Source organism: Mixophyes fleayi, chromosome 4 (genome assembly GCF_038048845.1).
Source record: "Mixophyes fleayi isolate aMixFle1 chromosome 4, aMixFle1.hap1, whole genome shotgun sequence".
Taxonomy (NCBI): domain Eukaryota; kingdom Metazoa; phylum Chordata; class Amphibia; order Anura; family Limnodynastidae; genus Mixophyes; species Mixophyes fleayi.
The window spans coordinates 204,577,971-204,650,059 of record NC_134405.1 but is presented as its reverse complement, the minus strand read 5'-3'; the positions used below and the strand labels follow the sequence as shown (position 1 = coordinate 204,650,059).

At 45.4% G+C, this 72,089-nt stretch overlaps 1 protein-coding gene across 1 annotated transcript; it reads right to left on the bottom strand.

Moving 5' to 3' along the window:
• Positions 1-42,133: 42,133 nt before the first annotated feature.
• DDX41 (DEAD-box helicase 41) lies at positions 42,134-71,644 on the bottom strand. Its single transcript, XM_075209163.1, has 17 exons — positions 71,323-71,644; positions 66,843-66,932; positions 66,325-66,484; positions 66,121-66,195; positions 65,106-65,166; positions 64,825-64,961; positions 64,242-64,314; positions 63,920-64,073; positions 63,449-63,585; positions 57,017-57,179; positions 48,120-48,251; positions 46,807-46,878; positions 46,280-46,376; positions 45,182-45,331; positions 44,008-44,079; positions 43,804-43,914; positions 42,134-43,105 (listed from the first exon to the last, which is right to left on the bottom strand). Exons 1-17 carry the CDS (start codon positions 71,344-71,346, stop codon positions 42,969-42,971), a joined length of 1,845 nt encoding a protein of 614 aa, XP_075065264.1. The 5' UTR covers positions 71,347-71,644; the 3' UTR covers positions 42,134-42,968.
• Positions 71,645-72,089: the final 445 nt, after the last annotated feature.

The following is a 72,089-nucleotide window of genomic DNA, read 5'->3' as shown; positions in this document are numbered from 1 at the left end:
AGAATATGGAAAGGTTGGACATGGGAAGAAGGACAGAAGTGAAAGAGGAGCAAATCATGATAAAGCTAGAGAAGGTGTGGAATAGACAGTTGAAAGAATTCAGAAATCAAGAAGGTAAGGGCTAACAAGTGGTGTGAGGAAATGGTGAGAGCACAAGAGGGGAGTAAAATGAAAGAGTGCAAAGGTAGAAGGAGAGAAAAGAGGAAGAAGAGATGTAAAGTATGAGTCAGGGAATAAGAAGCAGAAAGGACAGCAGAGATACCAGATGGTTGAGTTTAGAAAAAACAGTTAGATGAGAAAGTGACATCAGGCATGATTGGAAGGCAATAGTATAACATAAGGCATAATACAAGGTGCACTGAGCTGATTGAGGGCAAGAGGGAGCTAGTTCAAAGTTCACGCTAAGTGGAGCAACAGTGTGGATTAAAAGTGAGAATCCAAGAATCCAAGCAGCATAAGAGGAATCACCAAGTCATAATACTGCAGCAGACCTGAATAAGTGTGAGAAACAGTTCAGCAGGGAGTGTCCAGGCAGTTAGCAATCCAGGTGGTGAAAGATATCAGAGCTCAGGGCTGATTTTTGAATTTTGTCCTCATGTAGCAGTGTTTGCAGGTAAAAGGTTCCCCTCCAGTTCTCCTCTTGTTCCTCTCTTGTATATCTCTAACTGTACTAACTAAATTAGTTAATACACTTGTAAGAATCCTCACTTAGAAGAATCTTCACTAGCTAACAGCCCCATAGGCTTAAACATCCTAACACTGCTGTTTAAATAGGTTCAAATAGCCATGTGACCACTTTCATGAGTTAACCCCCACTAATAACACACTACAAACAAAGTAATAAAATTCTTAAACAAACAAATAGAGGGTAACCATACCATATCACTAAAGTATCTGCATAATTGATCTTTTACAGATAGCTTGAGCAGTGGTAGAATGAGATATTTACCATATCACTAATATGACAAGCTTATGCAGTTAATGTACTTAACTCTATTATAGTACATTCATATATGCAGATTATATTGTGGGCAATGTCAGAGAGCAGGTTACTCATATATATTTTTGTGGCTCTGGTCACTTTATATATCTATATATAAGTAGAGAACACAAAAAGGATATCTCTTCTTTTCATTAGGGATGTGCACCGGCCACTTTTGGTGTCTCGTGTTTTGTGTTTTGGATTCGGATTTGCTTGAGGTTTTGGGTTCGGATTTGTTTCGCAAAACACCTGACGAAAGGTTTTGGTTCGGATTTAAGGTTTTGGATTCAGATTTATTTTGAAAAAAACATAAAAAGTGCTAAAAACCAGTTTTGTGGGTTTTTTTTTCACTCCTACGCTATTATTAACCTCAATAACATTCAATAACAATCATTTCCACTAATTTCCAGTCTATTCTGAACACCTCACAATATTGTTTTTAGGCCAAAAGGTTGCACCGAGGTAGCTTGAGCACATAATGCCAAAAAAAGAGGTACAAGATGGAATTGTTCTGGGCCCTCCCTCCCACCCCTCGCTAGATTCGACGCGAGACTTGGACGACAGAGCCTCGTTTTCATTTTTTTGCCCGCCGGAAATATCCGAACAGTGCTCGGATCCGCACTGTTCGGGTGGGCTCGGATTAGCGGAATCCGAGCCCGCTCATCTCTACTTTTCATTTCAACTGTCACTGGAAGAACCTGTTGAGAGCTGAACTTCAGGTCCTGATCATCAGGCTGATCAGGCTGCAGCCTGGGGAGCTAGGTCCCTAGAGGGGCGCAGCGCCGGCACAATTAGCAAGCCTTTTTTTTTTAAAAAAAAGCGAAAAACATTTCACTACCTAAAATGTCTGGCGCTGCCTCCTTCGTGACTGGTCTCAAGGGGGGGGGGGGGGGGTTCGACTGACATTGTATCCAATCTCACTGATGCAGACAGCTAACATCAAATCCGATGCTGTTAGCTGCCCTGACAGTGCAGCTGGTCATGTGAGATAATCACATGACCACACTTGCTGCACTGATAGGGCAGCTAACAGCATGGGATGTGCTGTTAGCTGCCTGTCAAGAAGACAGAAGTGCTGGAGACAAGAGGAGCAGAAGACTTCAAGGTAAGTTCTATTTGTTAAATATCGGGGGGTGAGGAGGAGGGAGATGACTGGGTGGGGGTTAAGGAAGTAGCTAGGGTGGTTAATGAAGTGACTGGTGGTGGTTAATGAATTGGCTGGGGGGTTAATGAATTGACTATGGGGGGTGATGAATTGGTTAGGGGGGTTAATGAATTGACTGGGGGGGAAGCTAATAAAGTAGCTTGTGGGGGGCATGATCTCTGTATTGTGTGGCGGTGACTAGAATGCTAAAGACAGTCAAGGCTGGTAGATGTAAGTATATGATTGTAAATAATTTTCAGATATTTTATTGTCTGTCTGTACTAGGGGGTTGTTTTATATGGTCATAATGGAATGATGTGTTTGAATCATTCAGGGTTTGTTAAAATTTTGCACTATAATACAATTTTTGCACATTGTAAATACAGGACCCTAAGTTTCCAGAAGCCAACTGACAACGCTCTAAGAACAAACAAGCAAAAGAGAACATCAGGTAGACTACACTACAAGATCAGGTAAGAGATGAAGTGCAGAATGAAGTGTGTTTTAGCACACACACACACACACACACACGCACACGCGCGCGCACCCAGGGCGGCTGTGACCCTTAATCAGGCTCTGCTCAACTTTCTGCCTGTGCATGCTCAGTAGAGCGATGCAGAAGGCTGGTGGCTGCCCCACTTCCTGTCTTCAATAGATCACAGGGGATACTACCACCAAGACGGGAGATGGAGCACAGTGCTCCATATTAACAACAAGTACTTTTGCGAATATGGATTTCTATCTGAATCTTAACATTACAGTGAGGTTAAAGTTGTAATCGCCCCAGATGTGCAATCAATATGGCAGTTCTGCCAAATTTCCCTATAGCTTATTTGTTTTGTGACATTAGTAATATCAAGATACAGATACATTATGTACAATTCGACTTACAAATATGTCTAGCATCATATGGCTTCAATTTCAATGACCGAATTAGCCATATGATACTGATTTATGGTGGAAGAAATGAGTAACTCAGAAACATACTTAGGCAACAGTTTATTGCAGTGAATGTCATTAGATCATGTGTGCCTCTAAGGTAAAGATTGAGAAATAACTTGTCATGGCCTTGAAATAAAGTCAGACATCTCTAGTCCTCAGGAAACACAACTGAGACCAGTGCTTCTAACCGTTCAATCATTATTCCACATGTCATGAGACATTGTAAAATAAATGTAATGAATTCTGTGTCTTCAAATCAGGTACCAATATACAACTAGTCTCTCTGGGATAATTAACAGCAAAGTGTAAACTAACTAGCTTAGTTAACTAGAAAGTGTAGCCATGTTTCTTTAAACTGAAAAAAGTTTGCCCAGTGTATGAAAGGGTCTGAACACAGGAAACTGGACTCATCTAAATTCTGAAACTGCCCTGCCCTGTATAAACGAGGGAGGGAAGGAGCCCTTGGTGTATATTCCCCGGAGTCGTTTAAGGTTCTCTGTGTTATGTTGAGGAAATGTTCTGAAAAGGAAACAATGGGCTAAATATCATGACATGTAGAGTAAAGTGACAATTATGACTCAGTCTACAGAAACAAACTATTTAATTACCTATAAATACAAGAAAATTATGTTCAAATCCATGAAACACAAATATGGGCATTTAAATGGCACCTGACACACATAACTAAATCTCATTTTCATTGTATTTTCCATTTCAATTGGAAAAATAGTTAAAATGTAGATGTATAGATAAATAAATCTGCAAACCGTTGTACAAAGTATTTGCAATAGAATAACTTTGGGTCCATTGTGTGTGTGCCATGCGATACAAATCCACTAGATTGTAAGCTCTCTCACGAGTAGGACGCTATTTATTAACTTATTTATATAGTGCTTATATATTGCACTGCGCTTTATAGAGAATATTTAATCATTCACATCAGTACCTGCCCCACTGCAGCTTACAATCTATATTCCCTACCATACATATATTAGGGTTAATTTTGTCAGAAGCCATTTAACTTGCCAGTATGTCTTTGTGGGAGAAAACCGGAGCACTCTCACACAAATACAGGGAGAAAATAGAAACTCCACACAGATAGAAACTCCACACAGATAGGGCCCTGGTCTGAGTCTAACCCATGACTCCAGCACCATGAGGCAGCAATGCTATCTACTCATTTTAATATCTGCATGAATTTTGTCTACCTTGTATGTGTTAGAATAGAAGCGCTACGCTCCATCTCCTATTTTACCTGTATATCCCTGGGGGTCTAGTGGGACAGGATGTGGGGCAGAACACCTCGCGTCCGATATGTGCTACTGTGCCGACACTTCCATCACAGACACTAACGGGGACAGACGCAGCTCTGACAACTGCTATAGCATATAGTGTACAAGTCAATCAAAAGCCCTCAGACCAGAGGCTCCCATAATAATATAGGAGCCTGTGCACACTGCATGGACATGTAGTGCACCACATACCAAAGAGCCCTGCATGCATGAGTGTACCTGCACATAAAACTGTATAAGGGAAACCTGCTACATATACAAGACTGTATGTACCTGCTGCTGCTGTACTGTGGAGACGCCGGCTCCACAGATGGGCCGCGGGCCAATCACGGCGCCCGGCCACGGACCAATCACGGCTCCAGGCCGTGATGAGGTCATAGGGGAGCGCCCGGCCCGGAGATATGGTCGGCGGCCACGTGGAGGCCAGTCTGTTCGGCGGGAAGTGGAGCTGGAGAGAGGACGTCCGGAGAGAACAGCAGCAGCAGCAGCACCCACAGCAGCAGCAGCAGCACCCACAGCAACAACCACAGCGGTGGACATCACCAAGACCAGTCCAGACAGAGGAGCTAATCTGTCTGGTGAAGGCAGAGCAGAACAGATAGTCACGGAGCCAGAGCACGGCAGGGAGCCCGGGCGGACAGCATTAGCCGGACCGAAGATGAGCTACGTTGACGTCGCGAGCGGAGGACCTAGACCAGGTAAGACCCCAGTGGGGACCACCTCTCCCGGGCCCACGCCCGCAGGCTATCGGTCACTATTCACTCGGGCCCAGGGCCTTCTGCCTGCGTCCATAAAGTCAGCCTTTCCGTTTGGTAGCTCTCGTTAGACCCAATAGGGCACCAGGCCCTGAGTAGATCCCATAGGGCGCGAGGCCCTCAGGTCACCCCCAGGCTTTAGGCCCCGTCTTTGGAAGCCTGCCTTTGTTCCCCCTCTCCCTTTTCCTATCCGTATCACCCTGTGGGGCAGAGTAGGGCAGGAACTCACACACTCTGTATTGATATTGTACTTTGCCGTTAATAGTGTCGTGGGTATTGTACTGTGCAATTGAGTATTGTATTGGGGGTATTGTACTGTGGCGGGTGGGCTTGTACGGTGTAGTGGGTGGTTGGGGTGTGTTGTGTCTCCCTGCAGGGGTCGGAAGGTGGTGTGTTGGGACTGATCGCCGGATGGACTTAACTCGTCCCCGGGCCGTGCGTACGGCCTGGGAAGGGCAAGTAGGCGAGCTACATCCCACCCCAGGGAGAAGGACCGAGGAGGGTCTCCCGAGCCGGTAAGTACCGTCTATCCCTTTTCCCTTCCCCCTTCCGTGTAGACTCTGGTGGGGCAGATCCTTGGGCGGCGGTGTGGCACGACTTCTTCGGGGGCTGGGGGAGATCAAGGTCTCCCTCGGTGCCTTGGAGGTAGTGTAGCACAGCCCTTCTGAGTTCCGAGGGCGGTACGGGCGTTCCGCAGTTCCACTGGGGCAGTGCAGCCCTGCCCTTGTGAGTTCCGGGGTTGGTCACGGCCGTCCACGGTTCCATTGGGGTGTCTGGCCTGGGCTCCGGCAAGGTTGCCTGACGGTCCCAGGGCAGACAGTGTCTCAAGGGGTAAGACGGAGTCCGCCCGCACGCCGGCAGGAGACTGACGGTTCCGGGTGGGGACTGTGATACCTCGCGGCGCACCGCCGGCGGAGTGAGTCTTGTCCCCACACTTGGTGGCCTTCCCCAGAGGGGAGTAGGGAGTTCGGGCGAGAACGTTCTCTACCCCGGACTCTTGGAGCCGCGTGGCTTGGCCAGAATAAAACGGAGAGTCGCCAAGCAGGGCTGAGTAACCCTCTAGTCCTGGGCGGCATTCCGGACACCCCCCTTCCTTTTCCCCCATTGTATTCGTGCCTCTGTTCCTCTCGCACGCAGGAGGGACCGTGACTGCAGCAGAAGCCTCCTCCACTTGACGGGTTCCGCCCATAGCGACCCTCGGGATCAGGTGAGAACCTTTCCTCTCATTACAGGGGACTCTTCGAGACGTTCTTCGGGAGTACCGCCCTCACATTTGGCGTAGTCGGCAGGATCCCGACAGGTAACTATGGAAAACGCAGACAACAACAACGCTCCAGAGGGCCGGCCGTCTGGAAGGCCGGCGAGCGAGGAGGATCCGCCTAGTGCTGCCGGGAACGTCCCACGAGCATGACATTCTATCAAGCGCAAACCACGGTCATCGCTTGGGACAACAATACAGGCAGCGGCCTGAGCACCGGAGCCGTGAAGCAGGTCCACGCCCCCATCCCAGCGTCCGCCGTGCCATGGGAAAGCTGCATCCAAGACCTGACGGACGTAATTCTACAGATGAAGGAGGACATGGGACGGATGCAGAAGCGGATCGAGGGAATGCCGTCCGGCCGCGAGGACAGAGAGTATCCACGGAATGAACCAAGGGACGCCCCTCGGCGACGCCCAACGGACGGGCCCCGGTGTTGGCAATGTGGGCAGGTGGGACATCTGGCCCGTAATTGCCCCAATGCCGCACCCAGGCCGGCTTTAAACTAGAAACCCTTGCGGTAGTGGGACCCACCGCAAGGGAAGCCGACCCAGAACGGCTGATTGTCAATTTGGCAGAATTGGTAGGAGAGTGTCCTGTAGTTGTGGCTCACTTCCAGGGTCACAACCAGCGTTGTCTATTAGACACCGAGTCCCAGGTCACCACGATGACGGCGGCCTGTTTCCCAAAAAACTATCAACATCTACAACAGGCCCAGACGGGGGACTGGATTCATCTCACGGCCGCCAATAATCTACCCATCCCTGTGGTGGGAGTCGTGTGGATGGAGGTGGAGCTCTACGGGCGCCCGTTGGGGAAGCAGGACATTGTGGTCATAGACAGCCCGGAACTACGACATGGCCCCGTTATTCTGGGGATGAACATCCTCCGAGGATTAGATCATATGCTGTGGTCCGAGAGGGGTCCGGCTTACTGGAAGAAATTGGGGGTCCAACGACCGGTACAACAGGCGCTACAGCAGGTGAACCGCCTGCGAGTCCCAACACTTCCCCAAGGCCGTCCTGCTCCCCTAGGATCCATCAGCACGAACTATCGGCAGGAGGTGGTCGTTCCCCCTCGGCAGGAGCTCTTGTTGTGGATGAGGGTAGGGACCAAGCAGAGACTCGAAGGTCGAGAGGTACTCCTCGAACCGGTAGCCTCGGGCGGGATGGAGGAGAGCAACCAGAGGACGCCCATGGTTGGCCGCGCGCTGGTCAGGATACGGGAAGGACGAGTCCCTGTTCGTTTCTGCAATATGGGCGACCAACCACAGAAAATGCCGCCCAACACCCTGCTGGCCCTGCTCCACCCAACCGCCGGGGAAGAGGTGGAAACCACTCAAGACGTGTCGTTGTCCCCAGACCCCCAAAGACCTTGTACCATGGTGGTCCAAGTAGCACCGCCGGAACAACCCACCTCCACCTGGAACGGACAGGTAATCCGCGAAAGCATGGATGTTTCAAAAGGTAACCTACCGCCAAACGAAATCCAACAACTGAAAGCGATGCTGTGGAGAAGACAGCGAGTGTTCTCCCGACACGAGGACGATTTCGGGCTAACGGATCAAATGGAGCACGAGATCCATACGGACACGGCCGTGCCGGAGAGAGAACGTTACCGTCAAATACCCCCGAAGCTGTACCAGGAGGTCAAGACCATGCTGCGTCAGATGTTGGACAACGGGGTGGTGACCGAAAGCCGTAGTCCCTGGGCGGCACCGATCATCCTGGTGCGGAAGAAAGATGGCACTGTCCGGTTCTGTGTGGACTATCGGAAGCTTAATCACTGCACCGTGCGCGATGCATACCCATTACCATGCATAGAGAAATCTCTCGCGGCGGTGGGCCGGGCCAAATACTTTTCTACGTTAGATCTGGCAAGTGGCTATTGGCAGGTACCCGTGGCCAAGAAAGACCGGGCAAAGACGGCGTTTATTACACCCATGGGGCTATTCGAATTCCAACGGATGCCGTTTGGGTTGACCAACGCGCCAGCCACCTTCCAGCGACTCATGGAGCGCTGCCTCGGGGATCTGAATTTTGAAGCCCTGTTAATCTACCTGGACGACATCATCGTATTCGCACCCACCATGGAGGAACACTTAGCCCGCCTAGACCTGGTGTTCCAACGACTGGAACGGTTTGGGCTGAAACTCAAGCCGAGGAAATGCCATCTGCTGAAGGATCAGCTGGAGTATCTGGGCCATGTGGTGTCGCGGGACGGAGTGCGCCCCACCCAGGACAAGGTATCCGCAGTGACCAATTGGCCAGCCCCAACGACCATCACGGAGCTTCGGCGTTTCTGGGCCTCGTTGGGTATTACCGCAGGTTCATCAAGGGATTCCATTGTTTGACTTGCTCCGAGGAAGCCCCGCGGGAGCCAAGTCCCGAGTGGAGGCGTGGAACGCCCCCCACGAGGCTGCTTTCGCCCAGCTGAAAGAGGAACTGACCCGCGCCCCCGTGTTGACATACACCGACTTCAGCCAGCCGTTCATCCTGTACACGGATGGCAGCCACCAAGGGCTAGGAGCAGTACTGGCCCAGATACAGGATGGTAAGGAGCGCGTGATCGCCTATGCCAGCCGGACCTTGCACGACTCAGAGCGAAACCCCGCCAATTACAGCTCCTTCAAACTGGAGTTCTTGGCAGTCGTGTGGGCCATGACCGAAAAATTTGCAGAGTACTTAACGGCCGCGGAGGTGGAGGTAGTCACCGATAACAGTGCACTGGTGCACCTGGACTCGGCCAAATTAGGAGCCTTAGAACAACGGTGGCGAGCCCGCTTGGCCAAGTTCTCTCATCGCTTACGCTATCGCCCCGGCCGGAATAACGGCAACGCCGACGTGCTCTCCAGATTCCCAGTGGTCACGACAACTCACTCCAAAGATGAAGAAGAGAAAGAAGTGGAAATCCCAAACTTCACCCGGTTTCACAAAATGGTTTCCAAGACATCGCTAGACGCCAGACTATGTGCCACCCTCCTTACCAACCAGATGCCAGACTGGGCCGCAGAACAACAAAGGGACCCCGGTATACTCCAGGTCTTCCAGTGGTGCCAGCAGGGACACTGGCCCTCGAAAGGGGAGAGGAAGCGCTTGCCGGTGAGAGAACAGAAACTCGTGGAGCATTGGAACCAGCTGGCGGTGCACAAGGGCGTGTTGCGACGCCGCGCCTATTTGGAACACGAACTGCGGCCAGTGTGGCAGATTGTGGTGGCAGCTGAAACCACGCGGCGCCTGGCCGAGGAGGCTCATGCTCGAGGCGCCCACCTAGGGGCCATGAAAACAACCCAATGGCTAAGACAGCGGTTCTATTGGTCGGGGCTGCCAACGTTAGTGGAACAAGTGTGCCGTGAGTGCCGAAGGTGTGGCGTGACCAAACCCACCCAACAACGGGTGCCCGTCCACACCATCTCGTCGGGACGGCCCCTGGAGCTCCTTATGATCGACTACGTGGCTATCGGAGAGTCTACCCGCGGACATCAGTATGCATTAGTTATGACCGATCATTTTACCAAGTTCACCGTCGTGACACCTACCCGGGACCAGACGGCCGAATCCGCCGTCACGGCCGTCGTGGAAGACTTCATCAGGAAATACGGCTGCTCGGAGCGAATCCACTCCGACCAAGGAGCCTGTTTCCAGGGGCGCATCATGCAAGGACTCTGCAACATGTATGGGATACGCCGGTCTATGACCACCCCCTACCACCCCCAAGGGAATGGCGGGTGCGAGCGCTTCAATCGGTCCCTAATCCAGATGCTGCGAACCCTCGAAAAGGAACAGCGGACCCACTGGCGAGTCGCGGTGCCGGATCTTACGTGGGCTTACAACAACCGGGTACATAGCACCACCGGGTACACACCCTATTTCTTAATGTTTGGCCGAGCATAAAAGGACATGCAAGAGCTGGCTCTGGGACCCGCAGAGGAGGAGCAATGGACATGTCCTGCCTGGGTCATGGAACAACGGCGGCGGCTGAAGATCGCATGCAGCCTCGCCAAACACAACATCGAAGCCAAGATCCATGGTGGCGCCCAGCGAAAGGCACCCCCGGACTTCACAGAAGGGCAGCGTGTCATCGTCCACGTGTCTAAACCGGCAGACAAGCTACAAGAGAGATGGGAAACCGCCCCCTATGTTGTCCGGCGGTGGTTGAGTCCAGAAAGCCCCGCCTACGAGGTTGAGTCCACCGCGGTACCCGGACTCACGAAAATACAAGCTAAGGCCCTGCCTGTTCCACGAGGCACCCGCAGAGGACCTGGTCCCGGAAGTTCTGGGGCCCGCACCACCCCAGGGGGCGAAACCGAGAAGGGGTGGGTGGAGGTATCCCGACCAGCTTTGCCGGGCTTCCCCCGGGATAAAAGACCGGGCGACCTCGCGGAAGCACCCGGAAACGTAGGATGGGAGGCGACGACCCCACTAACCCCCACCCATGGCCCTCAGGCGCAAACGGACCCGGATCGCCCCGTCCCTCCCTCTCCGCTAAGCCTCATGGCGCCTCGGCAGTCACAGAGGAGCAATCGAGGCGTTCCGACCCCACGATTCGCCGATCCGCATTTCGATTGGTCCCAAGCCAGCATTGCAGGGACTGCAATGGGAAACGTAGGGGGATGTGTGGAGACGCCGGCTCCACAGATGGGCCCCGGGCCAATCACGGCGCCCGGCCACGGACCAATCACGTCTCCCGGCCGTGATGAGGTCATAGGGGAGTGCCCGGCCCGGAGATATGGTCGGCGGCCACGTGGAGGCCAGTCTGTTTGGCGGGAAGTGGAGCTGGAGAGAGGACGTCCGGAGAGAACAGCAGCAGCAGCACCCACAGCAGCAGCAGCAGCACCCACAGCAACAACCACAGCGGTGGACATCACCAAGACCAGTCCAGAGGAGCTAATCTGTCTGGTGAAGGCAGAGCAGAGCAGATAGTCACGGAGCCAGAGCACGGCAGAGAGCCCGGGCGGACAGCATTAGCTGGACCGAAGAGGAGCTACGCTGACGTCGCGAGCGGAGGACCTAGACCAGGTAAGACCCCCAGTGGGGACCACCTCTCCCGGGCCCACGCCCGCAGGCTATCAGTCACTATTCACTCGGGCCCAGGGCCTTCTGCCTGCGTCCATTAAGTCAGCCTTTCTGTTCGGTAGCTCTCGTTAGACCCAATAGGGCACCAGGCCCTGAGTAGATCCCATAGGGCGCGAGGCCCTCAGGTCACACCCAGGCTTTAGGCCCCGTCTTTGTAAGCCTGCCTTTGTTCCCCCTCTCCCTTTTCCTATCCGTATCACCCCGTGGGGCAGAGTAGGGCAGCAACTCACACACTCTGTATTGATATTGTACTTTGCCATTAATAGTGTCGTGGATATTGTACTGTGCAATTGAGTATTGTATTGGGGGTATTGTACTGTGGCGGGTGGGCTTGTACGGTGTAGTGGGTGGTTGGGGTGTGTTGTGTCTCCCTGCAGGGGTCGGAAGGTGGTGTGTTGGGACTGATCGCCGGGTGGACTTAACTCGTCCCCGGGTCGTGCGTACGGCCTGGGAAGGGCAAGTAGGCGAGCTACGTCCCACCCCAGGGAGTAGGACCGAGGAGGGTCTCCCGAGCCGGTAAGTACCGTCTATCCCCTTTCCCTTCCCCCTTCCGTGTAGACTCAGGTAGGGCAGATCCTTGGGCGGCGGTGTGGCACGACTTCTTCGCGGGCTGGGGGAGATCAAGGTCTCCCTCGGTGCCTTGGAGGTAGTGTAGCACAGCCCTTCTGAGTTCCGAGGGCGGTACGGGCGTTCCGCAGTTCCACTGGGGCAGTGCAGCCCTGCCCTTGTGAGTTCCGGGGTTGGTCACGGCCGTCCACGGTTCCATTGGGGTGTCTGGCCTGGGCTCCGGCAAGGTTGCCTGACGGTCCCAGGGCAGACAGTGTCTCAAGGGGTAAGACGGAGTCCGCCCGCACGCCGGCAGGAGACTGACGGTTCCGGGTGGGGACTGTGATACCTCGCGGCGCACCGCCGGCGGAGTGAGTCTTGTCCCCACACTTGGTGGCCTTCCCCAGAGGGGAGTAGGGAGTTCGGGCGAGAACGTTCTCTACCCCGGACTCTTGGAGCCGCGTGGCTTGGCCAGAATAAAACGGAGAGTCGCCAAGCAGGGCTGAGTAACCCTCTAGTCCTGGGCGGCATTCCGGACACCCCCCTTCCTTTTCCCCCATTGTATTCGTGCCTCTGTTCCTCTCGCACGCAGGAGGGACCGTGACTGCAGCAGAAGCCTCCTCCACTTGACGGGTTCCGCCCATAGCGACCCTCGGGATCAGGTGAGAACCTTTCCTCTCATTACAGGGGACTCTTCGAGACGTTCTTCGGGAGTACCGCCCTCACATTTGGCGTAGTCGGCAGGATCCCGACAGGTAACTATGGAAAACGCAGACAACAACAACGCTCCAGAGGGCCGGCCGTCTGGAAGGCCGGCGAGCGAGGAGGATCCGCCTAGTGCTGCCGGGAACGTCCCACGAGCATGACCTTCCATCAAGCGCAAACCACGGTCATCGCCCGGGACAACAATACAGGCAGCGGCCCGAGCACCGGAGCCGTGAAGCAGGTCCACGCCCCCATCCCAGCGTCCGCCGTGCCATGGGAAAGCTGCATCCAAGACCTGACGGACGTAATTCTACAGATGAAGGAGGACATGGGACGGATGCAGAAGCGGATCGAGGGAATGCCGTCCGGCCGCGAGGACAGAGAGTATCCACGGAATGAACCAAGGGACGCCCCTCGGCGACGCCCAGCGGACGGGCCCCGGTGTTGGCAATGTGGGCAGGTGGGACATCTGGCCCGTAATTGCCCCAATGCCGCACCCAGGCCGGCTTTAAACTAGAAACCCTTGCGGTAGTGGGACCCACCGCAAGGGAAGCCGACCCAGAACGGCTGATTGTCAATTTGGCAGAATTGGTAGGAGAGTGTCCTGTAGTTGTGGCTCACTTCCAGGGTCACAACCAGCGTTGTCTATTAGACACCGAGTCCCAGGTCACCACGATGACGGCGGCCTGTTTCCCAAAAAACTATCAACATCTACAACAGGCCCAGACGGGGGACTGGATTCATCTCACGGCCGCCAATAATCTACCCATCCCTGTGGTGGGAGTCGTGTGGATGGAGGTGGAGCTCTACGGGCGCCCGTTGGGGAAGCAGGACATTGTGGTCATAGACAGCCCGGAACTACGACATGGCCCCGTTATTCTGGGGATGAACATCCTCCGAGGATTAGATCATATGCTGTGGTCCGAGAGGCGTCCGGCTTACTGGAAGAAATTGGGGGTCCAACGACCGGTACAACAGGCGCTACAGCAGGTGAACCGCCTGCGAGTCCCAACACTTCCCCAAGGCCGTCCTGCTCCCCTAGGATCCATCAGCACGAACTATCGGCAGGAGGTGGTCGTTCCCCCTCGGCAGGAGCTCTTGTTGTGGATGAGGGTAGGGACCAAGCAGAGACTCGAAGGTCGAGAGGTACTCCTCGAACCGGTAGCCTCGGGCGGGATGGAGGAGAGCAACCAGAGGACGCCCATGGTTGGCCGCGCGCTGGTCAGGATACGGGAAGGACGAGTCCCTGTTCGTTTCTGCAATATGGGCGACCAACCACAGAAAATGCCGCCCAACACCCTGCTGGCCCTGCTCCACCCAACCGCCGGGGAAGAGGTGGAAACCACTCAAGACGTGTCGTTGTCCCCAGACCCCCAAAGACCTTGTACCATGGTGGTCCAAGTAGCACCGCCGGAACAACCCACCTCCACCTGGAACGGACAGGTAATCCGCGAAAGCATGGATGTTTCAAAAGGTAACCTACCGCCAAACGAAATCCAACAACTGAAAGCGATGCTGTGGAGAAGACAGCGAGTGTTCTCCCGACACGAGGACGATTTCGGGCTAACGGATCAAATGGAGCACGAGATCCATACGGACACGGCCGTGCCGGAGAGAGAACGTTACCGTCAAATACCCCCGAAGCTGTACCAGGAGGTCAAGACCATGCTGCGTCAGATGTTGGACAACGGGGTGGTGACCGAAAGCCGTAGTCCCTGGGCGGCACCGATCATCCTGGTGCGGAAGAAAGATGGCACTGTCCGGTTCTGTGTGGACTATCGGAAGCTTAATCACTGCACCGTGCGCGATGCATACCCATTACCATGCATAGAGAAATCTCTCGCGGCGGTGGGCCGGGCCAAATACTTTTCTACGTTAGATCTGGCAAGTGGCTATTGGCAGGTACCCGTGGCCGAGAAAGACCGGGCAAAGACGGCGTTTATTACACCCATGGGGCTATTCGAATTCCAACGGATGCCGTTTGGGTTGACCAACGCGCCAGCCACCTTCCAGCGACTCATGGAGCGCTGCCTCGGGGATCTGAATTTTGAAGCCCTGTTAATCTACCTGGACGACATCATCGTATTCGCACCCACCATGGAGGAACACTTAGCCCGCCTAGACCTGGTGTTCCAACGACTGGAACGGTTTGGGCTGAAACTCAAGCCGAGGAAATGCCATCTGCTGAAGGATCAGCTGGAGTATCTGGGCCATGTGGTGTCGCGGGACGGAGTGCGCCCCACCCAGGACAAGGTATCCGCAGTGACCAATTGGCCAGCCCCAACGACCATCACGGAGCTTCGGCGTTTCTGGGCCTCGTTGGGTATTACCGCAGGTTCATCAAGGGATTCCATTGTTTGACTTGCTCCGAGGAAGCCCCGCGGGAGCCAAGTCCCGAGTGGAGGCGTGGAACGCCCCCCACGAGGCTGCTTTCGCCCAGCTGAAAGAGGAACTGACCCGCGCCCCCGTGTTGACATACACCGACTTCAGCCAGCCGTTCATCCTGTACACGGATGGCAGCCACCAAGGGCTAGGAGCAGTACTGGCCCAGATACAGGATGGTAAGGAGCGCGTGATCGCCTATGCCAGCCGGACCTTGCACGACTCAGAGCGAAACCCCGCCAATTACAGCTCCTTCAAACTGGAGTTCTTGGCAGTCGTGTGGGCCATGACCGAAAAATTTGCAGAGTACTTAACGGCCGCGGAGGTGGAGGTAGTCACCGATAACAGTGCACTGGTGCACCTGGACTCGGCCAAATTAGGAGCCTTAGAACAACGGTGGCGAGCCCGCTTGGCCAAGTTCTCTCATCGCTTACGCTATCGCCCCGGCCGGAATAACGGCAACGCCGACGTGCTCTCCAGATTCCCAGTGGTCACGACAACTCACTCCAAAGATGAAGAAGAGAAAGAAGTGGAAATCCCAAACTTCACCCGGTTTCACAAAATGGTTTCCAAGACATCGCTAGACGCCAGACTATGTGCCACCCTCCTTACCAACCAGATGCCAGACTGGGCCGCAGAACAACAAAGGGACCCCGGTATACTCCAGGTCTTCCAGTGGTGCCAGCAGGGACACTGGCCCTCGAAAGGGGAGAGGAAGCGCTTGCCGGTGAGAGAACAGAAACTCGTGGAGCATTGGAACCAGCTGGCGGTGCACAAGGGCGTGTTGCGACGCCGCGCCTATTTGGAACACGAACTGCGGCCAGTGTGGCAGATTGTGGTGGCAGCTGAAACCACGCGGCGCCTGGCCGAGGAGGCTCATGCTCGAGGCGCCCACCTAGGGGCCATGAAAACAACCCAATGGCTAAGACAGCGGTTCTATTGGTCGGGGCTGCCAACGTTAGTGGAACAAGTGTGCCGTGAGTGCCGAAGGTGTGGCGTGACCAAACCCACCCAACAACGGGTGCCCGTCCACACCATCTCGTCGGGACGGCCCCTGGAGCTCCTTATGATCGACTACGTGGCTATCGGAGAGTCTACCCGCGGACATCAGTATGCATTAGTTATGACCGATCATTTTACCAAGTTCACCGTCGTGACACCTACCCGGGACCAGACGGCCGAATCCGCCGTCACGGCCGTCGTGGAAGACTTCATCAGGAAATACGGCTGCTCGGAGCGAATCCACTCCGACCAAGGAGCCTGTTTCCAGGGGCGCATCATGCAAGGACTCTGCAACATGTATGGGATACGCCGGTCTATGACCACCCCCTACCACCCCCAAGGGAATGGCGGGTGCGAGCGCTTCAATCGGTCCCTAATCCAGATGCTGCGAACCCTCGAAAAGGAACAGCGGACCCACTGGCGAGTCGCGGTGCCGGATCTTACGTGGGCTTACAACAACCGGGTACATAGCACCACCGGGTACACACCCTATTTCTTAATGTTTGGCCGAGCATAAAAGGACATGCAAGAGCTGGCTCTGGGACCCGCAGAGGAGGAGCAATGGACATGTCCTGCCTGGGTCATGGAACAACGGCGGCGGCTGAAGATCGCATGCAGCCTCGCCAAACACAACATCGAAGCCAAGATCCATGGTGGCGCCCAGCGAAAGGCACCCCCGGACTTCACAGAAGGGCAGCGTGTCATCGTCCACGTGTCTAAACCGGCAGACAAGCTACAAGAGAGATGGGAAACCGCCCCCTATGTAGTCCGGCGGTGGTTGAGTCCAGAAAGCCCCGCCTACGAGGTTGAGTCCACCGCGGTACCCGGACTCACGAAAATACAAGCTAAGGCCCTGCCTGTTCCACGAGGCCCCCGCAGAGGACCTGGTCCCGGAAGTTCTGGGGCCCGCACCACCCCAGGGGGCGAAACCGAGAAGGGGTGGGTGGAGGTATCCCGACCAGCTTTGCCGGGCTTCCCCCGGGATAAAAGACCGGGCGACCTCGCGGAAGCACCCGGAAACGTAGGATGGGAGGCGACGACCCCACTAACCCCCACCCATGGCCCTCAGGCGCAAACGGACCCGGATCGCCCCGTCCCTCCCTCTCCGCTAAGCCTCATGGCGCCTCGGCAGTCACAGAGGAGCAATCGAGGCGTTCCGACCCCACGATTCGCCGATCCGCATTTCGATTGGTCCCAAGCCAGCATTGCAGGGACTGCAATGGGAAACGTAGGGGGATGTGTGGAGACGCCGGCTCCACAGATGGGCCCCGGGCCAATCACGGCGCCCGGCCACGGACCAATCACGTCTCCCGGCCGTGATGAGGTCATAGGGGAGTGCCCGGCCCGGAGATATGGTCGGCGGCCACGTGGAGGCCAGTCTGTTTGGCGGGAAGTGGAGCTGGAGAGAGGACGTCCGGAGAGAACAGCAGCAGCAGCACCCACAGCAGCAGCAGCAGCACCCACAGCAACAACCACAGCGGTGGACATCACCAAGACCAGTCCAGAGGAGCTAATCTGTCTGGTGAAGGCAGAGCAGAGCAGATAGTCACGGAGCCAGAGCACGGCAGAGAGCCCGGGCGGACAGCATTAGCTGGACCGAAGAGGAGCTACGCTGACGTCGCGAGCGGAGGACCTAGACCAGGTAAGACCCCCAGTGGGGACCACCTCTCCCGGGCCCACGCCCGCAGGCTATCAGTCACTATTCACTCGGGCCCAGGGCCTTCTGCCTGCGTCCATTAAGTCAGCCTTTCTGTTCGGTAGCTCTCGTTAGACCCAATAGGGCACCAGGCCCTGAGTAGATCCCATAGGGCGCGAGGCCCTCAGGTCACACCCAGGCTTTAGGCCCCGTCTTTGTAAGCCTGCCTTTGTTCCCCCTCTCCCTTTTCCTATCCGTATCACCCCGTGGGGCAGAGTAGGGCAGCAACTCACACACTCTGTATTGATATTGTACTTTGCCATTAATAGTGTCGTGGATATTGTACTGTGCAATTGAGTATTGTATTGGGGGTATTGTACTGTGGCGGGTGGGCTTGTACGGTGTAGTGGGTGGTTGGGGTGTGTTGTGTCTCCCTGCAGGGGTCGGAAGGTGGTGTGTTGGGACTGATCGCCGGGTGGACTTAACTCGTCCCCGGGTCGTGCGTACGGCCTGGGAAGGGCAAGTAGGCGAGCTACGTCCCACCCCAGGGAGTAGGACCGAGGAGGGTCTCCCGAGCCGGTAAGTACCGTCTATCCCCTTTCCCTTCCCCCTTCCGTGTAGACTCAGGTAGGGCAGATCCTTGGGCGGCGGTGTGGCACGACTTCTTCGCGGGCTGGGGGAGATCAAGGTCTCCCTCGGTGCCTTGGAGGTAGTGTAGCACAGCTCTTCTGAGTTCCGAGGGCGGTCCGGGCGTTCCGCGGTTCCACTGGGGCAGTGCAGCCCTGCCCTTGTGAGTTCCGGGGTTGGTCACGGCCGTCCACGGTTCCATTGGGGTGTCTGGCCTGGGCTCCGGCAAGGTTGCCAGACGGTCCCAGGGCAGACGGTGTCTCGAGGGGTAAGACGGAGTCCGCCCGCACGCCGGCAGGAGACTGACGGTTCTGGGTGGGGACTGTGATACCTCGCGGCGCACCGCCGGCGGAGTGAGTCTTGTCCCCACACTTGGTGGCCCTCCCCAGAGGGGAGTAGGGAGTTCGGGCGAGAACGTTCTCTACCCCGAACTCTTGGAGCCGCGTGGCTTGGCCAGAATAAAACGGAGAGTCGCCAAGCAGGGCTGAGTAACCCTCTAGTCCTGGGCGGCATTCCGGACACCCCCCTTCCTTTCCCCCATTGTATTCGTGCCTCTTTTCCTCTCGCACGCAGGAGGAACCGTGACTGCAGCAGAAGCCTCCTCCACTTGACGGGTTCCGCCCATAGCGATCCTTGGGATCAGGTGAGAACCTTTCCTCTCATTACAGGGGACTCTTCGAGACGTTCTTCGGGAGTACCGCCCTCACAGTACTACAAAGTATCATCAATGTGAGTACCTGCATAAACTAACTAAACATATATTTAGTTTAATAAACAGCAACCTGTTTAAGTTAAAAGCATTTGTGGCTTCACATCCACCTAACACTGCTGACACCTTTAACAACATCAAAAGTATAACCATATGGCCCTGTTTTATGTATGCTCTCTTTTACCCACTGTACAGCACTCACAGTGGGATGCCTTAGAAATCAATGACAATATTAACAATCATAATAATAGACAAACTTTCCATCATACCTTACTTTTTTAAGGCCTGCTACTTTGGACAATGCTAACCATTGTGCAGCCATCAATACAATTAATGCACTTTACTGAAATTTTGCAAGTAGAAGTTAATAGATACCAACATTTCTACCAATCGTTTGTTAATAAATGCACAGAATAAAATCCTGTACTGGCACAGGATGGCACTTGTGAGGTTTGAACAGGGAGGTGATATACTGCTCTGTTCATATCTACCTCTACAGAGCACATATTTGACGGCCATTTGCTCTCACTAATTTTAATGTCAGGAGCAGCTGACAATTTTAACTAGCAAACACATTGATTCATAAGATCTGTACATGCAAGACCAGTGAAAAACGCTAACAGTGGCAGGAGGGTGTCGCACATACTCAGGGCCGGATTAACTCGAGGTCTAACGGGGCTAGAGCGCAGGGGCCTCGGGCATCTGGGGGGCCTGCTGGCATTCATCAAGTCGGGGGTGTCCCCGCCTCCGGCTCTGACTGTCAGCTGTTCAAGGAGAATGGCAGGCAGCTAACAGCAAAGTTATGCTGTTAGCTGCCTGCTGTCTGCTGTCACTGTAGTGCTTCCGCTGTGTTTAGTAGTCTCCTTACTGATGAGATCTAGTGAGAGGGAGATTATAGCCTCACTCTCACGAGATCTCAGTAAGGAGATTACTGCGCACTGTGCAAGCACTACAGGGAGTGACGGAAGGAGGTAAGTGCTCAGGGGGCCTCATGGGGGGGCCCTCACAGTACTCTTAGCCCGGGGGCCTCCATTCCCTTAATCTGGCCCTGCACATATTGTGCTGCCCCGCCAGCACGGTTTATGTGCTGAGTCTTGAGGCCCTGGTCTGTGGATAACGGAGCAGGTATTGGAACAAGTTCAGGGGTATGGGGGAGCAGCGCATGCACAGTGAGGCCACTTCCACGTATGCACTGTAGATGCCAAAAGGGCTTCACAATGCATGTGGCAACCGGCCCTGTGTATATTGTCACCAATGGCATAAGAGCCGCTGATGCTGTGATTAGAACTACCTTTTCAGCTCAGCCTCTGATTGGACTTTTAATCCACAGGGAGCCAATCAGAGGATTAAATGTTGCTATTCTCTGTGGTAGCTGAGTATGAGTAAATGAATGTTAGATTACGGCTATGTTCAATTGCAGCAAAAATATTTATTATACTGCTGCAAGTCTCTGTGTCTGACCGACAGTCTTTTGCCATAGTGGTAAACTTTTACTACCTCCACCGTAGATTCTTTGGTGAGCGCTGTCCTTGTACAACTCTCAGGAGGCCTAAACTTCCATGGTGCTGGCTTCTATTGCAGTTAGATCAACATATAGCAATATACACATGGATCTGTATATTTCTGTCCTCCAATATAAATAATTTATATTTTTAGTAGATAAGGGGGTACTTTGCAAACTGTTAGTAAACGTCTATATATGGAATAACCGGTACATACTGGTGATTTTCCTGTACATAGAATAACTTCTTCTGAACCCCAGAGCCCATTGGTTCTTCCTGGCAGCCCACTAATGCTGTCACAAGAAGCAAGTGAATGTTCATGAGCAGTACTGTCACTTATTTATTAAGATAATGGTGGTTAATTAGCAGGGTTTCCCTGGTTTGAAAGAAAACCCAAGGATTCCCAGGAACATTTTCTAGGATCCTGCTTTATTTACCCCTTTGTATACATCTGTGATGACTCAAGGAATGGGAACCATCTGTCCAGGGGTCACAATACATGAATAAATAATAGAGTAAAATATTGTCTTGTTTTTAGAGATGTTCTCTATTGTTTGGCATATCTTGTGCCTTTCCCCTTACCTAGCCATAACATTTTCAAATATATCTCTGCAACACCTTCTTATGGAGTAAGAATAGGAGTGATGCCTTTTTAAGGGTAAGAGGGTGCAGAGTTGAATTCCAGTTGAGATTCCATATCCAGGGAAATGAGAGAGGTTTCATATCACAGGGAGTGGGATGAGCAAAGGCGATTGTATTTTGCAAGTATGTATTGAATTCAGGAAGAAGGTGTTGTATATGAAATATGGTGATCACTGCAACACGGCAGATCAGGCAGCAGGTTGCACCCTGATGAACCAAGTGTATGGTGGACACCACCGCATACCAGATCTGTTACCAGTGTCCTTTCCCTGTCAGGTGACAGTGGATTGTGCTCTTATGTGTTTTGAAATTGGATGATCACTGCTGCATCAAATCTATAACCGACATTCTTTCCCTATCAGTCAGCGGAGGTGACCGCCGCATGTCTAATCTGTTACCAGCATTTTTCCTTATTAAGCGGCTGTATATTGTACTAAGTCTTGTGTATGTGTACGTCACTACGCTCTGGACTAGTCACCTAACAAGAAGATCAGAGTCCTCTCCTCCCACATCGTCGGCAGCTCATTTTTTCAGCTGGTTGCTATGTAATTAGCAACCAGCATCTCTTTAGCTCTCAGTCTGGCATCGTCAGTTGTGCAATCACTTGCTGCACTCATGCAGCTAATCATCCTGCAATTTCTCTTTGGTTCTGCTGGCTCTTCCTGTTACCATAGCAATGCTGGTGATATTTCCTGCTTGTATCCTTGTATTCTGATCTGTTCCGTTCTCAATGTTTGACCCAGTTTGTTTAAAGGATTCTCTGTATTCTCCTGCCCCTGACCTAGGCTTGTTAAATGTATCTGCATATATATCTCTACCTGCCTTGACCCCTGGCTTGTTTAAAGGAACTGCTTTATTCGCATTGCGCCTGACCTTGGCTTGTTAAATGGATCTGCATATATATATCGACCTGCCTTGACCCCTGGTTTGTTAATGGAACTGCTGTGCTTTCACGCTTCTGACCTGGGGGCAACTAAGTACAGCTTAATGTATATAGTTCCTCAAAAAGGGGGCTGCTAAAGGTGAACATCTTGCAAAGCGGTTCTAGTAGTTGAGGGTCACATCATATTGCCCTTAACAGAAGGGCACTTAGATTGGAGCTAATCATGACTTGTGAGAATTTGAATCTGAGTGTGGGTGCATGCTGAGAGAGGTTTGTAAATGATCTATAAAAAAGAACCCAAGCGCTCCAGTACACAGGATTGTTCACTATAGTGAAGAGATTTTAGTAACACAAGATCTGCAAATTGGTGTTTGAAGAACCATAATCCTCTACAATCCGAGCCATAGAGCAAAAGGAGACAAGTGAAAGTTGGAACATCCATCATTTAGCTATTAAGTATCAGTTCCTGATACAAGCAAACCCAATATTTCCTGTTACCTGATGAATGGATGGACTGATAAAGAAAGATTATGACCTTTATTATTTCTGTGATTTTTAAATATTACCATGTCTTTTCTTCTCCACAGATGATGACCTGGGGCCCAGTATTTACATCAATTGTGTTTTTTCACCACTGTACCTGCCTCTGATGCACCACACTACACTTCCACGAGGTGGGATTTATGTTTGCCTATTCTAACCCATTTTATCCTGAGATGCAAGAAATTAAGTTACAAATTTATGTTCAGCATAAGAACAATACCAGGTAGGAGTCCTGGATGACACGTTATCATAACACAACCAGATGAGCAGGGGTTCAATCTTGGTGCTGGGCACATTACTGGTCATACCTCTACAGCTTGGACATATCACTGGCCATAATTCTGATGATGTGTATATTAACATGGGACAACAAACACCCATTTAGAAAGACACTGAGAAAATTGCTCAACCCCAGCAGCTGACACAAGACTCTGCAACCCTTCTACCAATTGCAAACAAATCTGAACAAAAATAAATGTACTACAGAGATAAAAATACAATCATTGGATATAAGAAAATATAAAGGTTATAATTTTGAGTTGGACATATGCCTGTTTGTGTAGCATAAAATCCACAAATTTGTACCACTAAAAAACTGCATGCATATGTGCGTATGCAGATTTATTCGCCTCTAAAACTTGCTCTTGCCTGCGACTGAAGAGGGGTGACAGGGGAGGGAAGAGGCAGTCTGACATAGGCCAAGTACAGTATATGTGTGTTTGGATAATTGCGAACAGACCTGCACGGAAGCACACCTGTCAGTAGCCGTATCAACTGCGGGTTCCTCAGGCCTGGTACAAATACAGGATGATGATGACAGTTGCCAAAACTAGCTGATTGGATGATTTTGAATTCACCTCTGCTCATTTCTATTAAAGTAATTCTATTGTTTTCCAATAAGCATTGCATAAGCGATTGTATTGTGTTTCCAAAGCACAAAGTAATTTATTTTAGCATATGTAAAATTTAACAATTCAATACATGATTATAATACAGTACACCCAATACCAAAAGATAAATACATACCGCTGCATTCGCTTGCGCTAGCTGCGCTCCCACTGGTACCAGTGGACAGTATTTCACTCCAGAATACTGTGGTCAGAGTAGACTGAAGCCAGTGGGAGTATAGCTATATTATATACACTCAGTGTTACAGAGAGAACAATGCAGATGACGTGACTTGCTTCTATAGGTCCAGACTTCAGGTGGGTCCAGTGTAAACAGGTCATAGGCTAGTTCAAACAACCCCCTCTAAGGCTGAGGGTCAACATTCCAGATGATTCTCTCGCCCAGAAACCAGTTTAAGCTAGTCTATTTACACATTACAGTCAGTATAACTTTAAGTATTTATTCCCTAACAGCTTTTAGTATCATGTAGAAAAGTCTTACAAGACTTCTTACTACATGTAATAAAATAAAATGATGTATCCAGTATAAAGTAGTTGTTGGCTTTATGCGCTTCACCGAGAGTGATAAAAGATGTAAGATAAAGTAATTTGGTTATATATAATATAGTAATCAGCTAAACCAGCCCCCTCTGTACTTGCATGGATTTGATTAATTGAAACAGATCAATATTTAAAAATACTTAATATATATGCATAATAAAAAAAAAATCTGCTTTCAATAGGTTAGTCAGATCAACACAATTTATATAGATTTTATTATAAAAAAAAACAACAGCTCATTATTATAGTATTCTAGATGAGACCGTACCAATGACCTATATAGTGGAATTATTACTTTTCTTTCTGCTACTGATTCCTCTCCCTATGCAACCTGCCTTTGAGTCACCTGAAATAGTGAAACCTATAGGCCTTTCTTCATTGGTACTTTCCATTTTAGTGCCATTAATCCTATATTTAGCCTTTGGGTTTTTGAGACCCAAGTGCATGATTTTGCATTTTTTGGCATTTAACTGTAGTTGCCACTCTCTTGACCATTCCTCTTGTCTACCTAGACTAGAAGAAAGCCGTGTTTTGCCCCTCCTGGTGTGTCTACCCTGTTGCTTATCTTTGTGTCATCTGCAAAAATGCATACTTTCCCTTTACTACCGTTTTGCAGTGTCACCAATAAACATATTGAAAAGCACTGGTCCAAGTACAGTAACCTTTCCCTCCTGTGAATGTACTCCATTTAATTTAACTCTCTGTATTTTATCCTGCAACCAAGATCTTATCACTTCAACCATCTTATAACCCAATTCCAAGCTTTTGAGTTTATATAACAGTCTGTGATGTAGGAAAGTGTCAAAAATCTTACTGAAATGTAGATAAGCTACATCAACGCCCCCCCCCCCTTGATCTATTACTTTAGTCACCCAGTCAAATGTCAGTACGATTTGTTTGACATGATCTCCCCCCAGTAAATCCATGCTGTTTGGGATCCTGGAAGTTACTGGATTTGATATATTTTACAACTCTTTCTTTTAAGAGTGTTTCCATCAATTTTCCTACTACTGATGTAAGACTCACTGGTCTGTAGTTGCTCGCCTCTTCCTTGCTTCCACTTTTGTGCAGTGGGACTACATTCGCTCTTTTCCAGTCCTCTGGAATTACTCCTGTAGCTAGTGACTGATTGAATAATTCTGTTAATGGTGTTACCAGCACCCCTTTAAGCTCTTTTAGTATCCTTGGATATATCCCATCTGGCCCCATTGATTTATCCACTTTCAGTTTTGAGAGATCTGTTTGGACCTTCTGCTCTGTAAATGTACTTGTATCTACCTCATTTTTATGAGTATACTTGCAACTTAATTGTGACCCCTTCCTCACTCTTTCTGTAGTGAACACTGAGCAAAAATAATTATTAAAATGATCTGCTATTACCTTGTCTCCCTCAACAAGACTCTCACTCTCTGTCTTTAGTCTTATTATTCCTCCTTTTGTTTTTTTCCTTTCACTTATATACCTAAAAAAAAAAGTTTTGCCCCCTTTACCTACTGACTGGGCCATTTTCTCTTCAGCTTGTGCCTTTGCACATCTGATTACCTTCTTAGCCTCCTTCTGTCTTACTAGATACACCTCTTTGTCTTCATTATTCCAAGTCTGCTTATATTTCCTAGAGGCCATCTGTTTTGCTTTCACAATACTTGCTACTTCTTTTGCAAACCACACTGGCTTCCTTTTCCTTGTACTTTTCTTAACCCTTTTGATACAAAGGTCTATTGCTTTAAGTATTGCACTTTTTATTTTTTCCCAACTCTCCTGCACTCCATTCATGTTCTTCCACTCTGCCAAAGAGTCACTTGCACATCTTCCCATCTCTACAAAGTCAGCCTTCCTAAAATCTAACACCTTTGGTTTTGTGTGGTATGAGTCGGTCTCTGTCTTTATATTAAACCATACTGCTTGATGGTTGCTGGATCCTAGGTTCTCACCCACATTTACATCAGATATTCTGTCACCATTTGTAAGTAGTAAGTATAATATTGCGTCTTTGCGAGTGGCCTCCCTCACCATTTGCTTGAGGGATGCTCCTTGCAAGGAATTCAGAATGTCCCAACTTCTAGTGGAACTTGCAAAGGACCCCTCCAAATTCACACCAGTATGATTAAAGTCTCCCCTGATTACTACCTCTCCTTTTAATGCCATTTTATTGATGGCCTGCAATAGGTTCCTACTCAGTTCCTCTTCTTGACCTGGTGCTCTATAGATCACACCAGTACGAAGAATAGCCTTATCCCCCGATTCTATGGTCACCCAAAGAGTCTGTTTTTTTCTTCAATACTTTGTATTAAAGTAGTATTTATGGGTTGTTTTTTTTTTACTTACATTGCTACTTCTCCAATTCTTTCCACTATCACCCGGTATAGCTATGTCCCAGTTATGATTTTCATTGCACCATGACTCCGTAATAGCCACAATATCCAGATCACACATAGCTCTAAGAGTATTGTTTGTGTGTCTTCTATTCCTAGCTATGTTTATCTCTCTATGTTTATTTTGTTTGATTTGCATTGACTTCTGTTGCTGTGGATATGTTTCCTGTACCATTAGCCTGCAGAAACAATATCTCTTGGTTTGGGGAGCAGATTGCTTTTTTCCTGTTTAGTTCACTGCCTCCATTATGTTTAATATAAAATATTAAACATAAAATACACAAGTTCAAAGAAATACATATAATATTAGCATTCAATATATAATCAACAGCAGCAGCAGCTATTTATATAGCGCCACTAATTACGCAGTACTGTACAGAGAACTCACATCAGTCCCTGCCCCATTGGAGCTTACAGTCTAATTTCCCTAACATACATACGCACACAGACAGATAAACCATCCATTCTGTTAACCACACAATCTAGATGGGAAAACTGACAAAAACACTGGGAACATTAATATTTATGAATGCTAACTTTATATTTATTAAACCTTTCTCTGAACCTTTGTTTTTATGAACTTAATATGTGAAATTATATTTAAATATTAAGTATACATTAAGTGAAGCTTCAGCAGTTCCGATGGAGAGTAATTGTACACTGGGAGTCGGACGCAAAGTCCATTTCAGGCGCATCCTGCACATATCCACTGATGGGGCATGCGCAGTAAGTCACAGTTCCGTCTGCTTTTCAGACGCAGTGTACACTGCGACATCTTGCGTCTCAATATGAGGGAAAGGGTGGAACACGGAGTTATGTAGGCGTGACCATGAATAATTCAGATACTATGGGCGTCTACCCGCAAAAACTACCCTAGTTGGATCAAGCCGCAGGCGGAACACACGTCAAACAAGACTGAAAAAGTGCGTCAGGAATTAGGTGGCACAAATAGTTAGCTAGCTGTGGAAACTGGTCACAGCTTGGTCGCAACTGGGGTTGCATGCCACTCATAATACCCTACCAAGCTGTGGCACACTCCCACTTCTACTCTTTCGTGTAAGTCTTAGACGCACATTGCGTCCGACTCTAAATGAAGCCCTGGGTATACACTATATGAAGTACTGAATTAAAATAGTATATCTTTCCATCATAAGTAAACACAATGATGATCAGTAACTAGATGATAGATTGTATTACAACTGTTTGAGTATTCCTATGAGATCATGTGACTACATCAGCTGTGCTTTTAAACCAATCTTTTATGGAAATAAGCTCTGTTGATATGACTGTCTCCTTGCAAGTAGTATTATTTATTATGCATCTCTATAAATTATATTGTATTTTTAGATTGCTAATATTTTATTGATTTTCCATAGTAACACATGATTACAATATACATTTCATTCAAATCCTATACAGACAGTATTATAAGGCTGTGTGTCATAAATTACCCACACAGGATAGGTGAAGTTTAAATTTAATTTACAACAAAATCCAAAAAGTGTTGAAAGGTGCCTCGATTTCTTCTAAGGTGGATTTGAAGGGATAAACATTGAGTAAAGAAAGGTGGAACCAGGGGATAGATATAAGCATTCCGTACTGAGAGGGTTCTGCAAGATTTGTTTATACATGTCCTGGTAAAGAAACTGAATGATAAGTGTACCAGGGTTCCTAGTAATACCATGTTGGACTCAAACCAAACATGCTTGAGAATTTCTTGATGAAGTACTAAGTATTTTTAAGTGTCTATCTGTTTATATATGTATGTATTTTCAAAAAAATGAGGCGGCACTCAATTCAAAGTTGCAAAGCACTGTGCAAAGTTCATAATCAAAAAACAAATCCAAAATTGTTCCATAAATTAGAATAGACCAGCACCAGTCATGAAAACATCTTTAGCATTTCAAACTCCTGACCTGCCTAATGATCGTTTCAGTACATCATCCTTTCATCAGGGCCCCTGACTTTACTTTAGCCTACATCTTTTATTCCTCTGGCCGATCTACTTGATGAAACACGTAAGGCCTTTAATATTTCTGGCAAAATAAAATTATTTGCCCAGTATAAAATAGTAAAGAGACTTTTTCTACATAATATAACAACTGTCTTGGTCTTTGAGGATTCCTTCAGCATATAAAAGGTTACCATCTGCTGGTTCTATGAACGTTCCATTAAATGCAGTGGTGGTGACAGCTTTATAAATACACACTGCTAACCTGTGTTCTTTCCTAATTGATGTGGATATTATCTTCAGCATTCACATATTGCTGTGAGTTTGAGAAGCCTCAATACTGTTGGTTGAGACAGTTTTATCCACATTGGATATCAGCTTTTTTTGCCCTAAAATCTAAGGAGGGTAATCGAACCATTCTAAGCCTGGAACCAGACCTCGCCAGTCCCAGCGACCCTAGGCTTTAACTTTAGCCCCAGGCCTCAGCCAGACACCAGTCCTTGCCAACCCCATGCACCCCAGGCCTTATCTCCAGTACCACTCAGTCTTCTAGCCTAGCCATCCCCAGTCAGTCAACATGCCTTGACCCCAGCTTTAGTCAGTCTCTAGCAGTCTCTACGCCTAGCCAACTCCAGACAGTGCCATTCTAAAGCCTTCTAGGCCACAGTCACCCGCCCCCAACCACACAGCCCCAGATCTAATCTATAGGAACAGCTTCAAGTCTCACCAGCTCCCAAGTTTTTTAGGCTCAAACATAACACCAAGCCCCAGCCCCAAGCTTCATACGGCTCAGGTACTAGGCCCCATCTACCCCAGATCTCAGCCAACCCAGTCCACACAGCATTAACAAGCCCAGGCCTTCTTTAGTCCAAGGCATGCATTTAGGTAGGCTGTTCTTACCCTCAGTGCTTACAGGTTTTGTTAATTTGTATTATGTTATCTTAGTTGTGATTATCAAGTTGCTGCTGGCATCTGGAAGTCACAGATGTGGATATTGGAAGAGCTTATTACGAAGACCAAGTCAAGAGAAGATTGAGCCAAAATCGAAGGAGGTGCTATTACAGTGGAATACCTTCTTGGTGACTATAGTCCGATGAGAGCTGTTCCCAGCAGTGTATTCCCTTGGGAGAATTGTCCTACCATTTTGCCTACAGAAACACGAGCCCCGCTGTGCAAGACAAGGGCTTCCACTACTTCGCACCATATAGCTAACTGTATTAACCACACAGAGATGCACGATAAACTGGTTAACAGATTATACCTCACCCGGCCAGGCTCCATGTTATGTGGCCCTCCCAGACAAAATCATGCTGGCGTCAATGCGACCAAACAACTGATATATTTCACGTTTTTTTAGACATGCCCCATCATACAGCCGGCATGGATCCAGGCATGGCACTACTCTATCTTTATCCCACATCTGTACCTAAACATGACAGATATCTCCTGGGTCATATCCTAACAGCGAGCAGAGCAGCGATAGCTCAGAATTGGAAGGCTGCCGCTCCCCCTACCTTGCCTAGAATAATCGCTAAAATTCAGCATAGTTTCGAGATGGAGACAATTCACATGCTCTATTCTACCTCCACTTCTGCCCCCATCATGAAGTGGTTTAGGTGGCACGTGTATGTCACAGAGGGAGCTGGAGCAGCTAGAGGACCCCACTATCTTCATGCCTTATCTGACTCCCCGAGACGTTTGGTAGGATATTGTTTTAAGTTTCGTGCAGTACCTAGGACGGTTTATACTTTTGCATTGAACAATGTTGTGGCCACTCTCTCTGTAATACTCATTAAGCAACTATATCCCCTGCCCCCTGATGAGGGGACTCTCCTTTTCCCCTCCACCCACACATTTTCCTCCTTGTTATTGTTTGACTCCCTTCTTATGTTCTGTACCCCATATCCTTGCAAAAATGTCTCAATAAAGACTGATGAAAAAATACAAGGGTTTCCTTCCCTTGCCCTATTCTGGTAACTCGGACACCCTCCTCACCCCACTGTAAGACAGACGCCATCGCTGACGTGCAAGAAACTTCTTCAAATAGGACTGAATCACAGTGCAGTATGTCAGTTATTTGAGTGTGTTTCTCTATCTGGAAACATAAAATGATAAGCCCAAAAGTAAAGTGTTAAAGGAAGACACAACAGAGAACAGTGTAATAGAGGATAGAAAAATGCAAGGAGAGACAGCTGTATCAGAGAAACCAAAGAAAGTGTAGCAGGAAGAGAGAGAGCGCTGCATCATACAAGAGGGAAAACGAGATACAATGTCAGAGAGCGAATAACAGTGAAAGGTTAAGCCAGGTGTTCACAGTAAGACAGACCTAAAAACTTAAAACATATTCACTGCCAAAGCCATGTATCAAGTACTGCTACAACCGCTCTGTTAAAAAGATATTGTTTGCCATTATCATTGAATTTATAGACATTGTATAGTTTTATAGCTAAATTCACCTTTGAGAATGTGCAGCTCTGGACTGAAACACCATCTGCTGGTTAAAGTTGGAATTTATGTTAAGGAATTCTACAGCTTAACAAGCATTCACTCCCTTCTTCCCAAGTTCACAATAAAAGTCAATTCTGGCGACTCCAAGGGCCCGTCGCCCCAAAAAAGCTTTGTCTCATCCCATAATTTCCCACTCTCTGGCTATATGGGACTCATCCATCAGGTTCTATGGTCTCTCTCCGCAGCCATCACCAATTATCCCCCTTTTTAATAACCCTGATTTCCCTCCTGGTCTACACCATTCCGCATTCCTTCCGTGGCATTCCCGAGGGATACGTTTCCTAAATGACATAACCCGCGATATAACATTTCCCCAATTTACGGACATTCAAACTAAAATTGGCCTGCCCACACGGATATTTTATCAATTCCTGCAAATTCGCAATTTTCACTCCCTCTTCAAACCACGTCTCATTTCTCGACATCTCACAACAATTGAAACACTGTGTCTGCGCCAGGCATCGACATCAGGTCTTATTTCTACTATCTACTCTGAACTAATTGCTCCCTCTACTCCTCCTCGAGACCCTCATGAGATGTCATGGGAACATGACCTGGGCTCTCCTCTTGATGATGAGTGGTCGGAAATTCGGGACAATGCTGCCTCCAGCTCAATCTGCGTCCGAATAAAGGAAAATGTTTACAAACTTCTCTACCGGTGGTACTATGTACCTACTCGGCTACAAAAGATACTGCCGGATTCTTCTGACAGGTGTTGGCGTCTATGCTCTGGTTCGGGCTCTTTCTTACATATATGGTGGGACTGCCCGAAACTGATTCCCTTCTGGCGCGAAATTAAAGCATTGATAGAAATGTTAATTCAAATCCCCTTACCCTTCGACCCTAAATTTTTTATTCTTCCCCTCAGCCACTAGACACCAAAATAAACTTGCTTGTCACATTATTTCAGCGGCCACATGTCAAATCGCCATAGAGTGGAGGCAGGCTGCCCCCCCTTCATTCTCCGCTGTAACGAATAGGATTTGGCATACGTATAAGATGGAATACATGACTAGCATTATGCGAAACACGGCCAAATCTTTTAACAAGGTCTGGGACCCCTGGATGTCTCACTTCCAATACCGCTCCCCCTTTACCTAATCATACCCCCTACCCTTACGTAACCCGTTCCTCTCCCATTTCATTGCGTCTGACTCAAGAGGGATCTCCCACGCACCTCCCATTCTCCCTCCCCACCTTCTCTTTTTTCTTCCTCTTTCTCTTCCTTCTCATTTTCTTTTCTTTGAAAAAAATAAAAATGCCGGTCTTTATTTCATTGAATCTGTGCTATTTTATCTCTGAAGCACGGAGACTTCTACTTCACTATCGAATGTACTGAATATATTTTGTTTGATATAACATGTATCCTTTGCACTGTTAATTCTTTTTTTCTTTTGACCGTTAATAAACACTTGTTTAAAAAAAAAAAATTCTGGCTCAAAATTCAGCGGAAAGTAACAAAATTACATTTGTCCCCTTTCCACATGTTTTTTTTCCCCATCATTAAACAACCAATTGTTAATTACACCATGGGAGCCCAGGCAGGACTCTTATAATGGGTGCTGGGTGTCCAATGAGAGGCATCTGATTCTGTATATAAAGAGGCAGAGTCCTTGTAAATAAATAATGGGGAATATTGTGATTTGCTACCAATTAGTATAATATCAATTTTATTGCCTTAGGAATATTCCACATACTTCCCGAGGTGGTTTAGGGATGAGGAGGTCCGGCTCAACTGCTACATTCAAGCCGGGGCTATGCCACTTCTGGGGGTGTGCGCACAGGAGAAAGTTAGAGCTGTGGGAGAATGACAGCTTAAACATGAAACGTATGTCATATTTCACCTTTTATAAAACATATTTCTAAACAATGCTTATTGCAGGACTGCACCAACTGCAATGTAAAAGGTTGTATATTAAATGTGAGGTCTGATCAACCTAACTATAAAGTATTGTAAACATGTCAAAATAATTTCCAGGAGCATTGCTGGGCAAATGCATATAAACACATCACGCTAAGCAGACATAGGTGCAGACATCATGACATTTTTACTTTATAATCTTATTATTTGCTCGTCTTCAGTAAATATTAATGGAATAGACAAAGTTTATAAATCTGGGACTGTAGCCTTGATCAAGTGGCTCCAGCTACTTCGCATTGACTACTATCTCAGGCATGGAACATAGAAGACATTTGCTGACTTCAATGGGGGAGATTTTATTGTGTGCGACGTGAGATCTGGCCTGAAAAATATTTGCATATTTTTGCTCGCACCTCCTCGAGGTGTAAGTAAAAATAAGCTAAGAATTCAGTACAGTATTAACCAAAAGTTCACGTATGTGATGTCCGGCAGCACTTCACAGACAACAGAATCTCCCCCAGTCTCCCATAAGTAGAACATATTGATGATTGTCTGTTTATCACGACTTCCTCAAATATAGTGATAACAGTCTAATGCTCTGGACCCTACAACACACATACGTCTATTCTCTATAATCTGCACCCAGGATTCTAACTCCAAATGCCTCTTTTGAAACAATTAAATCACTTCTCAAACAATCTTTGTAACTGCCATCACTATCTAAGGCTGTGTATACACTACAGTGTATTCAGCCGATTATCGGGCCATTTGCCCCAATATCACAGTAGTGTGTACCCTGCAACGATGAACGATTATTGTTCCAAAGCACTTTGGATCACTGAACGAGATTTTTAAACTGAACTAAAAATCTTGTTCAACAATGGAATGATGTCTGAAGAATGATAGACTCCTTGCATTCTACCACCATCCACTCACAAATCACCCTGCCTTCTTTGCTTCTCCCATTCTTAAGTAACAACAGTCATCTCATCTTCTCCACCAGTTTTTCCATTATTATTGAAGCATGCTACTATTACTATTCCGGAAATAAAATCATTTTGACCCCTATTTTCTCTTTAATTACCGTCCTCAAGTCCCATGCTCATCCAAGCTTGAGATGCTTACTTGGACTCACTTCACACAATTTTCTTTCTTCAGACCTTCTTAAATCAGGCTTTCGTTCCTAATACTGCACGAACGTGGTCATTGATTTTAACACTACTAAATGTCACTACTTATTTCTATTTCTCCTTGACCTTTGCTGCTTTTGACACTTCTCATACAAATTTTGCATTCTATATTCCCTTGGTCTTCAGGACACTCTCCTATACTGGTTATTGTCCCATTTATCAAACTGCTCCTTCAATGTTTGTTTCTCTGGATCCATTATCTGGAGTACTACAAGGCTGAGTGCTTGGGTTTATAATGGTACCCCAGAGCTTGGAATACAGACATCCACTATGGCAACCAAAAAATAATGACTGTAATAACGACATAATTTCATTGTAGACTTATACCACAGACAACAGGAGATTTCCAAAAACACTTATGCGACTAGTGGTAATTCCGAAGACCCTTTATGCCAGCGCTTGAATTTGACATCATGCAAGCAATGTTCAAATGTATAAATTTAAAGCCGAAAAAGTACCAGCCGCAGCCTAACCCTAGCCCTTACATTAAAATGTCACTTTCAATGTCGATGTCGCTCACTTGCACAACGTCAAATTGAAGCACCGGCATCCAGTATCTTCTGCATTAGCAACAGTCTCATACCAGTGTTTTCGGAGATCTGCGCTGTCTGTGTTAAGGTAAGTGTACATTTAAATTATGCAGTTATTACAATCATCATGATCTTTTTGTCACTGTAGTGGGTGTCAGTATTCCAAGAACCGGGAAACCGATTACCACCAAAGTGCTCGGCTGTCTTTACCACTTCTCTCCAAAAACTAACAAGTTTCATTACAACCTCTATGCAGATGGTACCTAAATTTACCTATCCTCTTTGCCCTTGGAACTCTTGATGGCCTTTCCAAAAAATCCAGGTCTGCAAAAAAATATCGCCTCCATTACGGGAATGTGCAATTTTTGTGGTTTTTTTGACATGGTCATACATTCCCAGACAGCCGTGTTATATCCTGTACTTAACATGAGCTGGAGATTGTCCAGATCACTCTCTGTGTAAGCTACTTTTTTACCTTCAGCATTGGCTTCATATTAAGGCTATACCATACTCATACCAGATTATTTTCTAATTGGCAGGTTGTTGGGGTTTTTTGGGTGTAGTACTTAATTTTCTTCTGCTTTATTATTATTAATAATGCATTTGATTATTATCAATTATTTATCACCCACATATTAAGGCAGAACTTTACAAAAATTGTTTAAATCATCCACATCAGTCCCTCACCAATGAAGTTTACAGTCTAAATTCCCTGTGACTCACATAAGTTAATTTTTCAGAATCCAGTTAAACTACTAATGTGTATTTGTACTATGGGAGGAAAGCAAATCACCCTACATACAAACTATACTCACCTGGACTGAATCAACCTTGTGGCCCCAGCACTGTGAGGCAGCAACGCTAATTACTATACAACACCATTTGACCAGTTGGAGTCAGACAATATACCACAACTGAGCAAATTGTTTTTAAGTAAATAAAATGTTATTTTTTAACAAAATGTAAAATGATCAACATTCCCTTATGTTCCATTGAATAGTCAGACCTTATAACAATGGATATAAAGTATATTTTGGGCAAATCTGGAATATATTAAAATTCTTATATGAACAGCTTTTCCTATTCAATGTATTTAAACTTTACATTAGTTTGCTAGTAATCCTACCAGGGACTAAACCTTTAACTTTATTAAATGTAACTGCATATGTGTGAATACAGGGGAGAGTTAACAGATTAGGGCTAGAGTTTAATGTGGTCTTTGTGAATTTCTCAAGACCTGGCACAGCATCAGGAATTTAGACAGACGTTCTCATCTTCCTAATTTGGCCATATCTTTTAGGAGATACCTTTCAGGGATTGAAACAACAGTTTTATAGCAAGAAGTTTGAGCAGTATGGCCATCTGTAGGATACAAGCTGATATTGCATTCAATATACCACAACTGGGTGAAACAATACACTGTACTACAGCACATCTCTCTCTAGCTGGTGTTTTCAATCCAATTCTTACATACAATAACAGACTGTCTGCAGAACGGACACATAATACATACATTTCAGCACAGCATGCTGTTTATTAACTGGATAGCCTAACGTTGTAAATTATTGGCAACCTTGAATGCAAACATACCAGACAGTTATACTGAAATATTTGATGACTTTTCTATAATGTTGCAAAACTTGATGTTAGCTTTTATATGTTCTAGAAGACACCTACAGTGATGGACTTTGGAGGCACTCTAACCTGCAAAAGTGCCACAGATTAACCTTAATCTCAGTAATAAGTTAAAACAATACGTTTAATCAAAGAATAAGATGCCTATCTGTAACAACATATCAACAGGCATTTTTAACAAGTGTTACAGGATGTAACAAACAACTTGGAAAAAGCAGGAAGGAGCGGTGGGACACCTGTTACCCATCACTGCTGTAGGATGCATTATTGGGAACACCATAATAAAAACAACCTTAATCTGCTATGTAACAAGCAGTCTAGTAAAACAATCACCCCACCCTTACTTGCACAAACTGTACACCCTGTCTCAATGCTTTGTAGTATAAAAAATAAATAAAAAAAAAATCTAATTAATATATGAGAAGCATTAAAAAAAAGAGGATTTATGTACTTACGTTAAATCCGTTTCTCCGATTCCGTCTGGGGTACACTGCTTACCATGGGTTGTGGAGGGAGCTTGGGGAGTTGGCACCTAACTAGTTAACTGAGGAGGAAGAGGCAGGGGGATTGTAGGCAGTACTAAAGTTATTTAAAAAGCCCCAAGGAGATAGGTCAATCAACCAAGAGCAAATAGAGGAAAGGCAGAAGGGAGGGATCGCAGTGTACCCCAGACGGAAATCAGAGAAACGAATTTAACGTAAGTACATAAATCCTCTTTTCTCTTTCATCCAGTCTGGGGGACACTGCTTACCATGGGGACGCTCTAAAGCAGCCCCTAAAGGGTGGGACTACTCTGAAAGCCTCACTCGTAAAGCACTACGAGCGAAATTTGCATCCGCAGAAGCAAATACATTAAATTGGTAAAACTTTGTAAAGGTGTGGACAGAGGACCAGGTGGCTGCCCTGCAAAGCTGGTCTGCAGAAACCCCATTTCTCGCTGCCCATGATGCCCCTACCGATCTGGTGGAATGGGCCGTAAGTCTCTCTGGCCCCTGACGGTTAGCCTTTATGTAAGCTTGCTTAATGGTAGCCGTAATCCATCTTGCAATGGACTGTTTTGAGGCTGGCTAGCCTCTCTTATAGGCATCATACAGAACAAACAAGGAATCAGTACGCCTCACTTGAGAAGTTCTTTTTACATAAATGCGGAGAGCCTTACCCATATCTAATTCTTTAGGAACAAAGGAAGGGAGGGTTCTTAACACCGCTCTGTCTTCCTGGAAAACTAGATATGGTTCCCGGCCAGACAGAGCACCTAATTCTGAAACCCTACGTGCCGATGCAATAGCCAGAAGAAAAAGGACCTTCCAGGTCAACCACTTCAAAATCGGTCACCAGTAATGGCTCAAAGGGAGGCCCTTAAAGCATGTCCAGCACCAGGTTGAGATCCCACGGTGCTGTAGGCAGAACATAGGGAGGCTGAATATGCAAGAACTCCCTGAAGGAAAGTCCTAATATCTGGCAAGTTCGCTAATTTCAGGTGAAAAAAGACTTAAAGTGCCGATACCTGAACTTTTAGGGAACCTAAACGAAGCCCTGCTTCCAGGCCATCCTGAAAAAAAGCCAATAAACGAGGGAGACGAAAGGAGGACGTATGACATGTCCTATTTTCACACCATCTGATATAGGCTTTCCAAATCCGGTGATAGATGCGAGCCGAGACTGGCTTTCTGGCACGCATCATAGTGTTCACTACGCTGGGGGAAAAACCTCTAGCCCTCCAGAGGCTGGCTTCAACAGCCATGCCGTTAAACTGAGCTGAGGTAAATTCTGGTAACGGAAGGGACCCTGCAGAAGAAGGTCGTCTCGAGATGGAAGACGAAACCCCGGTCCTTCTGCCATAGAGAGTATGTCCGCGTACCAGACTCGGCGCGGCCATGAGGGAGCGATTAGAATTACTGGCAGACCTCCTTGTTTTACTCGTCTGAGCACGCGAGGAAGCATGGGAATCGGAGGGAACAGGCATCCCAACTTGAAGTCCCATGACATCGTCATAACGTTCACTGCCACCGCTAAGGGGTCTCTTGCCCTTGCGCAAAACCTGTGAACTTTCCTGTTGTGTCTGGAGGCCATGAGATCTATATCCGGAAGACCCCACCTCTGAGCCAGAGACTGGAACACTTCCGGATGGAGAGACCACTCCCCTGGCATCATCTGATTTCGACTTAAGTAGTCGGCCTCCCAATTTCTTATTCCTGGAATGAATACTGCCGATATTGCTGGAACATATTGTTCTGCCCAAATCAAGATAGGAGTTGCAATCTTCATTGCAGCTGCACTCCTGGTTCCTCCCTGTCTGTTGACATATGCCACGGCCGTGGCATTGTCGGACTGAACTCTGACAGGGTGGTCCTGGAGGAGGGACTGGGCCCCCCGGAGGGCTAAAAAAAATAAAATAGCCTTCAATTCCAGCCAATTATCGATAGGGCCGATTCCTGAAACGACCAAAGGCCCTGGAGCCGGAAGTGTAGGATTACCGCCCCCCAGCCTTTCAGGCTGGCGTCTGTCGTGGCTATGATCCATGACCATGGAGCGAAGGACCTGCCCACCGTCATGTGATCCTGAATCAGCCACCACTGGAGTGATTCTCTCGTCCTTGTTCACCCTTAAGTGCACATTGAGGCCCTTTAAGTCTAGGATGGGATGAAAGGAGCCGTCCGGTTTCTTGCTTCTGGTAATCTGGAACCCTGCAGATAACCTTTTTGAGAAAGAAGAGAGGCGACACAATCCTGTATAGCCTGCCTTTTTAATGGATCTCGAGGTAGCGGAGTTTGGAAGAAACGATGTGGAGCCGGGCCCAACAGGTCTATCCTGTACCCCTCTGATATAATACCCCGAATCCAAGGATCTTGGGAGGACTCTGCCCATTGTTCCTGAAACAAAGACAGACGTCCCCCCACTGGCGCCCCCTGCAGAACAGAGTGGTCGTCAGAACGTAGGCTTTTCTTGGGTCTTGGAAGCCTGGCACCTAGCTGCAAACGAGGATCTGCCCTTGGCAGAGGAGCCTCGAGAATTGGGCTGTCTGCCTCTAAAGAACTGTCCTTTAGGAAAAGAGGTCCCCCGAAAGGGCTGATGAAAGGAGCTGACCCGAGGGTTCCGGCTCCTGCTAGGGAATACAGGCAAGGAAGTGCTTTTGCCACCAGTTGCCTGTGAATCAGGGTATCCAACTCAGGGCCGAACAAACCTGCTGCTGAAAAAGGAAAGGTTTCCACGGACCTTTTTGATTCCGCATCTCCTTCCCAGGATTTCAGCCATAGCGTCCTTCTAGCTGAAATAGATGCTACCTGAATAGAAGAGGAGACAGCCGCTGTGTTCTGGGCCGTCTCATAAAGGTTCCCAGATGCCTCCTACAAATGCAAAGCCAGGGGGAGCAAATCGGAGTCCTGTAAGGCCTCTGCCAGCTGGTCTGCCCATGCTTCCATGGCTCTAGCAACCCGAGCTGAAGCAAATGTGGGTCTAAAAGAAGAATCCGCAGCCGCGAGTATAGATTTCAGCTGAGATTCAACTTTGCGGTCATTGGCATCCTGAAGGGACGCTGAACCAGGAGCTGGAAGTAAGGTGTGTTTTGCCAATCGGGCTATAGGAATATCCACCTTGGGAATACTCTCCCAGCGAACCACATCTTCCTCCTGGAAAGGATACAGGGAAGAGAACCTTCTGGGAACAGAGAACCTTTTTTCAGGTTGTTTCCATGCTCCTACTGTAATATCCCCAAGTTCTACAGAAGGGGGAAAACGGATAGCCTTCCTTTTGGCCTTCTTAAAGAGACTTCTGTCTCTAGGGGTAGGATCCTCCGGTTCTGGGAGGTCCAACGCCTGTCTAACCGCTAAAACCAAATCGTTAATAAATTGGCTTTTAGGATTTTCTTCCTGTTCCAAGGATTGAACCTGGTCAGGATCGGAATAAATTTCCCCCTCCTCCTCAGAACACTCCTCAGAGTCTGAAAGGACCATAAGGGGATTTACAGATCTAGGCCTCTTTCTTTCAGTAGGCGGGATGTTTGGGGAATCAAGCAACTGGTTAAGTTTATCCAAACCCCTTATAAATGCTGCAGACCATGCCGGTTCTGTGGAGACAGGGGCTGGGTCAGACTGTAATGAGGAAGGTCCTGGTATAGACGTTCCAATAGACCCTAAGGAAGCCGGGAGGCCTAAGTGTGTGCTAGTATTATTAGCCACCGAAGTTGCCACAGTAGATAGCAACTGATTAGATTGAAAAACCATCTGTGCTAGGGAGGAAACCGACTGTCAGGGAGGCCACCCAGGCCGGCTCCTCCGTCCGTGGGTCTGAAATCTGCTGGGTCTGCGCAGGGGGGACCCCTGCTTCGCATTCAGAGCAGAGCGCCAAAGGGTCCTTCTGCCCACAAGGTAATTTTACATGACATTTTGAACATGTGAAATATTTTGCTATAGGGCCATTTCCCTTATCTGTCATCTTTATAAAGGAAGGCACACCAAACACACAGACTTAATTGTTAAATTTAGCTGAGTAGAGAGCTAGAGAGAGAATAATGTATGGAGAGAACAGAGTGAAATAACAAGTAACCAACTAATCTTGTCATAAAAGTTGTACTTGTAAATTTTTTAAACACAATACAATATTTAGGCAAGTAGGGAGACTAATGTAAACCCTTACTAGCCCAGTTTGTGCACAGCAAAACGGATTATGTGTTTAAATAAATCAGATACTTAGCCCATAGGCCACAAAGGGGAGAAGTCCAACAGCAGTGTCCTGTGCCTGTTCCCTCAGCTCTGTTCACTCTTCCCGGGCTTCTCTTGGCGCCAGAAGGCTGGGATAGACCATCTCTCTTTGGAAAGAGGGGGGAACTCTATACTTTAGCTCCCCCCCTTCAGTAATGCTGTCTCTGCAGCGGATACTTGTATAAAAAATAAAGCTTCCTGGAAGCGTGGCAGAGTAGTGGAGACCTCCAGGATTGAGGTCTCCGCAGCGAAAGATACCCGATGCCCCCTCCTATGTATGAGGGGGGATCCTGGTATAGCCCCCTTCCTCCTCTCTCCGTAGCGCCACTCTGCCTGAATTCCAAAATGGCCGCCGGCATCTTAACTATCCGATAACCGGCACTCTATGCCTGTAATGGCAGCGCCGGTTATCGGGGAGGCTGGAGGAGTGACAGCGGTACGTGAGACCGCTTGTCACTCCTAAATCAGGCACCCATTCTCCTTCTTCCTCTCCTGTCCCTGTCAGTGAGAGCCGCTGGCTCTCATCTGACAGGGGAATGCCTGCACTGCACAGCTGTGAGTGTGTTCTCTATAGTAGAACACACTCCAGCGCTGCCACCTGTAAGAAAAAATAAGAATAAAATAAAATGAAATAAAATTTGTTAAAATTACACCAAGTACTAAAAAACACAGCCCAACTCCTGGGCACCTAAAAAAAAAACTGAGGAGGAAGAGGCGGGGGGATTGTAGGCAGTACTAAAGTTAACTAGTTAGGTGCCAACTCCCCAAGCTCCCTCCACAACCCATGGTAAGCAGTGTCCCCCAGACTGGATGAAAGAGAAATAAAGGTGATTTTTCAGGTCAGAATAATGTGTGCGCACTTAACAGTTCAAATGTGAACCTCTTCTCACACATAAATTTGCATCACATCATAGCAGCATGTACATGAATACATAAAGTCTTGCTTCAAACAATAGCAGCATATAGCACACCTCCCACTGTGAGAAAAAGGATAGTTTGGGGGAGAATCAATTGCCGGTGATGTGACACGCAGACATCAACAGCAATTATGGTAGCAATCTCCGCTCATTTTCCCTCGCACCAATAATGTAGGGAGATTTCTATCAAATCTCTGCTGAAGTGTGTCTCAGAGGGGGGTATTCAGTTAGCCAAGAACATCTAAGTCACATAAAAGCACAAAGCTGCATGCCAAGTGCTTCTACACAGGTCATAGAATGCTGGGGTGGCTTCAATATCTCTATTTCACAGTTGAGGGTACATTACTAATAAACCACGAGTAGCAGTATTAGGACAAAACCTTTTAGTACACCTAGTACATTTTAGAATTTATCTTTTTTTATTAATAGAAAAGAAATTTGTCAACCCATCACAGAGCTGTGTCATGTGCGAATGTTCTGGTATTGGAGGGGGGAGGGTCTGGGGCTGTCCTGTGTGTATTTTATACAGTGCAAGGTGTAGCTGGGGTCAAATTTGAAGAAAAAACACATGAATAAAAGGCGATAAGCTATAATATTTGACCTATTTACATATTGGATTAAAAAAACCGAAAACAAATATATAAAACTCCATGTGACAAGAGACACTTAGGGGTAAATGTATTAACATGCGGGCTCTTCAACACCCGCGAGTTCAGCGTCTTCGGCGATTAAATTTAAAGCGGCGCTGCCTTGTAAAGGGAGGTTTCCCTTTACAATGCAGCGCCGCTTTAAATTTAATCGCCGAAGACGCTGAACTCGCGGGTGTTAAAGAGCCCGCATGTTAATACATTTACCCCTTAATGTGAGTTTTGATGTTGATAAATGATGTTGTATAAAGATACAATAACATACAGAAAGAATGAAATGCATGCGATTAAAATATATGTACATTTGGAAGTAGTCCATTACCTCCAATATAAGCCAAGTTTGAGAAGCATTTATATTACATAACTGTATCCCTTTGCTATGAGCAGATAACTTGTTTCACAGAAACATGAATATTTTGTTCCACTGTGGAGGAGAAACAAAAACACAAGCCAGTCACTAATATGAACTGTTCTGTATTGTGTACACTCTCCCTAAACAAAGCTTTTCCAACCACTGCTTATTTCCATCAACCAGTTCAGAATGCAGAATCCACTATCTAAGAACCAGCTGTGATGTTCTTCCCTCAGAAATCCATGGAACTGGTGGCCAGGTAATCTTTCCTTCCAATGGTGCTGACTTGTTTGGTCTGCATGGCCTCCAACTTGGGACAGTCTGTAATACGATGACCCAAACCTCCACAAAATGCACAGCCTCTTTCCTCTGAGAAGAGAAAAAGCCATATTATACCAGTAATACAGATTATAGGCAATATCATATTGTAGAGTGATGCAGTCACTGTTCTGATATTTACCAACCTTGGAAATTATTATGGCAAGACACAACCAAAAAGTCAATGCAAGGCCAGGGAAATTAGTATCTCAGTTATAATTAATTATTCAGGTTCTACAGGCATATATGCAAGGGAGCCAAGCCTTACAGGGCGATACAGTCACATGGATAGACTGAAGCTCCGGTTAGCCAGTAGAATGGGGTCAGTTGGGAACTTACTTCTGACAGGCAATTTTTAAGTCTAAAACTGTAGGGGTTCCACTACATTTGTAGTTGAGGGGAAATTGCGAATACTTCACCCTCAAACTATACAGAAATATAAACATACAGTATAACCTGTTTAAAATAAGAACACTTACATGTGCAGTAGGTTTAAGACTTTCCTTTCAGGAAATAAAGAAAGCCCAAACATTTATTATTGAGTTCCAACCTTTCAGATCTTTTATCCTAACCTGTTTACATCTTAAGGGCACTCATTAAATAGGCCCAATTACAACATATAATCTTTAAAATGATCAATTAAAGGTTGAAAAGGGTTCTCCAGGTGTTTAAGTGATTTAAAGCGATGACTTGCAAGCTACTGCAGCACAAAGGAAGTATCAGGGTGGGAGGTGTTTGGGATTGCTCACCTCCAATGTCCAGCATTGTCTCATCACTGCTGTTGAGTACCTGCAGCACAGGAGGTACACGCTGCTTAGCCTCCATAAGAAGAGCTTTCAGGTCCATCAAAACAGATTCATCTGTGGGAAGGTGTAGAATAGTTATTAAAACTCCATCAACACAACAACCAAGCATGGTCGTCTCTTAGATCTACATGCACATGAAACACTTACCGCATGCCTTGTTAATGAAGGTGGTCGCAATTCCTGTGTTACCTGATCGCCCAGTACGTCCTATTCTGTGAACTGGATATAAAAAAGACAATTAGTGAAACCTGGAACATACTAAAAAGAGGAACTTTACAACTATAGGTCTAGTAGATCTGTATGGTGTTGTACTATATCAAAGCAAATACAAAATCAAATTACATACAACAAACTCAACCCTTAGGCTATAAGGCAGTAATGCTATAAACCACATCTCAGCATTTAGGGGTTTCACTGCCGAGACCATGTCTTTGGTGGAGTCACCCTCTGCTCAGTCTCTGATATTACCATAATGTCAGAAATTACTAATGTTATTATCTTTACAAATTAAATATATGTTCTAGGAGTACAAAGGATAATATGGAAGCAGCTGAATGCAACAGGGTTATATAATCAAGTCTAAAATATGGAGGTTGCTAATTAAAACCATAGTATCCAACCTCCAGGAGGCAAGGTCTATACCAACCAATCCTGTGCCCCCAAATACAACACATAAGAAGATATTGTATTAGAAATTACAGGAGCCTCAAGAAGGAAAGCTGTGCAGAGTCATTTTCCCATATCTTTATTGATCACTGTTCAATGTTATGTGTCGACATGTTGCCTATTTTCTTTTTGGATCTGCCGTCATGTGGAAGTAGATGAGAAGATAGAAAATGTATGATCTAGCTATAAGCCCTTTCACATGTTCATCAAAAACAGATAGTTAGCCTACTGGTGTTATAAATAATGATGAATGTGTGACATTGCATATTTAAAGAGTTTTCCCCCTTTTTCTCATTTTCTAAAATCCTACTTTTACAAAGACTAGGACTTCAGAAATCCACATTTAACATTGTATTATCAGGTACACAAAAACTATAACTTGGGAATGTATCCCTGTTATAACTAAAGCATGCTTACAATGCACATATTTAAACAAAACAATATGCTGTTGTGCATGGGTGAAAGGGCACTAAATTTCTTTTCCCAAATATGGAACATTGCAACAAACAAATTTCCTTTCCCTTATTGCTTCACGAGCTTGGGGCAGTCAAAATTGTGAGGAGTGGTTCTCTGATGCGTTTCCAGAACAGGTATTCATCATGTCCAAATTTCAAATCCCAATGAGCAGCAGTCACTTGGGGGCTCTCAGACTCACCGTAGTTCTCAATCTCCTCAGGCATATCATAGTTGATCACATGCTGAATAGCTGGAAAGTCCAGACCTTTGGAAGCAACGTCTGTAGCCACTAGAACATCCTTTTTTTCTTCCCGGAAAGCCTCAATTGCTTTAGTTCTCTCCTCTTGGTCTTAAAAATAAATAGAGAGATTACAACTAGTTGCCAATATAATGAAAGCAGTTCAATGGAAACAACCGTGCATGCTCACCGTTGCAAGACCACGAATCACACTTCATGCAATAATTTCTTTAGATGAATTTCTCCCTCTATGAAGCTATAGATTATTATTCCTGCATTTAGGAATAATATTATCTAATAGATCACCTTGAATCCACATCCCCATACTGGCAACTCTTATGATGGAAGTGAATTTATAAGAGTTCCCAAAAACAAAAAAACCTAAATTGCTCCCAACTCTCACCTTCCCCCACAATCCTGTAGTTTTCTCAGGCTACAGCAAACTTGCAGTGTAATTACAATTTGACATTATGCCAGCCTTTAAAACAGCTTACTGAACAACATACTGTAGTCTCTACATATCAGCTGAAGTGTGAGAACTGCTGGCAGCACAAGAACCCAACAGGCAGGACTACAGGTAATAGGAGGGTGCGATAACTTATACTTCACTATTTAGTGCCCACTGGTCGATCCGTTATTTTCTTGCTTTAGGTAGAGAACTTTTTTAAGGGCCCAGAATACCTAGTGTGTTCAGCATTGACTTAAAAGTGTATTATATAAATGACATGTCAAAAAGTCATTGCTCCACAAACAGTCCGGCTCGTTAGCCGTTTAGTGTCTAAGCTGTTGGAAACCAATAGGAACCAGCCACTTGCTAGACTCTTAATGGATGTGGTAGCAGTGCTGATGTCACATTGAGCAACATGGTGTGTCTCCCCAAGTTATCATTCACTCTTGCAGGCCTATATTCTAGTCGGAGCCAGGAGCGGTTTGAACAAAAAACAACCGTCCCCTTCCAGCAAAATACGCTGTAAAGCTTTAGTAGATTTACACTTAAATTGTATTTATCGTAACTGATGTTTCAAGATAGAAGGCACAATAAGTAAAAAGCACACTCACCTTTTCCTCCATGTATAGCTACTGCTTCCACCCCCTTAAGTAGCAGATACTCATGTATAGCATCTACATCTGCCTTCTTCTCTGCAAAGATCAGCACCTGATACATTGAGACAATAATACAACATGAGACACCTCTTGAGATTGTATATATGATTTAAAAGCATAATACTACATAAAACTACCACATTTTTTTTATGTACACACTTCAAATATTATATTGACATTGCATGGCCTGAATATCTCACCACAGCAGCTTGCTTATTATAAAACTTAAGTCTGGAAAGAATTGTTGTAACATCTATCTTTTGTGACAGAATTACTTGTGATGCTTGGCGGTGGCACATACTTAAAACAGAATCAGAATACACAATGTGCCAAGAGAACAACAACATAACCTGTTTTCCCTACTGTACGGCGGTCCGGAGCACTGTGGCGCCTAACAAATCTACGATATTAACAACAATAATAAAATACAAACTCCACTACACCAAGCTTGTCCCCTTTAGTACATAACAAGTGTCACTTACAGGTGGTGGTGTCTTCTGCAGACACTCAAGTAGATAAACCATCTTGGCTTCCTCCTTTACATATTCAACCTCCTGTAGAGGGGGATACAAGGCATCAGTCACATTGCATCATTATGCACAACACCATTATTCAGAGAGAAGGGGTACTCGCTAAAACTTTGCATGTCACCAGCGCTACACATCTACACTGGAATTATCAGACAACAAATGCATTTAACATTCACACTGTTTTCTCCAAATCTGCCTACTCCTACTTATAATAATAAAAAAACAAAATAAAAACAAAACAGTTATTGAAATGTATAGGACAAGTGATTCCATTTTGATACCTCTTCATAACCAGGACTGTGTTCTCCCCAGCACCTATTCCCTGGGTGCACCACCCGGCTGTTTTTACTTGCCATCCGGCTCTTGAAGTCCAACAGAGTACGATTATAAGATAATAAACCATTATTTCTCCTATTATAAGGCAGTATGTGAGCACTACAGCTTTCAGTGTGTGTGTTAGACAACTGACCACCATTCCTGGCAGGTGTGGGCAATAACCTCCATCATTCTTGATTATTACTGCAAAGTATTAAAAATGCCCCTATCCGGCTGCTTCTTAATGCCACCCGGGTGGAAAAGTTTTCTGGGGAGAACACTGCAGGGAATATTGTGTGTATATATAATGCACATACTGTGCATTTTTCAGGAATATGTACTTACTGTGTGACCTTATTAGAATGCTAACAATCCATAGAAGTACATATTTAGGTGGTCAATGTCAGAGCGGTTGTGCATTTCAAATTATACATTGGTGCCTGCACCTCTGATTGAAATACATTTCTACAATAAATTATTTCTACATGATCCAATCACAAATAAGTTATTTATAAGGTGATCCAGTCATAGGTGGAGGGATTTTTTTTTGATGCAAATATAAGCACTATGTGTCCATAGCACAACAGCAACTCTGACATGGACCTGCCTCAACAGCCAGTTCTATGCAGTGTCAGCAGGTTCATGAGGATGCCAACGGTAAGGGCATGAAAGAGGAAGTCAGCACATAAGCGTGAAAAGTGGAGAAACATATGAAGCGATATACATAATATACACAAACACACAGACATACTTGATTAACTGGTGTGGATAAGGAACATTAAAACGCAAAAAAAAAATTGCAACAGTTGATTTTCATTTTTACGTGTGTCAAATACTTTAAACGCCAATAAAGCTCTATCTATGTGTGTATGTGTGCAAATAAAGTTACAAGACAAAGAACATAGGTCAATTCCTCTCTGTCACAGAAAGAAAAACCCAAGATCCCTTACCTGAATCACATCCAAACTGGCAGCGCCTGCTCGCCCAACATTAATAGTAATTGGCTTAACCAGAGCACTTTTAGCAAAGTTCTGGATCTTCTTGGGCATAGTGGCACTAAAAAGCAGTGTTTGCCGCTGACCCTATGTGCATAGGAAAAGGAAAAAGAGAAGTGAAGAATTGGTCTATTTGTCTATGTTGAGATAAGCACATGAAAAAAAAAAAAAATCTTCAATATGCCTAGTTGTTACTAGTTCATGCTGGAGTCAAATATTAAACACTTTACAATTTATAATCTATTTACTTCTACACACCGTGGGCATCTAACCTGCATGGACATTAGAGGAGATGGCCTGGAAATGCATTTATTTTATGCACACAAGTTATACTAGTCCTTAGCCACCAAGTAACTATATTTTTCTATACTATTCATTAATCTACAAAATAGTGTTAATGCTTTATGGGGCTGATGCAGAGAGAGTACTACGCCATTTGATGTAGCTTGTTCTGCACCATTCCCCTGTACACAAGACGATGGAGAGGTGTTTTATTGATGGCGAATTGTGAAATTCATTTGATATGCATAAAAAAAATGGTTTCAAACGTGGACACAATTGATTGTAACACATGCCTGGGTTAAACTTGGCACATACGTTACAGTTGCTGATCTACATGAATCTTAAGATAGCAGCAATTGCTTGAATATGCAAAATTGCAGCTTTTTTTGAAAAGGCACTGTACATCTGCAACTTGGAACGCAATTGCGATCAACTCTGCATAAGCCCCTGTATCTCTCAAGATATGTTTCACAAACACAATTATTTAAAACTGGTGATTAATGAGAAGTGAAGTAACCATAGTCATAATATACCAGTATACAAATCCATAATCATATGTAATGAAACACAAGAATAAGCACAAATAATAATAAGACGGGAGAGAGGGAACAAACAGCTCCAATGAAGCTCCTCTAACAAACATCAATGTCAGCACTACCACAAGACATACAGTAGCATGTACACCAGTTAATATGAACTAGAAATACGAAGCAAAATGGAATCCCATCATGCTAAGAAAAAGTCATGTATTAAAAAAAAAGTAGTAGCATGTTACCTTACCTAACCTTTAAAAAAAAAAAAAAAAAAAAAAAAAAAGCTTGCCAACCTTGCAAAGCACATGCCGATTTGGTAGGTCCAGTTTGTCACTATCAACCAAATATAACAGACATCTACACGTTTGAGGCCATGTTACCCAGTGAAAAATCTGAAAAACTATTTAATTTTGGCAATACAGAAATTCCTGATGGCTCCATCGGTTCGTGAGTGCCATCAACAGCCATAAGAAAACATAACACTTGTAATTGAGCTGCTGCACACCACCAAGAGCAGTAAAAGTGTGTCCTTTAGCATATCTGGCCAGAGAACACAGTTTATGTGTGACAGGCTTAAAGCAAGAGATCAGTTGGCTGCAGAAAAATTAGAAATTAAGAATATTTCAACATGTATTAATAAGCTCAAACACAATGGAGACATGAAAGTCGTCTGCTGACAGTCCAATCAGAAACAGAATAAACTTTGAGGAGTAGGTTGCCAACAGGCAGGATTGGCCATAAGCCTGAGCAGGGGTTTTCCAGTAGGCAAAAAGCTACCATGGTATTTTTTCTCTTTAAAAACTTTTACATTTTCTATAATTTTATTTTAGGGAAGAGACCTGACCACCTTGTCTGGGCAGCCTGACTTCATTGGGAGAGTCCTGGTCCATTAGTGACTGCTTCCTGCGCCTCTTCTCTCTGGAGTGGTGGTATAGCAGATTGCTGTAATGTGCATGTGGGCTGCCAATTAATGCAATGTGGAAGGGTATTGCTGTAGTGTGTGTGTGTGTGTGTGTGTGTGTGTGTGTGTGTGTGTGTGTGTGTGTGTGTGTGTGTGTGTGTGTGTGTGTGTGTGTGTGTAAGGGGGGGGGGGGGGGTATTGATGTAATTATGTGTGTGGGTTTTTATGGATATAATGGAGATGCCAATATAATCTTGGGGGTTATTAGGAGAAAAGAAGATTTTGGTACTTACGTCAAATCTCTCTCTCTAAATTTGGGGAAACATTGCTACCATGGGGTTGTATGAGGGCGCATGGAGCTGGCACTTAAATAGTTAACTGCTGCTGACTCCTCCCCTCTGTAACCCCTTTAAGCCTCAGTATAATACAAAAGCCCCAAGGAAGGAACCAAACACACACACATCCGGCAGAAGAGCAAAAGGGAGGGAACGCAGTGTTCCCCAGATGTAGAGAAAGAGATTTGATGCAAGTACCAAAATCTTCTCAGTCATCCAATCTGGGGGACACTGCTACCATGGGGGCCTTCTAAAGTAGCCCCAAAGGGAGGGTTTGCTCAGGAACCCCTGCGCGTAAAACACTGTGGCCAAAAGGTGTTATCCAAAGCAGCAAAAACATCTAATTGGTAAAATCTGGTAAAGGTGTGAACAGAGGACCAGGCAGCCCTGCACAGCTTACCCGCCGAGGCACCGTGACGCCCCCACCGAACACGTGGAGTGAGCTGTGAGTCTCTCTGGCACCAGCCTGCTAGAACTCACATATACTTGCTGAATTGTAGATGTAATCCAACGGGCAATAGTTTGCTTGGATGCCAGCCAACCCCTCTTATGGGAGGTCATACAAAACAAAAATTCCATCTTGCGATAAGCAGAAGTCCTATCCACATAACTGCGTAAACACTGCACAACATCCAACAAAGAACCCTCACGAAAAGCAGGAACCACTATATCCTGGTTTACGTAGAAACCAAACATAACCTTAGGTAGAAAAGAAGGCACCGTCCTCAAGGCTGCCCTGTCTTCATGAAAAATCAGGTAAGAAGCCTTACAGAATAAGGCCCCGAGCTCTGACACCCTGTGTGTCGAAGTGATAGCCAACAAGAATACCACTCTCCAAGTCACAAATCTGAGTTCACTCGAACAAAGAAGTTCGAAAGAAGGCTTAAGAACCCCTAGGACCAAGTTGAGATCCCAGGGCGCTATCGGTGGAACGTAAGGAGGCTGAATGTGTAACACTCCCTGGAAAAAGGTTTGAACCTCTGGAAGAATAGCCAGACGGCGTTGAAAAACCCCCCACAGATAACAGATCTCAACTCTGAGGGAACTAAGCCAGAGTCCAACATTCATCCCATCCTGGATGAACTTCAATAAACGAGACAGGTGGAAAGAAAACTGGCAAGAATGAGCCTCACACCATTTAACATAAGCCAGCCACATTTTATAGTAAATGCGTGCCTAGGACGGCATCCTAGCTTTCATCAAGGTCTGTACAACCCCTGAGGAGAACCCCCTGCCCCGCCAAATGCCGACCTCAGCCACGCCATTAAAACTAGCCAAACAAAGTGAGGGTGATGAAAGGGTCCCTGTTCCAGTAAATCGGACCTGAGAGGAAGTGGCCAACCTGGGCAGTCTGCGAGCAGAAGAACGTTGGCATACTAAACCCTCCTGGGCCAGTTCAGCACCACCAAAATTACTGAATGGCTTTCCCCTGTGAATCATGGGAATGGAATGAAACAAGTATCCCAGTTGAAATTCCCAATGCAGAGTCGTTACATCCACTGCCAAGGAATCCCCGGCCCTTGCGCAAAACCTTGGTACATGGCAATTGTGACGAGAGGCCATCAAGTCTATGTTGGGGAGGCCCCATCTGTCGACTAGACCCTGAGCGACTTCAGGATGCAAGGACCGATCTCCTGGGAGGACTGCATGCCTGCTCAGATAATCCGCCTACCGCGGATAAAGCTGGAACAAACCTCTCTGCCTAAGATATCATCTTGTTTGCATCTACCATGGCGCCTGCGCTTCTTGTCCCAACCTGGCGGTTTAGGTAGGCCACCGCCGTGGCATTGTCCGACTGAATTTGAGACAGCATCCCCCTGAGAACAGATTGAAGACAATCCTCCTGGCACTTCAGGGGGCGCAATTTGAGGACATTTATTAGCAGGGAGGCCCTGTAAACGAGGATGGAGGACCACTGCCCCCCACCCCCTCAAACTGGCATCCATGGTAACCAAGACCCATGACCATGGAATGAAAGACCGACCCATCACCAAATGCTCCGGGTCTGCCCACCACTGGAGGGAGAGACGGGCTTGTCTTTGACAGCTAAAAAACCTGGGACTTGAGACGGAGAGGAGATCCCGACCATTGGCATAGGAGGCACCACTGGAAGACCCGTGAAGGAAACCGTCCGTAAGGGAAAGTCTCGAATGAAGAGACCATCTGACCAAGGAGCTTCATGCCCATCAATATGGAAGGCCGAGGAGACCAGAGGAGCCTCAGCACTGTCCCGATTGCTGAAGCCTTGTTTTCCAGTAGAAATACCATCTGTTGGTTGGTATCCATGGGAAGGCCCACCATCCTCTGAGACGGAACCAACTGGGACTTCGGGTAATTTATAACCTACACGTGTTGTTCCAGAAACCGAATGGTCAGAAGATGATGTTGCATTCTTCGCAGAAGCCTTGATAAGGAAATCATCCAAATACAGGATTAAGTTCACACACCCATGGCTCGCAGGTGAGCAGCCATGATCCTTATGAACACAGGGGGCATGGTTGAAAGATCAAAAGAAAGCGCCCTGAATTGAAAATGGTCCCTCCCTACCATGAACCGGAGGAGGGACCGATGCCCCTCCCAAATGGAGACATCAAAAACGCCCATCGACACCATAAACTCCCGGGGGTTTCAGCCCATTGATAACGGACCGGACTGATTCCATCCGGAACTTGTCCACATGCAAATGCTAGTTGAGCCCCTTGAGGTTTAAGTTTGGCCAAAATGACCCGTCCTGTTTTGGCACCAGGAATAGATTCAAATAAAATCTGCAACCCTTCTGGGAATCTGGAACTCAGCAAACGACTCCTGTCGATAAAGAGAATCAATGGCTCGAGACAAAGCCCTTCGCTTCAGAGGATCGCAAGAAAGAGCAGCTGAGAAAAAAAGTTTGGGAGCCGGACCCAAAAGGTCTACCATATAACCTCTGGATACGATCCGCAAGATCCAGCTGTCTCGAGAAGACACCGCCCACTGCTCTCCGATGGCCGCCCCACCTCCGCAGCCATGAGTAAAGAGATGTTCCCGTCATGCCGGGGACTTATCCGGGATCTTGGAAGCCGGCACCACCTGGGTAAGGAACCCCTACTCCAGCAAGAGTGCCCTCAGGACGAAAAGGGTAAACCTCTTGTTGATGACAGACCCCTGTGTGACCTCGAAAGGGTCTAAACTTGGGTGGTCTGGCCCTCGGAGCATTCACTTGCAGAAAATTACTCTTACCGCTAGCGGGCTGGGAAATCATAGTGTCCAGTTCTGGACCAAATAAGACAGACCCAGAGTAAGGTAAGGCCTCCAGCAACTTCTTAGACTCCGCATCGGCATCACAAGACCAAAGCCAAAGTGCCCTTCTAACCGCCACAGCAGAAATAGAAGAAGCCAATGAAGCCGCATTCTGGGCCGCTTCATAAAGATAGCTCGAGGCCTCCGTCAAATGAAGAGCTAAATGCACAAGCTCAGAATTCTGCAAACCTGCCACCAATTGATGACATGTGGAGATGGACCTCAGCTCCCTATGACAGCTATCCAAACTGTCAAAAAACACACATGTATCAAAATATAGAAGAGGGGGGCTGTATCCAACAATATTTAATACATTAAAATTCAATTAAAACAAATACATATGTTTATACACACAGAAAATATCACTGCAACACACGTGCAGTAATAAAACCTATCGGTGCCATAAATATTATTAAATGGCATTCACAATATAAAGCTCCTATATTCCTGAGATTATAAACAGCTGGTAATTCAATATATTCAAATGTGCAGTTGGAGTAAATGCATCAATGATTTGGAATCAATTATCCCACTTATAAAGATGAAAATGTATATCCATGTCGTTTTGGATGGTATCGCAAATAGTTCTCCTATAATTTATGAAGTGTGCAGACAGACGCTGCAGCAAATTTAACAGTGGAGATCCTTTATCATGAACAAACAGCAGGCGGTTTTATGTGTAGAAATAAAAAGCTCTCCTGATTTTCCCAAGCAGGCAGCAGCCAAGTGGGTTGGAATTAGCATGCAGACAGCTGCAGCAATGATGACAAATAGTCTTTTAACCAGTTATCACACCACTCTTCACGGCCAATGCCAGTAATACAGCGGAGGCAATATATATATAACTGCCACCAATTGGTCAGCCCAGGTTTCAATGGTTCTGGCTACCCACACAGATGAGAAACTGGGCCTGGAATGAAGAACCCGTTGCTGAAAACTTGCTCTTAAAGAAACGCTCAGTCTTCCTATCTGTGGGGTCCTGCAAGACCGCCGAGCTGGAAACCTGCAACGTGGTGTGACTGGCTAACCCAGACACCGGCGTATCCACCTTGGGAATTTGCTCCCAGCGCAAGGAATCTTGGTCCGGCAGTGGATAAAGCTGAAGGAACTTGCGAGGGAAGGAGGATTTCTGGTTTGGAGCCTCCCAGACATACCGCTAACACCAGGTCCTGTACCACTTGGTCTATGGCATTGCCCCCCTCCCCCCCCCCCCCCTCCCCTCCAATCACCCGACTGGGTGGAGTCAGAATCCTCCACTAGCTCCCCTTCTTCCTCAGAGGGCCCCTCTGAGCCGGAGGCCGAAAACAGAGTATGGGATAACTTCGCCCGCTTGGCCTGGGGGAATCCAGGAAGCAATTTAAATGGTCTAATCTGCTCCCCAAGGAGGAACACCAAGCCGGCTCCCCTGGGGCAGCCTGACGAGACGGGGAAAAAAACCCAGGGTGTCGTCCCCATATCCCCCACAGAAACTGGATTAGTAACCCCTTCAGCTGAAGTAGATGGAGCAGAACCCGCAGCGGAGTGTACAGGCGCTGTTTGTGCCTCTGCCTGTTGGGTAATGAGCTGTGTGCAAATAAAGAGACCGATTGGGCCACTGAAGACGCCCACGCTGGCTCCCCTGCTGACAGCGAAGACGCCCCTTGTGCCCGCTCGTCTCGGACCCTGGCTACACACTGTGCACAGAGCACATCCTGGTCCGTTTGTCCCACCGGAAGCTTAGCAGAACATTTTGAACATACAAACTGCGACACTGGCAGATTTACCCTTATCTGACATAAGCAGAAAAGGAATAGACGCACAACAGTAGCAATCACTCCACAAACACACAGGGTGAGAAGAAAAACGTGGCCAGCAGTTAAATAAGTATGTCACACTTATTTGCTTTACTCTCTTTCTGCCTTAACATTTGTGTCATTTTTTTTTGCAAAGTAACCCTGAAAGCTCAAAATTACTACCAGTGCAGACTAGCCCCTCTAACTTAACCAACCAAGTATGCCCCAAAATTTTACCCACAGATGGGAAAAATAAAACTAAACAGCTTGACTGCGTGTCACTCAAAGTGTAACAACTAAGGCAATGACACTTAGCTGGGTCCCAGGGTAAGGAAAGAAGGGGGGGTCAGCAACAGATCACTTCTTTCCCCTAACAGAGCTACTTGAGGAACCTCTGTCAGCCTCTGCATTTGCGGGAAACTTTGCGCTCCTGGGACATATCACCTAGTAGGGGGAAAACCTCCACTGTTTCCTCCTGTCAAGGCCCTTACAGATAGCCGACTACAGCGCGGCACACACCCTCCGTGTCATCCGCCTGCGGTCCAGAGACAATTAGAAACGTCTCCAGTACTTCTGCAGTCTGACCTATTCAGGCACTGTCTTAGACTGGTCACGCGACGCGACCAGAGATCCAGGTTCCCACTCCGCCTTAGCGGGAAACATGGTATCTCCCAACATGTCCAGCTTTCTCCTGACCACGCGCTCTCCGCCTGACGGCAGCGCCGGTCTCGGAGTAGTGGTGGCGACAGCGCCGCAGCGAGCGGCTGCTGACACCCTAAGAACAAGCCCAAAATCATGTCTGTGTTGACAGTAGGGAAAAAGTCTTCATCCGTCCGTCTGGACCGCTGACCGAACAGATAACAGGTAGCCCACAGCACCTGTACACCCGTCTACACTGCACTAGTAAGAAAAAAATAAAATAACCATACTAATTTATCTAAAAAAAAGCAACAGCACCATTAAACAACAGCCCAACTCCCTGGACACTTAAATTAAACTGAGACTTGCAGGAGTTGCAGAGGAGAGGAGTCAGCAGCAGTTACTTAACTATTTAAGTGCCAACTCTACGAGCCCTCATACAACCCCATGGTATGAGTGTCCCCGAGATTGGATGACTGAGAAATAGGCCTACTGTATAGGCTACCTTTGAATGTTATTGGTGTAATGTTGGAGCTGTTTGGAGGGCGCTGCTCTGCTTGAAGGGGGAGCCACATGCGCATAACAGTGGTATGTGCAGGCTTGCCAGTGTGTCTGAAAGGAAAGTGGTTGGAGGATGGCCTAACTGTCTAAAGCGATAGCTGCAACCCTTGCAGGTTGGTTACTTCCGGTAGCCCACCTCCTGTTGATTTGACCCCCACCTACTGTCAATATTGACATAGCTACCATATGAGGGCCACTTTAAATTCCCAATCTGCCCCTGCCAAAAGGACAATATTTTAAGCAAGGACACTTTTCAAAGAATACGGAGAGAGTTTACTGGCAACCTGTATATCCTTGTTATAAGTTTTCATGTCTGGTTATCGATTTAAAGGCGGTTTCCCTTTCAGAAATTCTGATTTATTCCCACAACTAGACAAAAACAATACGAGTCAGCAAATTTGATAGACTAGACAAGTATGACAGAGTGCATGCCACCAAAACCTAGATAGTATTCAAAAATAATGTATCCAGGTTATCAGCTATATACTTTTACATCTGTAATTTGAAAGGGCTGCAGAAGACAAAATTATGCATTAATTGAAGAAATGGATACCTTGAAGTATGAAAATATTGTCCTAATGTCCTCTTCAAAGCCCATGTCAATCATACGATCAGCCTCATCCAGAGCCAGGTACCTGCAGATGTCCAGACTCACCATCTTCTTCTGAAGGAGGTCCATGAGCCGGCCAGGGGTTGCCACCATCATGTGCACACCCCTGAAGAGGAAAAAAACAAAAGGTACATTATTATTTACTTATTATTGCTAATTTGTATATATGGCAACATATTAGCCACAGCTTCCAAGACAACATTGAATTTTTCATATCAATCCCTGCCCCTCTGGAGCTTACATTCCCTACCACAGTTCTGTAGCCTTGGGTTCAATTCCAATCATGGCACTATCTGTGTGGAGATAGTATGCTCTCCCCATGTTTGCATGGGTTTACTCCCAAAGTCTAAAAATACTCGATGGTTTATAACGAAAATAGTCCTAGCGTATGTGTGTGTGGGGCAGGGTTTAATATTATTGATTAAATATGCTCTGTGAAACATGATAAGTTGGTGATATGTAAATAAAAGATTGATAAATAAAATAGATACATTAGGGTCCATTTTGTCATAAGTCAATTAACATACCAGTATGTTTCTAGACTGAGATAGGAAACCCTTGCAAAGTCTAAGTTGTCCTTGAAAAAAAAAAACAACATTTAAAGTTTGAAGCTTTACCTAAACAAGTCTAGTATATTTTATAGGTCCTACATAGGTCAGTCCAATAAAGGCAGAAAAGAGCCATGTGCAGGACAATTATTATTGTGCAAGAACAAACATCTACATTTGTGGACTAGTCAGCAGTATGCTTTATCAGAATTGACAGCATATGGAGTCTGCCTCTGACTTCACTTGAGCAGACAGCTTGCTCACAACTATGCAGATGGACAGCCAACATTGCAAGTAGGCTACTAAAGTATTTGCTATTAAAATATGTTGCAAGAACTTCACAGGTACTTAGACATTTCACAAAACTGCAAAAATGTAGACCGCTTTTTTTCTCCATGTCATTACAATACATACAATTAATACACATAAAAAGGTGTATATCCTATTGTATGTCAGTCAAGCTCTTGTGCTATGAAGTTACATGCATTTATACAGGTATTCAAATGGAAGACACTGCTATATCTATGCATCGGTTTATTCACATTACACCACAAGTAACGAGCAGCTTTAGAAAATTAAAGACACCTTCCATCAATCTGAAGTGAATTTCGCACAGCAAGTCTACAAAGCAGTGCCTCACTTTCTATCTGCTCATTTAGATAAGCACTCCTAATATGGCAACCTAGTACAGAAATTGGGCGTTATGGACATATTTAACTAAAACACTTTCTTGTTCAATCTTCCATGGCAGCCATTAAAATGGGTAGAATCCCTTTCTAGTTTAAGAAGAAAAAAGGTTAGAAAACAGCCCCTATATTGTATATAAGGCAGTGCCTCCTTTTTCCCATATGTGTAGATAGGTTTATGGTTTTCTGCAGTGCAGGGGCTTATCTTCTCTTGGATCCCAGCAATGAACCGATTGATGGTGTAAATAGAGGACTGGGCTAGCTACTTGAATATACAACAGTCTGCTACCTCCAAGAGAGAAATTCAAACTTAGTGGCAATCATTGAACCTCAACGACATGCACATGTACGAGAAAAGTCATAGGTCACAAGGTACCAAGATGGAGACCAGGCTCAAAGGAACTTGCCTTTGGGAAACGTTTTGAGTGAGTCATGCTTTGCACACCACCCAGAGATGGCACGGAATAGTGTCAGACCCCAAACAGTCAAAGGTCACTTGGTAGGCAAGCCCTCCTACATTAGGGGTGCTTGTTTCTTTATGCATTTACACTTTGATCATTTCAAACTAACTACTCTAATACTTTTGTACAGACTGTGGAAGGGAAGAAGGATAGAAATATACAACATCATAAAGTTTGTGAAGTCTATGGTAAGCCTTTAACAATGCCTGTAATCCTAAAGAGAGACTCAATTTCTCCTGTTCCTGCAGGTCAAGAAGGAACAGATTTCTATCACGCTCTTCCTTGTCAGAAGTCACTAGGAGTCTTTTGCACAGTACTAGATTTGAAGTGGCTCAACAAGTTTGTCCATACCAGACATTTTTGCATGAAATATGTGAATTCAATCCACACGGCCATCAGCAACAGGATTTTCTCATGTCCATAGACCTTCAGGATGCCTATTTTCATAGGCCTGTTGCAAAACATCACAGGAAATTCCTCAGGTTATGGGTCTTTGGCCAGCACTTTCACTTTACCTGTCTACCCTTAGGGTTGGCAACATCTCCGAAAACTTTTACCCCAGTCCTAGTTACTCTGGTGACTGAATTAAGGGGGGGGAAAAAAAGGAGCCATGATATGGCCCTATCTGAATGGCATTCTTGTAGTGGGGAGTTCAGAGCACATTGTCAATACAAAACCGCTCAGATGATAGCCTTTCAATAGGAGTGTGTCTGGATTGTGACTATAACAAACTCATCTCATCACAGCAAATAAAATTTCTTGGGGATGCGGAAAACCACCATACAGAACAAATTCTCTGTCAGAAGAAAAGGTGTGTCATGATCCTGTCCCTGGATCGGTAAACTACAGACACATCAAATGACCATAAGAAAAAGGACTTCACTGTGGTGAAGGAAACCTTCCCAACAATTGATCATCCCTTGGACAAGCTGACACATGTGGAATCTTCTTTTGGAATTTTAAATGCAGTGGGATCACAAGCAGACTTCTCTGAATTATGTCATCACCCTGTCAAGTGCCAACAAGGTGCCTCTCAGGTGATAGCAAAGCCCAAAGTTAAAAACAAGAGGAGTGTCACATTTGGAGCCAGAATGGAGAATACAGAAATGAGAGTATTGTGGAAAGCAATTCAGCATTTGCATCTAAAAGGGAAGCATCTCAGAATACTCTCAGAAATAAAACATGGTGGGTAGCCTCCATAAATCACCAGGGAGGTACCAGAAACTTGATTGTGGAAGTTGCAATCATGTCTTGGGCAGAAGAAAATCTGAAGTTACTCTTAGCATAGCAGACAGCCAGGACATCCAGGAGAGTGGTCTCTATAGCAGCAAGTGTTCTAACTAATGAAGGAAAATTTGGGCTTCCTTAAGTGATCATTTAGCGACAAGCAGAAACGACAAGAGTCTTCTCTTGGCATAAAGCTCCAATGACAGAGATAATTAAAATAGGTGCTCTGCAGGCAAGGAGCTAGACGTGTGCAGGACCTCTTGGAAGGAGGGTCTTTTCCCCCTTTCTCTCAATTACAAGCTAAGTATGATATCCCTGTCCGCGATTTTTACAAATATCATCAAGTAAGGCACTGGTTACAAACACGCCCCTCGCATTTGGGGGTGATGGGACCCCTGCCCCCTGGTATCAAGGTAATTCTCTCCCCCACATCCGTAGGTGGTATTTCCCTATGATACCGTACACTCTTAACTCCTATTGACAATCTTGTTTTACTGATTCAAGCTGTCTGGGAATCTGACCTAAATATCACTATTTCAGAAGAGGTATGGGAAAGAATCTTCCTAAACATATAGAAGATGTTGAAGTGTATTAACCATTCGGAAATGTTGACAAATTGTTCACAGGCTATATCTTACTCCAGATAAGCTGCATAAAATCTGGCCATCAGAATCTAAATATTGTTGGAGGAATTGTGCTGAAATTGGTACGCTTATGCACATCTTCTGGTCTTGCTCGAAACTTCAGCCATTGTGGACCGAAAGCTGTAATTTAATCTCTCAGGTCTCCAAAAATAATATCTCTCCTTCACCAGATATGGCTTCATCTGTATCCTAAACATCTCAAGCGGCATAATTATTATGTCACTGGACATATTCTTATTGCAGCAAGAGCTGCAATAGACTGGAAATCACCTCTAATTCCAGCACTCCCTGAAATTAACAAGATCCAACATAGCTACAAAATGGAAACCATAGGTTTTAATCAGTTTACAGGGGCTTCCTCCCCGCTTGTTAAGTGGTTTATATGGTATGAGTACTTTACGGATCATAGTTCAATCTTTGATCCGTGAGTACTGTGGAATGGTTTTTGAGTTAAGTTGGGTACTTGGGCTAGACCCACTGGTACACTTTCTATAACTGGATAGTCTCTTGTCTTGTCACCCCCTCCCCCCCTCTATCTGTCTGTTTTTCTTGTCTGTTCTCTTTGCCGTCTCTGGCTTATGTACACTGGGTCATCAGATGTGTTGTTGTCTGTACCAATATTTTTTCTCATTTTTATTTACTTGTTTGTTTATCTAAGCAGTGTGGATTGTTCAATATAACTGATCTGCTGTATGTACTCTGCAACCACTGCTATGTTTGTGATATGCTTTTCTAAAAAATTCAATAAAAAGCTTTTGAGTTAAAAAAAAATAAAAAAAATAGGTGCTCTGACAGTTCCATGGATAGTTCACTTGGGTTATGTCTTCCCTTCACTTCCACTCACTCGCATACTTTAAAAAAATATATATAAATTAGAAAGGAAAAGACAGTAATAGCAATGCTTCTGTTTTGGTCACACGTCCGTGGAGCCCTGTAGCCTGAAATGCTCCGGGAGGAACCATGGCCTCAACATCTTTGCCCAGATCTCCTACATCAAGGCCCAATTCTAGTTCGCAGTTTTAACTGCTTATGCTCTGAGGCTTTTTGTTTATAGCTCAAAATGTTAAGCCCTCAGAGCATAAGCAGCTAAAACTGCGAACTGCAAACCACCCCCCTGCCCGTCCTAATCCTAAGTGCTATATACACATAGCAGAGTCACTACCACCACAGTATACACCGCACTAGAGCTATAAACAAAGCAAAAGAGCTATAGACCAAAACTGCAAAGTAAGCTATAAGCATTTCCCACACCAGCAGCACCAAGAGTTTGGCTGCACTGTGTATATTGTCTCGTCTTTTTCCCCTCATACTGCCCCCTTTTCTATTTCCATCCCAGGTTGCGCCACGATAGATACTAAGTTAGCTTTAGAAGACTGGATTATTTGCTTCTTCCAAGTAGTGAAGAGGATCCATCGTTCCCATTAGGTCCTTTGTGGATCCATGGTACCTCAATTTAACACTGATGTCTGACATTTCTGAACCACTAAAAGAAGTTTCTTTGAGATGGAGGACACCAAAGTGGTCCTCTTAGTAGCAATAACTTCTGCTTACGGAGTTAGAGAATTACAAGTACTGTGGTGCAAGAAGCCCTTTCCGAATAAAGAGACACTTGGAACCAATCCAACATTTATGCCTAATGTAGTATCTACATTCCACTCATGATGAAAAGAAAGCACCACGCCTTGGACTTTGTGAGGGCAATATCCATACATTTATCAAGGACAGAAGGATTTAGAACAACAGATCAACTCTTCGTGGTTCTTAAACTGGTCATTTCCTGCTGGATCAGTAGTATAGGCATACAAGAGCAGCAGGTGTAAGGTGCCAGAGTTCCAAAGGACCCACTTGGCAGTAACAAAATCTTGGGCAAGAAAGACTTGACTTCAGCGACAGAGCTTTGCAAAAAGCTGAATGAATGTCTATCCATTCCTTTGCTACTCATCATCATCTGGATATCTTATCTTCCACAGACTCTCAGACATGTGTGTCATACAGCCAATAAATAAATTCATGATTTTGCAGCAAATGTGGCTGGTTTGTTTCTTGTGGCCTTTTCTACTGTATTACTCAGGTACACATCTCATTGTAATGACGGCCATGGAGGACTATGTGTATTATGCTTCCCGTCAATTCCTTTTTATCTAAATACTCCATGGCAGCCCAATTTCCTATCCATGCTGGTTATATTTATGTTTTTCAGAGAAAGCTGGTCACTCAAAAACATAGGGGAAGAGGAGGTGCTACCCTATATAGCATCTGGGTGGCATTTTCTAACTTGTCTTTACCTAAACTGGAAATGGATTCTCCCCATTGTAAAAGCTGCCATGGATGCCAATGTAAATTATACAGCCTTTGATATCTGGCAATTACAAATATGGCTTTTCCTTAAGAGATAATGTTTTGGTCTACAATGAACAAAGGATAATACACAGAGTAGAACAAACGAAAAATAATAATTCACAGTTCCCAACTGAGATTTGCAATTCATTGTTAATTTTTCAGATGCACTATGAACAACAACTTTTGAATGCTGTGAGTAATAGTGTTATCAGCTTGACAAACACATTCCTTCCCCTTTGTCTTCTCAGCTTTGAATAGTAAGGTCTGCTGGCTGGCTAGGTCTATTAGAATAAAGGATATAACTGGTTGGAGGGAGAAGAAATGTAGACTGGAAAATTCTACTGCAGAGAAACAGTTATTTGTAAAGAGTATTCATAAGTGCTGTATTTCACAAACAGGACACCAAAAAACTAATGACAATATTAAAGTCAGTTTGTTTTATGAATGGGAATAGGAATGCAAAACTCACTGTTTAATAGTTTCCATCTGCTCCTTGACAGACATACCACCGATGCACAGTGCTGTACGTAAGGGTGGGAAGTTGTCTTCCTGCAGCAAACGGCAGTAATACTCAATGATACTGTGCGTCTGACGAGCCAACTCTCTCTGCATGAACAAAACAGTTAACAGTATTCAACAACTGAAAGAGGCAAGCAGGTTATTAAGCTTGAAACCTCTATCATACATTTGAAAAAAAAGTGGGCTGGGCTTCTAAGCAGCTATAATTAAAAAAAACTATAAGAAACAAATTGTAAACTCCATTAATTGACATTATGAGCGCTTCAGAATGTAAGTGCATGTTTTTTCCCTATATTCAAGGAAAAGTATACGAAATGTGGTTACACCCCTATTGCACCCCAGTGGCCATTCATTATATACTTCTGGTAGAGCATAATACTTTACTATATATAGATATATATGTTGCTCACTGAATACATACCGATGGGCAAATAATAAGTCCATATGGTCCTTCTCTCTTTGTGAAAGCTAAACGCTTCTCTTGCTCCAAGCAAAACATAATAACAGGTAAGGTAAAGACCAACGTCTTTCCAGATCCGGTGAAAGCAATGCCAATCATATCCCTCCCAGATAGGCTGCAAGAGAACATTTGCCGGAGTCAAAATTTTTGGCAAATATAGAGCTAGATTGTTTAGAAAAATCGTACTACTCTCACTATATCACATACACAACACCAGCTATACATCAGTTCTCCAACACTCTGAACATACTAGGCTTTTGCACAAAGAAAACTGCTCACTCACATGGTTGGGATCCCTTGGATCTGGATTGGGGTGGGATGCTGGATTCCTTTTTTCTTTAGCCCACGGAGAATAGCTGTTATTAGAATAACAAGTATTACAACAAAAATTCCTACAGGTCTGCATTTCACAGCAACAGATTAAGCACATTACAACCTGTAATGTATCACTACTGTTCACTTTTAAAATAATGAAATAAAAAACATAATAATATGTGGATGCCAAATTACGAGAGTGACAAGTTAATGTTGTAACCTTGAACACTTCTCCCGTGTTCATCAAATGACAGTGCCTGGAGTTTCTATTTACCACCATCTGTGCAGGTGGTTCATGAAATGGATAGGCTGTAGGATTACAATGGTCAGTCAATTTACTTTACTTGACCAAACGAATCCACCAAGATCTACATGTGGGCTTTTTGGTCACAAATTAAACAACAAAACAAGCAATGGATAAATGAGTTGTTGGGTCATCATTTGTGATGCCCATGAAAGTGCAAGACCCAGACAGGATGGAACTTCTACTTCTATCAATTAGAGGAGGGAAAATGGAACAATCTGGGAAAGGTTAAGAAACCTGTACTCACCTGCAGGGAACTTCATTTCCTTAAAACTCTTTATAGGTACAGGAATCCCATCACCTTCAACCAGAATGTGGTATTTTCGCCGGACACGTTCATGACGTGCTTGTGACATTCCTAAAATATGGCGCGGGGGTTTCCAGCTGTCAAAAAAACAGATCACTAATAAAGTATTGCAAAAATTATTCTGGAAAAAGGTTTATGAATGTAATTATTTCATTTTTTTTACATCCACATGTGAGTATTCAGTGAAGCTCCAGGGTAAGTTTCAAAGCATATAGGCTTACCTGGTTTTAATTGGGTCGTCATATGTGATACCTTTTGCCATTTCCTTTACAGACATTAAAGCTGTAAGAAAAGAAAAAAAAATCCTAGTCAAAGGTCAACTAAGTCTACTATAAGAACTTTGTAGAGCTATTACCATTGATTAAAAGAGAGATTAACCCCAACCTCCTGCCCCTAGTAATAGAATAGTAAGGTCCCAGTAGATAGGTCTCATGGAGATGCTCACCCCCACCGGTCCAGATTGTCAGTCTCCTTGGCCAACAGTTGACACAAGTTTGAAAACAAACAGAAGAGTACTGTGCATCTAATGAAGCAAATTGAACAGGCCAAAGCTGTTCAGCTCAACTGACAACTAATCAATGACCACAATTTACTATCAAAATTTCTGTTTGTCACCAGAAACAAATGACCAAAACAAAGGTAATTAACTCACAAACCACACAGACCCCAGTATGTGACCATCTATAATAATTGTGAAGGGGCGGGAGGATAATTTGGGGAACATGGTGCTAGGATGGTGTTTTTCTTAAATCCACATAAAAAATGTATGTAAACCACCAGTGTGTAACACAAGTTATTTTATTTATGATCGCAATACAATAAATGCAGAGCATACATTACAACTGCTTTTAAACTCCAGTTAAAATGAGTGTTCAATCTGCACTTGCTATGCATTTGCATTAGAGATTGTAGGCTTTTTGATATGTTAAAATACATGAATATGGAACACCAGGTGGTTCCAAACAACTTTCCTGCAACAGAACACAAAGCAAGTAGAAACACCAATGGATATGTAACAGTAGAAACAATGGTTCTAGTGTCAGACCCATTCCCATGTATCTCGTTGTTACGTCAACTAAGAATGGAGTTTCAAAGGATTTTCTTCCTAATGAGCGGATTTGTACTGAACACCAAAAGTGTTGGATTGTCCTATAGTGACAAGCAGGTATATGTATTGCACACATGTACTCTTCAATTGTTAGATAAAGTAGTATGCGTATGCCACAAAGATCTCACCTCTTCCCTCTGTCACACTCTCTAGGATCTTCTCTTCTTCTTTCAGCTGTTTCTCTTTTGCAGATTCTTTTCTAGCTGTCAAAAAAAAATAGACTAATGTACACAGTTTCCAAACATCACCATGATTTTCAAATATGTATATCAAATAATTAATGAATAACCATAAAAGATTATTTACAAATACACCAGAGGCGCTCCACACACCTTCTGCTTTCTCTTTTAAGTGTTGATGTTGATCCAGAAGACTGACATTAGACCGGGGTCCCAAAGGAATGTCATCATCATCCCCCCGATGGTCACTGCCACTGTCCTTCTGCTCTTCTTCAATCACTCCTTTTTTACGCATCTGCATCCTCTTCAGAAGCTGCAGAGTAAGAATATAGAAACCATTAGGTTAGTTCTTAATGGTTTCAGTCATGACCCATCTTAGGTCAATGAGTTAGCTTTGGGATCCATTGTTCAGTCTTGTTTGATGTATTTTCTTTTCACTACTGTTCTTTTCAAAAGGAAGAATATTATTCTTAAGAAAATAGTAAATCAGTGACTTGCCCAAAATATTAAAACACGACTAAAAGTTTTGCATGAAGCACACAAAAGGTTTGTACAGGAGAGGCATTTTGGTGACCCACTCCAAAAGGCTTCGCACTCAGAAACTTAAAAACCCTCAATAGAGAGTTAAAGCACTTTATAAAAGAAAAAAAAAAAAAGGAAAAATAAGTTACCATTTGCTGCCTCCTCTGCTTAACTGGCACGTAAGGCACATAGTCTTCATCATCCGATAATACATCCTCCTCTTCCTCTGTATAAAATCTCTATGGGATGACAGATAAAGTACCTTTTAAATATTCAATATATCAAATTTAAAGATATACGTTATATTAGATATATTATTGATTCTAATAGTGTAATAAAATTGAACCTATTCAATTTATTTTAATCTTAACGATTAGCAACACTCTGTTCTGCAACTAGCATACTGTTATCTCTCAAAATGCTTTTTCCCCAATATAGAATTTAGGAGCCAGTCAGTGAAATCTAGGAGCCAACAGTATCTTTTACGGAGTAAAGCTGGGTACACACTACAGAATTTTCCACCAACTATTTATGCCGATCGATTTTACATGCGATCGATAGTCCGATCGCTCGGTCCATGGACTGCATACACACTAGCCTTGTTTAAGACGATAAAGGGAAGAGCGGACGTCCCTTTAGCGCAGGCCTGTCCAACCTGCGGCCCTCCAGATGTTGTGAAACTACAAGTCCCAGCATGCCCTTCTAGCAATCAACAGGTTGTCTATTGGCAAAGCATGCTGGGGCTTGTAGTTTCACAACATCTGGAGGGGCGCAAGTTGGACAGGCCTGCTTTAGCGACATCTGGAGGGCCGCAAGTTGGACAGGCCTGCTTTAGCGACTTTTTACAGCCATGTTGTCGTGAGCAATAATTTTAATTTCGTACACACTGAAGCATCATTTGCGGGGCATGTAACGATATACCAAATACATTAGCATAAAGGGGCAGAGCTTTCACTATAGTTAACACCCAAAGACGCATTAAAAGAGAAGGCAACACTGTCTCTTCATTCATTCCTATAAAATAGAAGTTTATTACCATACATAAAATTTAGAAAAACATTTAACTGGTAAAGTGCAATGATTATTCCCTAATAATAAAATCCCTTCGTATGTAATGGAATGCTCCATTCTCTGCAGGCATCATCGCTGATTGGTCCACAGCAGAAATAATTGCCCATGTCTGAGTGTATAAAATGTCAGAGGAACCTGTCTGGCGCAGAGGAGCGTGAGAAGATGGCAAGTAAGGAGAAAGTGTCAGTGGGGGTTGCGGGTGAGGAGAAGGTGTCAGTGGGGGTTGCGGGTGAGGAGAAAGTGTCAGTGGGGGTTGCGGGTGAGGAGAAGGTGTCAGTGGGGGTTGCAGCTATGGAGACGGAGACTGAGTCAGAGAGGGTGCTGGAAGGGCCAAAAAATGTTGGAAAAGTTAAGGTGAAGGATGGAGATACTCAAGAAGAGCAAAGAGCAAATCCAATGATCCCAAGAGAGGTGGAGATGATGGTCAAAGTACTGGACCAGGACGACTACAACATTAAAAAAGGTCAGTAGCACATGTAGTGTACCTGCTTGAAGGACTTTATTTAATTCTAGTTTCACACGAATGTAAACGCGTAATTTGTAACATAGATTTTTTGTTTGTCAGAACGAAGAATTAATGCTGAGAAGACCTGTTTAGATACCACTAATGTAACACCTGTTATCAAACAAGAAAAAAATTGAAAAAGAAAAAAAAGATATGAAAGACGTTAGACACAAAGGTATTTCAGTGAACATGTATAGACAACTAAATGCTTTGGGCACATACTTATATCGTTATAATAGCCAAAATGGCACCTGTTTTCCAGAATATATGGAGCTTAAGCCCGCTATTATTGCGATTGCGCCACAGAGACCAAAACAAACTGATCTCGGACAGTGTGCAAGGTGAGAAAATGAGAGTATTTCTGGCACTGGATATATAAAGATATAGAAGTTTAATGGTAAACATTTCTTATTTTCTTGTTTCGTAGGTAAAGCAATCAAAGGGAATAGAAACCCAAGCAACATCAAGACCTGACAACTTTCTTTCTGTTTTGTATACATACATGGGCATTTATATTGCCACGCAGCTGGTACCACATACAATATGGGATATACCGAGTGCGGGCTTGTTGCCAAGCAGCTGGTACCATATATAATGTGGGACATACCGAGCGCAGGCTTATTTTTCTCTGGTTTTGTTTCAAAATATTGCCTTTTTGTCATAGCAGCTGTCCATCAAGCCTATTTAAGGCACATTTGGGTGTGGCTCACAAGCCAGCCTTTGCTAGATGTAAACCCCTATACCTGGGAGGTGAGTGCATCTGATTTTAACTGCATTTTAATAGTGTTTAAAGCATATAGGTCAGTGTAGGACCTGCATATAATGAGGTACCCTTGACGTGGGATGCAGGCTTAAGTCTTTTGATCAAAATATGAACTAATACCTCATGTTTTCATTTTGCTAGACACACACAGATATGCAGTTTAAAGGATAAGCGCTGACAACTTTCTTTCTGTTTTGTATACATATATGGGCATTTATATTGCCACGCAGCTGGTACCACATACAATATGGGATATACCGAGCGCGGGCTTGTTGCCAAGCAGCTGGTACCATATATAATGTGGGATATACCGAGCGCGGGCTTATTTTTCTCTGGTTTTATTTTAACATCAAGACCTGTTCTACCACAAACCAGTAGTACCTTTAAAGTGTAATACTATTTTTTTTCACCTGTCATATTGTAAAAATTGTTGTACTTTTTTCCTGCAATAAAACTCTTGCATGAAATTATTTTGCGTTAACATACTAAATAGAGATCTATGGACATTGCCAGTACTGCAGAATTGGAACGACATTGTTTCATTATTGAATTAGATTTTTAGTCTGGTTAAAACATCAAATTAAACGATAATATGGGGCCTATTTATCAATCATTTTTTTGCTGCAAATGTAAGTCCTCTTCAAATTTATCATTGGTGCATCGCAGCAGATATCTTCGAAATACATAGCAGTCCCCATAGATGTCTATGGAGACTGCTATGTACCGCAATTTATTAATTTTTGTAAAAACTTTTACACTTGTGGTAATGTACACCAGCTCAGGCTCCGAAGAGCAGCGCTTTATAGCGCATGTGCAGCCCTGTCACATGACCCAGGTCCTTCGGGTCAGTGCTGTTTGGATGCCTGGAGGAACGAAGAAGCCACCCAGGATCACATTACGAAGATCGAGTGTTAAGTAACTTTTTTTTTTTTCTTTTTTTTTTACGGGAACAGCAGTTTATCGGAACTGCTGTTCCTGTGTTGGTTTTTTTTTAATAAATTTGAGAACTAGTTCAATCCTTATCAATGCAATAAGGATTGAACACTATTTTTCATTTTTTGCAGATATTGATAAATGTGCCTTGAAACAATAACCATTCATCCTTGACACGTACACACTCATTTATCATGTGATTGGCCCCATAATCGGCTGAAAAACCTGTAGCGTGTAAACCTAACCTTTACCAACTTGAAGGGCAAAAGTGTAAAGTGGGATTCAAATACTTATTTTACTTTTAAGCTACCTGCCAGTGGTTAAAAAGGAATGGGCAAGTATGAAGGTCCATGTGTTATATGGGACAGCATAGGAGAAATGTGTTCAGAGGTAAAGGGGCACATTTATCAAGCATCGGCAAAACTGAAACATAGTTATCAATCCTTATCGCATGGATAAGGATTGATCTATTTCTCAAATTTATGAAAAACGGATCACAGAAACAGCAGTTCCGAAAAACTGCTGTTTCTGTGATAAAAAAAAAAAAACACACTTACCCCGCTTCTTCGGAACGCGATGTGCTCCAGGTCCTCTTCATTTGTCTTCACACTTGCGCACAGACATCTCCGCTCTGTCTCTGCAACTGCGAGCGGTGAGTGACAGGGAGGGATCATGTGATCCCTCCACACATGCGCTGTCCAGCTCTGCTCTTCGGAGCAGAGCTGTCAGCACTGAAAACTTTAACTTATGATAATGTACATCATCAAGACAAGTTTCTGAAAAAAATGTTTTTTCTGGACTTGTTAGATGGCGGCCAGAGCAGTCACCATACTGTTGAATGTTGACTGCTCGCAAAAACGAAGAGGAGTGCAAAGCAGCAGATATCCATATCTGCTGCGATGCACCTTTAATAAATTTGCGGAGGACACATCGGGACCTGATTTCCACGGTAAGTGCACTACCGTGCTTTCTTAAATAGTCATATAACCACAGAAGAGCTTTAAGTCAGACTAATAAAATCTGATATCTGCTTGTTCGCTACGCGTTATATCATTTCTTTGTACTTTCACTAATTTTACTGAATGAAAATAAACGCTTACAATTCACATAAATGACACTGTGTATGTTGTGTGCAACTACGTATTTAAATGAAAAAGAACAGACTACACCATTTGGCCTACGACTCATGTAATGTTGTGACACACAGGCAGAGAAGATCCTCTCTCATCTGCTCGTAGTCCTGCTGAATGTAATGTTCCAATAATTATATTTGGAGTAACCCTCACTACATGTTGGGGACCAGGACACGTAACATCAGGCTGACATTAGCCTCCTGCTTAACAAGCTGGTAATTTACCTTCCTGTCGCTGCTGCTCTCCATGCTGCCCGGATTGGATCTCAGAGTAACGACTGCGATCCCCACTGGTGCTCAAGTCTCTTCCGGCGCTATTGTGACGTCACAAACACCGCGCAATGACGTCACTGAACGAGAGCGTGTAAACAGCTGCGAGTGGGAGAAACGGTTTAGTCACGTGACATTGACATCACGTGGTAAACGTGACCGCCTCCTTCCCTTTGTTGTTAAAAATGTTCCGAAGATCTCCATAGAGACTGTGTTAGGTCTCCGGAAGCATTTAGGAGTGCAATATAATATATGCTGGGTAGTGTGTACAGCATACTTGCCAACTTTATATTAGCTACATCCGGTAGTTCCTGGAGGGGAGGTGTATAGACGGAGGCGTGGTGGCTTCGCGTATCGTGTCATGTTGGCCCCGCACCAGTGACATAATAATGCCTGTTTGGCGTCTTTTTACAGTAATATAAAAAGACCCAAAACAGGCATTAAGTCACCGGGGACAGAACCAAATAGGCGCAAGTTGCAAAGCACCGCCCCTTCTGTCCATTTATGCGGTCTTTAATCTGCAGATGGGGGGAAATTGATAGCTCTCTCGGGATTCGAGAGTTGACATGTATCTATGGTATAAATTATTGTAATGTAGCATGCATTGGAAGGTTGTTCTATATGGGGAGGGTGCTGTGGGATGTATCATCATCATTTATTTATATAGCGCCACTAATTCCGCAGCTCTGTACAGAAAACTCACATCAGTCCCTGCCCCGCCC

Bases quoted from the DNA above. Each gene is read 5' to 3' on its own strand.
- DDX41 (XM_075209163.1), bottom strand. From the start codon at position 71,346: ATGGAGAGCAGCAGCGACAGGAAG. The intron at 48,252-57,016 runs GTATCCATTTCT...CTATGCACATAG, and splicing joins CAATATTTTCATACTTCAAG to GGTCAGCGGCAAACACTGCT. The intron at 43,915-44,007 runs GTAAGTGTTTCA...ACCTTCCCACAG, and splicing joins CTTCATTAACAAGGCATGCG to ATGAATCTGTTTTGATGGAC.